The sequence below is a fragment of the Ceratotherium simum genome, chromosome 33 (genome assembly GCF_057802395.1).
Source record: "Ceratotherium simum simum isolate JZ-2026a chromosome 33, ASM5780239v1, whole genome shotgun sequence".
Classification (NCBI taxonomy): domain Eukaryota; kingdom Metazoa; phylum Chordata; class Mammalia; order Perissodactyla; family Rhinocerotidae; genus Ceratotherium; species Ceratotherium simum.
The window spans coordinates 7888575-7960663 of NC_141932.1; the positions used below are offsets into that span (position 1 = coordinate 7888575).

At 42.4% G+C, this 72089-nt stretch overlaps 5 protein-coding genes and 2 pseudogenes across 6 annotated transcripts in view; 6 read left to right on the forward strand and 1 right to left on the reverse strand.

The window, feature by feature from the left end:
- Window positions 1–1054, forward strand: part of LOC147912763 (protein FRG2-like) — a 1612-nt gene extending 558 nt beyond the window's left edge. Inside the window, 3 exon segments of the mRNA XM_087422340.1 lie at window positions 222–299; window positions 599–870; window positions 872–1054. Coding sequence (XP_087278466.1) covers window positions 222–299; window positions 599–870; window positions 872–1054 — 533 coding nt within the window.
- A 7719-nt stretch (window positions 1055–8773) lies between these two features.
- LOC101396752 (protein FRG2-like) lies at window positions 8774–10390 on the forward strand. Its single transcript, XM_087422341.1, has 4 exons — window positions 8774–8954; window positions 9254–9331; window positions 9553–9630; window positions 9930–10390. The coding sequence occupies exons 1-4, from the start codon at window positions 8774–8776 to the stop codon at window positions 10388–10390; spliced, it is 798 nt and encodes a 265-aa protein (XP_087278467.1).
- A 7750-nt stretch (window positions 10391–18140) lies between these two features.
- Window positions 18141–19756, forward strand: LOC147912764 (protein FRG2-like). The gene is made up of 4 exons (XM_087422342.1): window positions 18141–18321; window positions 18621–18698; window positions 18920–19042; window positions 19296–19756. Exons 1-4 carry the CDS (start codon window positions 18141–18143, stop codon window positions 19754–19756), a joined length of 843 nt encoding a protein of 280 aa, XP_087278468.1.
- Window positions 19757–28648: 8892 nt separating this feature from the next.
- On the forward strand, window positions 28649–29106 carry LOC147912765 (protein FRG2-like). The gene has a single exon (XM_087422343.1). It carries the CDS (start codon window positions 28669–28671, stop codon window positions 29104–29106), a length of 438 nt encoding a protein of 145 aa, XP_087278469.1. The 5' UTR covers window positions 28649–28668.
- Window positions 29107–34696: 5590 nt separating this feature from the next.
- LOC101397534 (vomeronasal type-1 receptor 2-like) lies at window positions 34697–41728 on the reverse strand (annotated as a pseudogene).
- Window positions 41723–55849, forward strand: LOC101397281 (uncharacterized; annotated as a pseudogene). The gene is made up of 4 exons (XR_015549565.1): window positions 41723–42549; window positions 44155–44215; window positions 46041–46194; window positions 52056–55849. The product of XR_015549565.1 is annotated as an uncharacterized LOC101397281 (transcript).
- A 10639-nt stretch (window positions 55850–66488) lies between these two features.
- LOC106800138 (uncharacterized) overlaps window positions 66489–72089 on the forward strand; it is a 13499-nt gene continuing 7898 nt past the window's right edge. Inside the window, 3 exon segments of the mRNA XM_087422042.1 lie at window positions 66489–66854; window positions 68908–68968; window positions 70790–70943. Of these exon segments, the coding sequence (XP_087278168.1) occupies window positions 68954–68968; window positions 70790–70943 (169 nt within the window). The 5' untranslated portion in view covers window positions 66489–66854; window positions 68908–68953.

The following is a 72089-nucleotide window of genomic DNA, read 5'->3' on the forward strand; positions in this document are numbered from 1 at the left end:
GTAAGATGTGATGTTTCTGGGGAGAAGAGACAGGACATGGAGTAAGTCAGCCTCCCAAGAAGGAAGTGGCTGTGCTTTGACAGCCAGGCCTTGCAGATCCTGGACTCCAGGCACTGCTGGCAGTTTGGGTTGTAACCTTGGTTCCTTGCACGTCCAGTTCGGACTAGGTTTCCAGGGTCTCCGGTTGCAGGAAGTCACTCAAACTCCGACTTTATCCACAGAACCAGAAGGCTGCTCCCATCAGGAGAGCTCCAGGAAGAGGAAAATGGGTTCCGGGGACAGCGCCCGCGTCACAACAGGTAGGATCTTCCATTGTGGTCCGGAAGGGTACGGACAGAAAAGCAGGTAACCTATCCAGTGCGTGGGCACGAAGGGGGTCGTTCAGTGGCTGAAGCGGGTTTGGAGACTCTGGGATCCAGGGAGCATTGGGGGACGCAGGGTGGGCGTGGCACTGCCTCAGGCTAGAGATGAGGGGGCGGGAAGGAGCAGGAGCTAGGTGGGGTTCACGGGAAGGCGGAACGCGCATGGTGGGATCCCCGCCATGGCGGTTCATGGGAATTGATCTGGCAAGTCTCTCACCCGCTTACTTCCTGTGCAGGGGCTTCTCCAAATGAGCGCAATATGACTTTGGCTACAAAGAAACCAAAGGTCCCCGACGCAGGCCACAGCCGTGAGAGTGAAGAGACCCGGGATGCCTGCTCCAGGAGACCCCGGAGGAGGAGCACTGGGCGCAGCAAGCGGCCCAGATCCAGGTCTCCAGGAGACCAGCCGCCTCCACTTCGGAGAACCCTGGTGACCTCCCTGCGCACCATATCTGAGGCCATTTATCAGGACGTAGTTCAGGCGCAGATCCAGCAGGTGCATTCGCCGCTCGCAGCAGCTCGCCCAGCTCGCCCGGCTCCGGGGGCCTCTGTCCGACCTGGTGCAGACCTTCTACGCCATGGCCACCCAGGCGGCCTATGTCTTCCCTGCTGAGGGCTGGCTGCTCCCAGCCCCACTCCCAGGTCCCCAGGGCCCAGCTGAGAATGGAGGAGAAGCCCGGAGCTCCTCCTAGGGGGGAGAGTGGTGCCCCTCTTCCCCCGAGAGGAGACAGCTGAGGCTGTCAGAGGACCCGAGGAGGCTTCAGTGAAGGGAACCGACTATTCTGCAGAAGAGGCATCTCTGGGAGTGAGAGCGAAGCCCTGCTACTCCTCGGACTCTTCCAGATGACCAGCAGGACCTAGTTCAGACACAGTGTGTTCATAAAAAGTAGAACTTGGGTGGTCATAGGAAAGAAACTTGAGAAATAGACTCAGAATGGTGAACTCTGGGTTTCCTTGAGGACTGGGATTACCAAATTTCAGTTCCATGTTAGACATTTTATGGATTCTGAATGTGTTAGGACAGTCGAGCATTATTTTACAATGAGAACAAATTATCAGGCTGTAATTCCCAAGTGTTTGTATATTTTCAAGTGTAGCAAAGTCAGCATGGATTTATGTCCCCTCCTCCCTTCAATTCGGAAAGGCTGTAGCTCTTCCCTCTCTTCCCTGCCCTCCGTGGAGGACTGATATTGAGAAGCCTTTACCAGCTTTCTCTATGGTGAAATGTGTCTATTTGTCAGTTTCATGAACTCATGGTGAAGTCACCATGTCAATCTGTGTGCTTTTAACTTTATAGAAAACCCAAGTCGAGATATAGTAAATCTTATTGACCGCATGTGTTTTTTCTTCAGGTGGCTCATATTATATGGTGATTTTTAAGATTTCTTCTATGTTATAAATTTCAGTTTCTGCTTTTTTTACTAGACGATCTTAAACCTCATATAGATATTGTCGATTTTTTGCTTATTGTTATATTTTACTGTATGTAGTTTTCTGGTTGCATTTTACACTGAGATCATGCCACCTTGCCTCAGAAGAATGTATCTCATTTGATGTAAGAAAAATTACATTTACCTTTTGCCATGGTGTTTGATCCTTTGTCTCATACTTTCCATATGACACAGTGATGAAATAAATACCAATGTTTTTCAGATAGTGTATATTTTCGATAATGAAATGTATGCACCCATATTGAATTTGTTTCATTAAATTTGTCTGTTAGGAGGCTGTTTTCTTTCCGAGTCCACTTCATCTCCACCTTGACTCTTCTACACCTCACGGCTCTTGTTGGAAGTAGAGGATTGCAGTTTGGCATTCCAGGGAAGGGTGCCAATTCAATGATTTTGTATTCCAAATCAATTTGAACCCACGACATGGCTTCAAAACATACTAAACATTTTCTACATATGTACAAAAATTACAATATGCAAACCACATCTGGAGATTAGGGATGCCGTTACAAAATGACAATATAAAATACCTAACATTAAATCTAAAAAAATGTGTCGATCATATATCAGAAAGACCATACAAAATTTCTGAACTAGATGTAGGAAGACATAAACAAGTGTAAAATCACACCATGTTCGTGGGTAGAAAAACTCAACTTCAATCGTCCCTAAGCTAAGTTAGATTTAATCTGGTCGCAAACCAGCCAGTTCCATCGATTAGTTTTTGGACGTAGGCACATCATTGCAAAAAAAAATCCAATCGGTGAAAACACAAATAAGCATAGGCAAGAAAACTGTCAAAAAGGGGAAAAAAAAGATTATAAGATTTTATTGAAGCAAGCTCCAGAGCTCTCTTGCACAAGGTTGTACCTACAGCCCTTAAAGTACCATACACTAAAAAATCTGTTAAGAGGCTAGATCTCATTTTCAGTGTTCTAAACACTGACGTGTTCTAAGCAGAACAATAACTACAGAAAGGGAGAAGTTTATGAGTCCCTCACAAATAAAACCACCAGCATCAGATGGTTAAATGGACAGATTCTACAATTCCTTTAACTACCAGATAAGCCAATGCTGCTTACTCATTTAAATAGTCGTGGATATTCACCACGTTTTTCTACACCTATTTAGGGCCGAATTTCTGCAACCAGCTCTCATTGCTTTCGTAATTAATGAAGAAGGTTTGAAATTAATCCTTTGCTTTTTTCTAAACACAAACATGCAATGGGATCCATGTCCACTGGCTAGTACTCCCCACATCCAAGTCAGGGATTAGAGCCCTAATGGTGGACAACCCACACTGCACAAACACACACACCAACACACAAACATTTACACATAGATGCAAACACGTGTATGCAGAGCACACACTCAAATACACAGCCATAGGCCCTCACACACTTACCCGCATGCTCGCATACACTTTCCTGAGCAAACTCACACTTGCCCATACACTCATCAAAGACAAGCACATACTCACATTTACACACACTCACCCATACTCACACATTCCCACTTGTATAATCACATTCACACAGTCATCATGGCCAAGTGGATCTCCATGTGCTCGTATATGGAAGAACACAGGCATCTCCTGACCTTGGACGCCTAAACATAAGGGGAGGGGACACTTTCCACCCTTTTGACTACACCCTGCAACAACCCACAGGGATGATATTTACCAAGTTCGATATTTCAAAGTGCTTGACTTTTTGGTGAAGGTACACAGTGGCTGGCAAAGTTGGAATGTTGCAGGTGTGTGAGAGAGCAGGGCACAATGGGGGCAGAGCGAAGAGAGATGATAGGCAGCGTGCAGAGGGCACAGGGTCGTGGAAGAAGAGATGCAAGGCACTTCAAAGACATGGAATGCCCTGATACTTAACGATAGAGACAGGGACAGAAAATCGAGGGGGAAAAGCTAAATTGGACCCCATGGCACTGGAGTAGAGTCAGGAACATCAGTATGAACACAGAGTTAGCTGTAGATAGGTCAGTAGACACACAGATCCAGAGAAAATGTATGTCAACAGATATTCCCAAGGTCTCTCTGCTTAGAGGGGCTAATAGGCATGATACCCAAATATCGATGAGAACCCACAGCACCTACATCCGGGTTTCTAATACCACCCTCTGATAAAAGGCTCCTTGGAGAAATGGCTGATTCTTAGGCAGGAGTAGGGAAGAGATAAGATGAGCCAGGAGGCTCTTGTAGTGGCAAACACAGCAAGGAAGTGCTCCAAACACAGAAGATAGGGGCCATATCAAAGGAACTCAGCAGCCGATCTGAAAAAGCTCCGGTGTTCTCTCACTACTTCTCTGACACCAACAGAGTGTCCCACAATTCAATGCAACTCTGACATGATCTGGCGTTAGTACAGACCCCACAAGTGAAGGGCAAAGTCCTTCCCAGAACTGCCCCACTTCAGAACCAGTCAGGAGTCTCAGGCATTCCCAAACCCCCCACACTTCTGCCAGCCAAATACAAATGTAAGGCTTCTAAATGTCCGCGGTGATTCCATTTTCACTAGGACGACTCGCAGAACTCAGGAAAGTGCTATACCTGTGGCGATCATTGATAAGGTTAACTCCTCTACGCGAATCCACAAATGCAGGCAGCCCCAGTGGCCCAGCCAGCTCACAAATCTAAACCCAGCTCAGCCTGCACTTATGGGAAGCACCTGTCAAGGAAACCTAACATACACCAATCACAATCCTCCAACTCGGCGTTAGCTAGCTTACTTTAGCCTAGAAAACAGGACCCTCCTGCCTTGTATGGAAACCCCAGACCTCCTAGCCACTCTTGCCCTGTTTGCCAGTTGCCCCTTTTAACGCTCTATAAAACTCCCTCTTTCCCCAAATCCCTCAGAAGTGTCTCCACTGCTTGTGAGACACTACACTCCCCCAACTCATGGGTTGTTTTCCCCGGAAGGAAGGACATCAAACTGGTTAATACTTGTTTTGGTTTTGACATTTGACATCATTTTACTATAAAGGTTACCGAGAAACAGCCAGATCAAGGGATACGTGGAGCAAGATCTGGGAGGGTCCCCAGCACAGTAGCTTCTGTTCCCCACTAGGACTCTCCCTGGAGCTTCTCTCTCCAGATGTTTTAATCAGAGTTTTGTGACCTGGGCATGATTGATGAAATCACTGGCCATGTGATTGAGCTTAATCCCCAGCTTCCTTCCCCTCGCCGAACTTTTGGTCGCTGACTGTTCCAAACCAATCATGTGGTTGGTCTTTCTGGTGTCCAGTCTCCTGTAAGCGCGAGCACACACACACACACACACAGATGCAGGCACATTTCAGTTACTTCATTAGCATAACAAAGACACTCCTATCATTCCGGAAATTCCAGGGTTTTTGAAGCTCTGTACCAAGAACCTGGGACAAAGACCAGATATATATTGTTTTTACTGTATTGCAGTTCCCAGCCACCAAATCAGGAACCATTGAAGCAACAAAATACGATGCATAGCATAGAATTATAACAGAAAGTATGAAATAAGTGTAAACGAGTTTGTGCTGATATGAATACACAATGGAATCAACAAATAAACGAGGGAGAAGAGACATCGCTTTCACACAGAAGACTGGCAAATAATGTATATGGCTACTTAGCCCTCCAGTTGGTGGAGCTGAATTCAACACCTGTTCTCCACCCCAGACACACACCACACAGCACAGTATCTTTACAGTGGAGAAACCTGGTGAACACTCTCTTAACTAACTGATCAAGATTAACATCACCCGAGATAACTCAAGCTCATTGCATGAACCCTCTGACAGTCTATGCTATAGTCAGATGTGGCATTCAACTCACAAACGCATCAACCAAATTCAAGTTCAGTTAGGAGCATTTGGGGCTAACTTGTAACACATATACATCCTTAGAGAGGTGGCAGTCACTTAAAATATGATTACATGCAGGAATGCTAGCATATTTAAAGCTTTTTCGTGTAGAAATGGCCCAATGGACCTGGGTTGGGGAAGGAGAGAACTAAATCCTGCTTTCACCGATCAGGAAAAAAAAAAAAAATTGAGGTGAGTGTTGATGGTAACAAAAACACACGCACACACACAAAAACCACGTGCTATCTGGGATTAAATTGCGTGGATTTGTAGAAGGTAGATTTTTTTCTTTCAAGTGTGAAGATGCCAACTGGCCTTGTGGGAAAGAAGGAGACTTGGGGGGAGCACTCTCAAATCTCGAAGGTGAGGAAGTAAGAGGAGCCTTCCATTTTATTGAGGTTCACTTCAACGGATATAGAAAATGTGGTGTGTATATACAGCACGACATTATTCAACACCACCAAAGAAGGAAATCCTGCTATTTGCCACAACATCGATGGACCTTGAGGGCACAATGCTAAGTGAGATAAGTCAGTCACATAAAGACAAATACTGTAGGATATTACTTATATGGAGTCTAAGAAAGGCCAAATTCACAGAAACAGAGAGGAGAATGGTGGTTGGCAGGGATGGGGGCTGGGGATACGGGGAGATGTTGGTCAAGAGTACAAACTTCCAGTAGTAAGACGAATAAGTTTTGGGATTCTAATGTACACTATGGTGGCTATAGCTAAAAGTTCTGTGCTATCTACTTGAAAGTTCCTCAGAAAATAGATTTCAAATGTTTTCACCACACACACAGAAAATAATTATGTGGGGTGTTGGAGGTGTTAACTAATCCTATTTTGCTCTTCATTTCGCAATAGACGTGAGTATCAAATCATCGCTTTGTATACTTTAAACTCACACAATGTTATATGTCCATTTTATCTCAATAACATGGGGGAAAGAGACTCATCACCCTCACACTGCTTCCTTAAGGCGTTAGAATCCCTTTCACATTGTGGCGGCTACCAAGCCTTTCGCCTCTATTTCTCTTCCTTGGGCTATTCCTGCCATGCACTGCAAACCTTGTGCATACTGTGAGTCCCAGCGTGGCAAAGAGAGCGGGATCCTGGACAAACTGCTTCCGTGCAGCTTGGGCGCCGTGAAGAAGTCCACCTCCCATCCTTAGGCTGGTCCTTGAAGTAAGAGGGGACCCAGTTCAAGTCTTTTGATGGAAAGCTGTGCCAGGAGGATGGACGTCATCTCAGGTTTCTTGACAGGTGGGTGACTTGTGAGAACAGATCCAGGACAGATCTCTTCTTGGACAGATGGATGGGCATCAGCAGAGTAGGATGCTGTGTGAGAAACACCATTCAAGTAAAATCTGTTTTACTCTAAATGAACAGTAAAATACAAACGACTCAAATACAAATAAAGGAAGAATCTATGAAAACATTTCAGAGTAAAACAAAAACAAATGATCATTTCACGTGTAAAGAGGCATCCAACCTCAAGGGTGGTCAGAGAAAGTTGAGTTACAAAATATCATGTTTGTTAGGTGTCCCTCAGTTGGTTAAATTAAGAGTTGACTCATATTGTCCCTTTTGAAGATCAGTAGAATCACACCACTGCATACAGGCTTGTAGGGGATGTCAATGGCCAATGACTGTATGCAACGTAACACAATATCATCCCGACTTTACTAACCTGTGAATCCTCTTTCCAAATGTTCTTCAACCTGCTGTGGATCGCCTCCCTTTTGTTGTGAAAGGGTAGAAATTAATTTTTTTGTATTCTACATATTGCTTCTCTCAGAGTGATGGGAGTTGCAAGTATGCACTTCAGTTTTTTAACTGGTTGTAAATTATATTTGCAGACAGAATGTACCAGTTTTAATGTTAGAATTAGTAAGAGTAAGTAGAAAGTTTGTGTAGGTCCTGCTTCAAAAAAACAGCACGAAAAACATATGTTTGACTACTTTGGGAGAATGTGAATATGAACCGGGTATTAGACGAAATTAAGAAATTTGAAACATAGTTTAGTGTTATAATAATAGCCTGGGACTCTTTTTCTTGTCTTCTATATCCCTGAAGAATTATTTATTGGAGATGATTTTTATGGCTCTCAACTTACTTATTAGAGAAAGCTGTAATTCTGGGACTTGCATTAAACCACTCCAGCTCCAATTCCCACTCGACTCCCATCCCCAAGGAGAACTTTGGAGAGGATGCACAAGAAGGGCGAGACTTTGGCACACTTTGCAGGGGTCTTAAGGGTAAACAGAGATTCGCTTTCTTTTCTTTAATTGTGTGAATGTTTAAAATTTCCATCATAAGAGCTTTAAAGAAAAGAAATCATTAGTGGGAAACTATGTTTACAATTAATTATTTTTCGTTCATTGCTGGTTTCATTTTTATATAAAGATATGCTGTTTGTCAGATATAGTCATAGCTAAGACTGACTTGTAAATTTTCTGATAGTGAAATCCAGTGACTTAAGGATCTAGGACAGAGCGTCCTCACTCTTTTGCCAAGAGTGGGAACAAGGGAGAGAAATACCCCATTTACATAATGGTTCTGGTAAATACATTTTTTAAAGTTCACTTTTCCTGTGACTTGTACAGGGTGAAATTATCAGAGAGAAGAATGTTGAAAAGAGATGTATTCCATGGCTGTGGAAGAAACCCTCCGATGAGCCTGTGTAACCCCTGCACCCGGGGGCACTCTTCACTTCTCACTTCACGGTGGAAGCGGAGGCAGAAATCCAGGGAGGCTCTTCAACAATTGGGGGTGGGAATTGGGCCCGAAGTAAGATAGGGAGGAGTCCCCTGCCCTCGGGTCCCTCTGGCCCCTGGCTTCGCTATCCTGCCTTTTGACACTATGCCAGGACCCTGCAAAAGGGGTTCCTCGTCTCTGTGGGTTTCTCCAGTACAGCCACAACCAGCAACATTACTAATCTGAGCTCAGCTGAGGCGCTGATGAGCGGCGGGAAAGTGGAAGGTTTTCGGCCAATAGGAGCGAGCCACGCCCTGCCGAGGAAAGAATCAAAGGCAGGTCCATCAGGCCAACCTTCACTTCTGACTGCGGACGCGTCGGAGAGAAGGTCTTTCGTTTGGGCTTCCACATGGAATCAGCAACCGAACACCAAGACCCCCATAGCCCCTCCATCCCACGCCCCACGGACCAGCCCACTTTCCAACAGAACTTCTTTCAAGAAAGGGACTCAGATGTGGAGGAGAAACCTTTCGAAGAAAAGGGCAAGTCACCCTCTTCTCACTTAAGAGACAGCTGCACCCGAAGGCGAGGTAGGGCCCTGGGCTGTCCGTATGGACGCTGGAAGGAGGGGTGGCATCAGGGATACGGAGTTTTGCGTCTTCGGTTGGGTTTTATTTTGAGGTCGGTGCTAGGAAACGTCACCTAGCCTTCAGGAGGGCTTTGAGAAATGTAACTATGATCCCCTGGAACCGTATTACTCTGGTTCGCACTGGACACTGGCTAAACTGCTGCGGTGGAGAGAACTACCAACAGATATGGGTCAGGGTTGGCCTAGACGATTTTGTTGCCCCAAGGGAGGCCAGTCACTAAATTCCATCTTTTTCTGCAGAGTCAGAGCCCAAGACAGATGAGGAGAACTCCAAGGAAACTGAGCTCAAAGGCAGAAACAACTGCATTGCTCCCTCAGGTAAGATGTGATGTTTCTGGGGAGAAGAGACAGGACATGGAGTAAGTCAGCCTCCCAAGAAGGAAGTGGCTGTGCTTTGACAGCCAGGCCTTGCAGATCCTGGACTCCAGGCACTGCTGGCAGTTTGGGTTGTAACCTTGGTTCCTTGCACGTCCAGTTCGGACTAGGTTTCCAGGGTCTCCGGTTGCAGGAAGTCACTCAAACTCTGACTTTATCCACAGAACCAGAAGGCTGCTCCCAACAGGAGAGCTCCAGGAAGAGGAAAATGGGTTCCGGGGACAGCGGCCGCGTCACAACAGGTAGGATCTTCCATTGTGGTCCGGAAGGGTACTGACAGAAAAGCAGGTAACCTATCCAGTGCGTGGGCACGAAGGGGGTCGTTCAGTGGCTGAAGCGGGTTTGGAGACTCTGGGATCCAGGGAGCATTGGGGGACGCAGGGTGGGCGTGGCACTGCCTCAGGCTAGAGATGAGGGGGCGGGAAGGAGCAGGAGCTAGGTGGGGTTCACGGGAAGGCGGAACGCGCATGGTGGGATCCCCGCCATGGCGGTTCATGGGAATTGATCTGGCAAGTCTCTCACCCGCTTACTTCCTGTGCAGGGGCTTCTCCAAATGACCACAATATGACTTTGGGTACAAAGAAACCAAAGGTCCCCGACGCAGGCCACACCCGTGAGAGTGAAGAGACCCAGGATGCCTGCTCCAGGAGACCCCGGAGGAGGAGCACTGGGCGCAGCAAGCGGCCCAGATCCAGGTCTCCAGGAGACCAGCCGCCTCCACTTCGGAGAACCCTGGTGACCTCCCTGCGCACCATATCTGAGGCCATTTATCAGGACGTAGTTCAGGCGCAGATCCAGCAGGTGCATTCGCCGCTGCCCTGGGAGCAGCTCGCCCAGCTCGCCCGGCTCCGGGGGCCTCTGTCCGACCTGGTGCAGACCTTCTACGCCATGGCCACCCAGGCGGCCTATGTCTTCCCTGCTGAGGGCTGGCTGCTCCCAGCCCCACTCCCAGGTCCCCAGGGCCCAGCTGAGAATGGAGGAGAAGCCCGGAGCTCCTCCTAGGGGGGAGAGTGGTGCCCCTCTTCCCCCGAGAGGAGACAGCTGAGGCTGTCAGAGGACCCGATGAGGCTTCAGTGAAGGGAACCGACTATTCTGCAGAAGAGGCATCTCTGGGAGTGAGAGCAAAGCCCTGCTACTCCTCGGACTCTTCCAGATGACCAGCAGGACCTAGTTCAGACACAGTGTGTTCATAAAAAGTAGAACTTGGGTGGTCATAGGAAAGAAACTTGAGAAATAGACTCAGAATGGTGACCTCTGGGTTTCCTTGAGGACTGGGATTACCAAATTTCAGTTCCATGTTAGACATTTTATGGATTCTGAATGTGTTAGGACAGTCGAGCATTATTTTACAATGAGAACAAATTATCAGGCTGTAATTCCCAAGTGTTTGTATATTTTCAAGTGTAGCAAAGTCAGCATGGATTTATGTCCCCTCCTCCCTTCAATTCTGAAAGGCTGTAGCTCTTCCCTCTCTTCCCTGCCCTCCATGGAGGACTGATATTGAGAAGCCTTTACCAGCTTTCTCTATGGTGAAATGTGTCTATTTGTCAGTTTCATGAACTCATGGTGAAGTCACCATGTCAATCTGTGTGCTTTTCACTTTATAGAAAACCCAAGTCGAGATATAGTAAATCTTATTGACCACATGTGTTTATTCTTCAGGTGGCTCATATTATATGGTGATTTTTAAGATTTCTTCTATGTTATAAATTTCAGTTTCTGCTTTTTTTACTAGACGATCTTAAACCTCATATAGATATTGTCGATTTTTTGCTTATTGTTATATTTTACTGTATGTAGTTTTCTGGTTGCATTTTACACTGAGATCATGCCACCTTGCCTCAGAAGAATGTATCTCATTTGATGTAAGAAAAGTTACATTTACCTTTTGCCATGGTGTTTGATCCTTTGTCTCATACTTTCCATATGACACAGTGATGAAATAAATACCAATGTTTTTCAGATAGTGTATATTTTCGATAATGAAATGTATGCACCCATATTGAATTTGTTTCATTAAATTTGTCTGTTAGGAGGCTGTTTTCTTTCCGAGTCCACTTCATCTCCACCTTGACTCTTCTACACCTCACGGCTCTTGTTGGAAGTAGAGGATTGCAGTTTAGCATTCCAGGGAAGGGTGCCAATTCAATGATTTTGTATTCCAAATCAATTTGAACCCACGACATGGCTTCAAAACATACTAAACATTTTCTACATATGTACAAAAATTACAATATGCAAGCCACATCTGGAGATTAGGGATGCCGTTACAAAATGACAATATAAAATACCTAACATTAAATCTAAAAAAATGTATCGATCATATATGAGAAAGACCATACAAAATTTCTGAACTAGATGTAGGAAGACATAAAGAAGTGTAAAATCACACCATGTTCGTGGGTAGAAAAACTCAACTTCAATCGTCCCTAAGCTAAGTTAGATTTAATCTGGTCACAAACCAGCCAGTTCCATCGATTAGTTTTTGGACGTAGGCACATCATTGCAAAAAAAAAAAAAAAAAAAAAAAAAAAAAAAATCCAATCGGTGAAAATACAAATAAGCATAGGCAAGAAAACTGTCAAAAAGGGAAATAAAAGATTATAAGATTTTATTGAAGCAAGCTCCAGAGCTCTCTTGCACAAGGTTGTACCTACAGTCCTTAAAGTATCATACACTAAAAAATCTGTTAAGAGGCTAGATCTCATTTTCAGTGTTCTAAACACTGACGTGTTCTAAGCAGAACAATAACTACAGAAAGGGAGAAGTTTATGAGTCCCTCACAAATAAAACCACCAGCATCAGATGGTTAAATGGACAGATTCTACAATTCCTTTAACTACCAGATAAGCCAATGCTGCTTACTCATTTAAATAGTCGTGGATATTCACCACGTTTTTCTACACCTATTCAGGGTCGAATTTCCGCAACCAGCTCTCATTGCTTTTGTAATTAATGAAGAAGGTTTGAAATTAATCCTTTGCTTTTTTCTAAACACAAACATGCAATGGGATCCATGTCCACTGGCTAGTACTCCCCACATCCAAGTCAGGGATTAGAGCCCTAATGGTGGACAACCCACACTGCACAAACACACACACCGACACACAAACATTTACACATAGATGCAAACACGTGTATGCAGAGCACACACTCAAATACACAGCCATAGGCCCTCACACACTTACCCGCATGCTCGCATACACTTTCCTGAGCAAACTCACACTTGCCCATACACTCATCAAAGACAAGCACATAATCACATTTACACACACTCACCCACACTCACACATTCCCATTTGTATAATCACATTCACACAGTCATCATGCCCAAGTGGATCTCCATGTGCTCGTATATGGAAGAACACAGGCATCTCCTGAACTTGGACGCCTAAATATAAGGGGAGGGTGACTTTCCACCCTTTTGACTACACCCTGCAACAACCCACAGGGATGATATTTACCAAGTTCGATATTTCAAAGTGCTTGACTTTTTGGTGAAGGTACACAGTGGCTGGCAAAGTTGGAATGTTGCAGGTGTGTGAGAGAGCAGGGCACAATGGGAGCAGAGCGAAGAGAGGTGATAGGCAGCGTGCAGAGGGCACAGGGTCGTGGAAGAAGAGATGCAAGGCACTTCAAAGACATAGAATGGCCTGATACTTAACGATAGAGACAGGGACAGAAAATCGAGAGGGAAAAGCTAAATTGGACCCCATGGCACTGGAGTAGAGTCAGGAACGTCAGGATGAACAGAGTTAGCTGTAGATAGGTCAGTAGACACACAGATCCAGAGAAAATGTATGTCAACAGATATTCCCAAGGTCTCTCTGCTTAGAGGGGTTAATAGGCATGATACCCAAATATCGATGAGAACCCATAGCACCTACATCCGGGTTTCTAATACCACCCTCTGATAAAAGGCTCCTTGGAGAAATGGCTGATTCTTAGGCAGGAGTAGGGAAGAGATAAGATGAGCCAGGAGGCTCTTGTAGTGGCAAACACAGCAAGGAAGTGCTCCAAAAACAGAAGATAGGGGCCATATCAAAGGAACTCAGCAGCCGATCTGAAAAAGCTCCGGTGTTCTCTCACTACTTCTCTGACACCAACAGAGTGTCCCACAATTCAATGCAACTCTGACATGATCTGGCGTTAGTACAGACCCCACAAGTGAAGGTCAAAGTCCTTCCCAGAGCTGCCCCATTTCAGAACCAGTCAGGAGTCTCAGGCATTCCCAAACCCCCACACGTCTGCCAGCCAAATACAAATGTAAGGCTTCTAAATGTCCGCGGTGATTCCATTTTCACTAGGACAACTCGCAGAACTCAGGAAAGTGCTATACCTGTGGCGATCATTGATAAGGTTAACTCCTCTACGCGAATCCACAAATGCAGGCAGCCCCAGTGGCCCAGCCAGCTCACAAATCTAAACCCAGGTCAGCCTGCACTTATGGGAAGCACCTGTCAAGGAAACCTAACATACACCAATCACAATCCTCCAACTCAGCGTTAGTTAGCTTACTTTAGCCTAGAAAACAGGACCCTCCTGCCTTGTATGGAAACCCCAGACCTCCTAGCCACTCTTGCCCTGTTTGCCAGTTGCCCCTTCTAACACTCTATAAAACTCCCTCTTTCCCCAAATCCCTCAGAAGTGTCTCCACTGCTTGTGAGACACTACACTCCCCCAACTCATGGGTTGTTTTCCCCGGAAGGAAGGACATCAAACTGGTTAATACTTGTTTTGGTTTTGACATTTGACATCATTTCACTATAAAGGTTACCGAGAAACAGCCAGATCAAGGGATACGTGGAGCAAGATCTGGGAGGGACTCCAGCACAGTAGGTTCGGTTCCCCACTAGGACTCTCCCTGGAGCTTCTCTCTCCAGATGTTTTAATCAGAGTTTTGTGACCTGGGCATGATTGATGAAATCACTGGCCATGTGATTGAGCTTAATCCCCAGCTTCCTTCCCCTCGCCGAACTTTTGGTCGCTGACTGTTCCAAACCAATCATGTGGTTGGTCTTTCTGGTGTCCAGTCTCCTGTAAGCGCGAGCACACACACACACACACACACACAGACGCAGGCACATTTCAGTTACTTCATTAGCATAACAAAAACACTCCTATCATTCCTGAAATTCCAGGGATTTTGAAGATCTGTACCAAGAACCTGGGACAAAGACCAGATATATATTGTTTTTACTATATTGCAGTTCCCGGCCACCAAATCAGGAACCATTGAAGCAACAAAATACGATGCATAGCATAGAATTATAACAGAAAGTATGAAATAAGTGTAAACGAGTTTGTGCTGATATGAATACACAATGGAATCAACAAATAAACGAGGGAGAAGAGACATCGCTTTCACACAGAAGACTGGCAAATAATGTATATGGCTACTTAGCCCTCCAGTTGGTGGAGCTGAATTCAACACCTGTTCTCCACCCCAGACACGCACCACACAGCACAGTATCTTTACAGTGGAGAAACCTGGTGAACACTCTCTTAACTAACTGATCAAGATTAACATCACCCGAGATAACTCAAGCTCATTGCATGAACCCTCTGACAGTCTATGCTATAGTCAGATGTGGCATTCAACTCACAAACACATCAACCAAATTCAAGTTCAGTTAGGAGCATTTGGGGCTAACTTATAACACATATACATCCTTAGAGAGATGGCAGTCACTTAAAATATGATTACATGCAGGAATGCTAGCATATTTAAAGCTTTTTCATGTAGAAATGGCCCAATGGACCTGGGTTGGGGAAGGAGAGAACAAAATCCTGTTTTCACCGATCAGGAAAAGAAAAAAAATTGAGGTGAGTGTTGATGGTAACAAACACACACACACACACACACACACACAAAAACCACCTGCTATCTGGGATTAAATTGCGTGGATTTGTAGAAGGTAGATTTTTTTTCTTTCAAGTGTGAAGATGCCAACTGGCCTTGTGGGAAAGAAGGAGACTTGGGGGGAGCACTCTCAAATCTCGAAGGTGAGGAAGTAAGAGGAGCCTTCCATTTTATTGAGGTTCACTTCAACGGATATAGAAAACGTGGTGTGCATATACAGCGCGATATTATTCAAAACCACCAAAGAAGGAAATCCTGCTATTTGCCACAACATCGATGGACCTTGAGGGCACAATGCTAAGTGAGATAAGTCACTCACATAAAGACAAATACTGTAGGATATTACTTATATGGAGTCTAAGAAAGGCCAAACTCACAGAAACAGAGAGGAGAACGGTGGTTGGCAGGGATGGGGGCTGGGGATACGGGGAGATGTTGGTCAAGAGTACAAACTTCCACTAGTAAGACGAATAAGTTTTGGGATTCTAATGTACACTATGGTGACTATAGCTAAAAGTTCTGTGCTATATACTTGAAAGTTCCTCAGAAAATAGATTTCAAATGTTTTCACCACACACACAGAAAATAATTATGTGGCGTGTTGGAGGTGTTAACTAATCCTATTTTGCTATTCATTTCGCAATAGACATGAGTATCAAATCATCGCTTTGTATACTTTAAACTCACACAATGTTATATGTCCATTTTATCTCAATAACATGGGGGAAAGAGACTCATCACCCTCACACTGCTTCCTTAAGGCGTTAGAATCCCTTTCACATTGTGGCGGCTGCCAAGCCTTTCGCCTCTATTTCTCTTCCTTGGGATATTCCTGCCATGCACTGCAAACCTTGTGCATACTGTGAGTCCCAGCGTGGCAAAGAGAGTGGGATCCTGGACAAACTGCTTCCGTGCAGCTTGGGCGCCGTGAAGAAGTCCACCTCCCATCCTTAGGCTGGTCCTTGAAGTAAGAGGGGACCCAGTTCAAGTCTTTTGATGGAAAGCTGTGCCAGGTGGATGGACGTCATCTCAGGTTTCTTGACAGGTGGGTGACTTGTGAGAACAGATCCAGGACAGATCTCTTCTTGGACAGATGGATGGGCATCAGCAGAGTAGGATGCTGTGTGAGAAACACCATTCAAGTAAAATCTGTTTTACTCTAAATGAACAGTAAAATACAAACGAATCAAATACAAATAAAGGAAGAATCTATGAAAACATTTCAGAGTAAAACAAAAACAAATGATCATTTCACGTGTAAAGAGGCATCCAACCTCAAGGGTGGTCAGAGAAAGTTGAGTTACAAAATATCATGTTTGTTAGGTGTCCCTCAGTTGGTTAAATTAAGAGTTGACTCATATTGTCTCTTTTGAAGATCAGTAGAATCACACCATTGCATACAGGCTTGTAGGGGATGTCAATGGCCAATGACTGTATGCAACGTAACACAATATCATCCCGACTTTACTAACCTGTGAATCCTCTTTCCAAATGTTCTTCAACCTGCTGTGGATCGCCTCCCTTTTGTTGTGAAAGGGTAGAAATTAATTTTTTTGTATTCTGCATATTGCTTCTCTCAGAGTGATGGGAGTTGCAAGTATGCACTTCAATTTTGTAACTGGTTGTAAATTATATTTGCAGACAGAATGTACCAGTTTTAATGTTAGAATTAGTAAGAGTAAGTAGAAAGTTTGTGTAGGTCCTGCTTCAAAAAAACAGCACGAAAAACATATGTTTGACTACTTTGGGAGAATGTGAATATGAACCGGGTATTAGACGAAATTAAGAAATTTGAAACATAGTTTAGTGTTATAATAATAGCCTGGGACTCTTTTTCTTGTCTTCTATATCCCTGAAGAATTATTTATTGGAGATGATTTTTATGGCTCTCAACTTACTTATTAGAGAAAGCTGTAATTCTGGGACTTGCATTAAACCACTCCAGCTCCATTTCCCACTCAACTCCCATCCCCAAGGAGAACTTTGGAGAGGATGCACAAGAAGGGCGAGACTTTGGCACACTTTGCAGGGGTCTTAAGGGTAAACAGAGATTCGCTTTCTTTTCTTTAATTGTGTGAATGTTTAAAATTTCCATCATAAGAGCTTTAAAGAAAAGAAATCATTAGTGGGAAACTATGTTTACAATTAATTATTTTTCGTTCATTGCTGGTTTCATTTTTATATAAAGATATGCTGTTTGTCAGATATAGTTATAGCTAAGACTGACTTGTAAATTTTCTGATAGTGAAATCCAGTAACTTAAGGATCTAGGACAGAGCGTCCTCACTCTTTTGCCAAGAGTGGGAACAAGGGAGAGAAATACCCCATTTACATAATGGTTCTGGTAAATACATTTTTTAAAGTTCACTTTTCCTGTGACTTGTACAGGGTGAAATTATCAGAGAGAAGAATGTTGAAAAGAGATGTATTCCATGGCTGTGGAAGAAACCCTCCGATGAGCCTGCGTAACCCCTGCACCCGGGGGCACTCTTCACTTCTCACTTCACGGTGGAAGCAGAGGCAGAAATCCAGGGAGGCTCTTCAACAACTGGGGGTGGGAATTGGGCCCGGAGTAAGATAGGGAGGAGTTCCCTGCCCTCGGGTCCCTCTGGCCCCTGGCTTCGCTATCCTGCCTTTTGACACTATGCCAGGACCCTGCAAAAGGGGTTCCTCGTCTCTGTGGGTTTCTCCAGTACAGCCACAACCAGCAACATTACTAATCTGAGCTCAGCTGAGGCGCTGATGAGCGGCGGAAAGTGGAAGGTTTTCGGCCAATAGGAGCGAGCCACGCCCTGCCGAGGAAAGAATCAAAGGCAGGTCCATCAGGCCAACCTTCACTCCTGACTGCGGACGCTGGCCGGAGAGAAGGTCTTTCGCTTGGGCTTCCACATGGAATCAGCAACCGAAGACCAAGACCCCCATAGCCCCTCCATCCCACGCCCCACGGACCAGCCCACTTTCCAACAGAACTTCTTTCAAGAAAGGGACTCAGATGTGGAGGAGAAACCTTTCGAAGAAAAGGGCAAGTCACCCTCTTCTCAGTTAAGAGACAGCTGCACCCGAAGGCGAGGTAGGGCCCTGGGCTGTCCGTATGGACGCTGGAAGGAGGGGTGGCATCAGGGATACGGAGTTTTGCGTCTTCGGTTGGGTTTTATTTTGAGGTCGGTGCTAGGAAACGTCACCTAGCCTTCAGGAGGGCTTTGAGAAATGTAACTATGATCCCCTGGAACCGTATTACTCTGGTTCGCACTGGACACTGGCTAAACTGCTGCGGTGGAGAGAACTACCAACAAATATGGGTCAGGGTTGGCCTAGACGATTTTGTTGCCCCAAGGGAGGCCAGTCACTAAATTCCATCTTTTTCTGCAGAGTCAGAGCCCAAGACAGGTGAGGAGAACTCCAAAGAAACTGAGCTCAAAGGCAGAAACAACTGCATTGCTCCCTCAGGTAAGATGTGATGTTTCTGGGGAGAAGAGACAGGACATGGAGTAAGTCAGCCTCCCAAGAAGGAAGTGGCTGTGCTTTGACAGCCAGGCCTTGCAGATCCTGGACTCCAGGCACTGCTGGCAGTTTGGGTTGTAACCTTGGTTCCTTGCACGTCCAGTTCGGACTAGGTTTCCAGGGTCTCCGGTTGCAGGAAGTCACTCAAACTCCGACTTTATCCACAGAACCAGAAGGCTGCTCCCATCAGGAGAGCTCCAGGAAGAGGAAAATGGGTTCCGGGGACAGCGGCCGCGTCACAACAGGTAGGATCTTCCTTGTGGTCCGGAAGGGTACGGACAGAAAAGCAGGTAACCTATCCAGTGCGTGGGCACGAAAGGGGTCGTTCAGTGGCTGAAGCGGGTTTGGAGACTCTGGGATCCAGGGAGCATTGGGGGACGCAGGGCGGGCGTGGCACTGCCTCAGGCTAGAGATGAGGGGGCGGGAAGGAGCAGGAGCTAGGTGGGGTTCACGGGAAGGCGGAACGCGCATGGTGGGATCCCCGCCATGGCGGTTCATGGGAATTGATCTGGCAAGTCTCTCACCCGCTTACTTCCTGTGCAGGGGCTTCTGCAAATGAGCGCAATATGACTTTGGCTACAAAGAAACCAAAGGTCCCCGACGCAGGCCACAGCCGTGAGAGTGAAGAGACCCGGGATGCCTGCTCCAGGAGACCCCGGAGGAGGAGCACTGGGCGCAGCAAGCGGCCCAGATCCAGGTCTCCAGGAGACCAGCCGCCTCCACTTCGGAGAACCCTGGTGACCTCCCTGCGCACCATATCTGAGGCCATTTATCAGGACGTAGTTCAGGCGCAGATCCAGCAGGTGCATTCGCCGCTGCCCTGGGAGCAGCTCGCCCAGCTCGCCCGGCTCCGGGGGCCTCTGTCCGACCTGGTGCAGACCTTCTACGCCATGGCCACCCAGGCGGCCTATGTCTTCCCTGCTGAGGGCTGGCTGCTCCCAGCCCCACTCCCAGGTCCCCAGGGCCCAGCTGAGAATGGAGGAGAAGCCCGGAGCTCCTCCTAGAGGGGAGAGTGGTGCCCCTCTTCCCCCGAGAGGAGACAGCTGAGGCTGTCAGAGGACCCGAGGAGGCTTCAGTGAAGGGAACCGACTATTCTGCAGAAGAGGCATCTCTGGGAGTGAGAGCGAAGCCCTGCTACTCCTCGGACTCTTCCAGATGACCAGCAGGACCTAGTTCAGACACAGTGTGTTCATAAAAAGTAGAACTTGGGTGGTCATAGGAAAGAAACTTGAGAAATAGACTCAGAATGGTGAACTCTGGGTTTCCTTGAGGACTGGGATTACCAAATTTCAGTTCCATGTTAGACATTTTATGGATTCTGAATGTGTTAGGACAGTCGAGCATTATTTTACAATGAGAACAAATTATCAGGCTGTAATTCCCAAGTGTTTGTATATTTTCAAGTGTAGCAAAGTCAGCATGGATTTATGTCCCCTCCTCCCTTCAATTCGGAAAGGCTGTAGCTCTTCCCTCTCTTCCCTGCCCTCCGTGGAGGACTGATATTGAGAAGCCTTTACCAGCTTTCTCTATGGTGAAATGTGTCTATTTGTCAGTTTCATGAACTCATGGTGAAGTCACCATGTCAATCTGTGTGCTTTTTACTTTGTAGAAAACCCAAGTCGAGATATAGTAAATCTTATTGACCGCATGTGTTTATTCTTCAGGTGGCTCATATTATATGGTGATTTTTAAGATTTCTTCTATGTTATAAATTTCAGTTTCTGCTTTTTTTACTAGACGATCTTAAACCTCATATAGATATTGTCGATTTTTTGCTTATTGTTATATTTTACTGTATGTAGTTTTCTGGTTGCATTTTACACTGAGATCATGCCACCTGGCCTCAGAAGAATGTATCTCATTTGATGTAAGAAAAATTACGTTTACCTTTTGCCATGGTGTTTGATCCTTTGTCTCATACTTTCCATATGACACAGTGATGAAATAAATACCAATGTTTTTCAGATAGTGTATATTTTCGATAATGAAATGTATGCACCCATATTGAATTTGTTTCATTAAATTTGTCTGTTAGGAGGCTGTTTTCTTTCCGAGTCCACTTCATCTCCACCTTGACTCTTCTACACCTCACGGCTCTTGTTGGAAGTAGAGGATTGCAGTTTAGCATTCCAGGGAAGGGTGCCAATTCAATGATTTTGTATTCCAAATCAATTTGAACCCACGACATGGCTTCAAAACATACTAAACATTTTCTACATATGTACAAAAATTACAATATGCAAGCCACATCTGGAGATTAGGGATGCCGTTACAAAATGACAATATAAAATACCTAACATTAAATCTAAAAAAATGTGTCGATCATATATCAGAAAGACCATACAAAATTTCTGAACTAGATGTAGGAAGACATAAACAAGTGTAAAATCACACCACGTTCGTGGGTAGAAAAACTCAACATCAATCGTCCCTAAGCTAAGTTAGATTTAATCTGGTCGCAAACCAGCCAGTTCCATCGATTAGTTTTTGGATGTAGGCACATCACTGCAAAAAAAAAAAAAAAAAAAATCCAATCGGTGAAAACACAAATAAGCATAGGCAAGAAAACTGTCAAAAAGGGAAATAAAAGATTATAAGATTTTATTGAAGCAAGCTCCAGAGCTCTCTTGCACAAGGTTGTACCTACAGTCCTTAAAGTATCATACACTAAAAAATCTGTTAAGAGGCTAGATCTCATTTTCAGTGTTCTAAACACTGACGTGTTCTAAGCAGAACAATAACTACAGAAAGGGAGAAGTTTATGAGTCCCTCACAAATAAAACCACCAGCATCAGATGGTTAAATGGACAGATTCTACAATTCCTTTAACTACCAGATAAGCCAATGCTGCTTACTCATTTAAATAGTCGTGGATATTCACCACGTTTTTCTACACCTATTTAGGGCCGAATTTCCGCAACCAGCTCTCATTGCTTTTGTAATTAATGAAGAAGGTTTGAAATTAATCCTTTGCTTTTTTCTAAACACAAACATGCAATGGGATCCATGTCCACTGGCTAGTACTCCCCACATCCAAGTCAGGGATTAGAGCCCTAATGGTGGACAACCCACACTGCACAAACACACACACCGACACACAAACATTTACACATAGATGCAAACACGTGTATGCAGAGCACACACTCAAATACACAGCCATAGGCCCTCACACACTTACCCGCATGCTCGCATACACTTTCCTTAGCAAACTCACACTTGCCCATACACTCATCAAAGACAAGCACATACTCACATTTACACACACTCACCCATACTCACACATTCCCATTTGTATAATCACATTCACACAGTCATCATGCCCAAGTGGATCTCCATGTGCTCGTATATGGAAGAACACAGGCATCTCCTGACCTTGGATGCCTAAACATAAGGGGAGGGGACACTTTCCACCCTTTTGACTACACCCTGCAACAACCCACAGGGATGATATTTACCAAGATCGATATTTCAAAGTGCTTGACTTTCTGGTGAAGGTACACAGTGGCTGGCAAAGTTGGAATGTTGCAGGTGTGTGAGAGAGCAGGGCACAATGGGGGCAGAGCGAAGAGAGGTGATAGGCAGCGTGCAGAGGGCACAGGGTCGTGGAAGAAGAGATGCAAGGCACTTCAAAGACATAGAATGCCCTGATACTTAACGATAGAGACAGGGACAGAAAATCGAGGGGGAAAAGCTAAATTGGACCCCATGGCACTGGAGTAGAGTCAGGAACATCAGTATGAACACAGAGTTAGCTGTAGATAGGTCAGTAGACACACAGATCCAGAGAAAATGTATGTCAACAGATATTCCCAAGGTCTGTCTGCTTAGAGGGGCTAATAGGCATGATACCCAAATATCGATGAGAACCCACAGCACCTACATCCGGGTTTCTAATACCATCCTCTGATAAAAGGCTCCTTGGAGAAATGGCTGATTCTTAGGCAGGAGTAGGGAAGAGATAAGATGAGCCAGGAGGCTCTTGTAGTGGCAAACACAGCAAGGAAGTGCTCCAAACACAGAAGATAGGGGCCATATCAAAGGAACTCAGCAGCCGATCTGAAAAAGCTCCGGTGTTCTCTCACTACTTCTCTGACACCAACAGAGTGTCCCACAATTCAATGCAACTCTGACATGATCTGGCGTTAGTACAGACCCCACAAGTGAAGGGCGAAGTCCTTCCCAGAACTGCCCCACTTCAGAACCAGTCAGGAGTCTCAGGCATTCCCAAACCCCCCACACTTCTGCCAGCCAAATACAAATGTAAGGCTTCTAAATGTCCGCGGTGATTCCATTTTCACTAGGACGACTCGCAGAACTCAGGAAAGTGCTATACCTGTGGCGATCATTGATAAGGTTAACTCCTCTACGCGAATCCACAAATGCAGGCAGCCCCAGTGGCCCAGCCAGCTCACAAATCTAAACCCAGGTCAGCCTGCACTTATGGGAAGCACCTGTCAAGGAAACCTAACATACACCAATCACAATCCTCCAACTCGGCCATAGCTAGCTTACTTTAGCCTAGAAAACAGGACCCTCCTGCCTTGTATGGAAACCCCAGACCTCCTAGCCACTCTTGCCCTGTTTGCCAGTTGCCCCTTCTAACGCTCTATAAAACTCCCTCTTTCCCCAAATCCCTCAGAAGTGTCTCCACTGCTTGTGAGACACTACACTCCCCCAACTCATGGGTTGTTTTCCCCGGAAGGAAGGACATCAAACTGGTTAATACTTGTTTTGGTTTTGACATTTGACATCATTTCACTATAAAGGTTACCGAGAAACAGCCAGATCAAGGGATACGTGGAGCAAGATCTGGGAGGGTCCCCAGCACAGTAGGTTCGGTTCCCCACTAGGACTCTCCCTGGAGCTTCTCTCTCCAGATGTTTTAATCAGAGTTTTGTGACCTGGGCATGATTGATGAAATCACTGGCCATGTGATTGAGCTTAATCCCCAGCTTCCTTCCCCTCGCCGAACTTTTGGTCGCTGACTGTTCCAAACCAATCATGTGGTTGGTCTTTCTGGTGTCCAGTCTCCTGTAAGCGCGAGCACACACACACACACACACAGATGCAGGCACATTTCAGTTACTTCATTAGCATAACAAAGACACTCCTATCATTCCGGAAATTCCAGGGTTTTTGAAGCTCTGTACCAAGAACCTGGGACAAAGACCAGATATATATTGTTTTTACTGTATTGCAGTTCCCAGCCACCAAATCAGGAACCATTGAAGCAACAAAATAGGATGCATAGCATAGAATTATAACAGAAAGTATGAAATAAGTGTAAACGAGTTTGTGCTGATATGAATACACAATGGAATCAACAAATAAACGAGGGAGAAGAGACATCGCTTTCACACAGAAGACTGGCAAATAATGTATATGGCTACTTAGCCCTCCAGTTGGTGGAGCTGAATTCAACACCTGTTCTCCACCCCAGACACGCACCACACAGCACAGTATCTTTACAGTGGAGAAACCTGGTGAACACTCTCTTAACTAACTGATCAAGATTAACATCACCCGAGATAACTCAAGCTCATTGCATGAACCCTCTGACAGTCTATGCTATAGTCAGATGTGGCATTCAACTCACAAACACATCAACCAAATTCAAGTTCAGTTAGGAGCATTTGGGGCTAACTTATAACACATATACATCCTTAGAGAAATGGCAGTCACTTAAAATATGATTACATGCAGGAATGCTAGCATATTTAAAGCTTTTTCATGTAGAAATGGCCCAATGGACCTGGGTTGGGGAAGGAGAGAACAAAATCCTGTTTTCACCGATCAGGAAAAGAAAAAAAATTGAGGTGAGTGTTGATGGTAACAAACACACACACACACACACACACACACAAAAACCACCTGCTATCTGGGATTAAATTGCGTGGATTTGTAGAAGGTAGATTTTTTTTCTTTCAAGTGTGAAGATGCCAACTGGCCTTGTGGGAAAGAAGGAGACTTGGGGGGAGCACTCTCAAATCTCGAAGGTGAGGAAGTAAGAGGAGCCTTCCATTTTATTGAGGTTCACTTCAACGGATATAGAAAACGTGGTGTGCATATACAGCGCGATATTATTCAAAACCACCAAAGAAGGAAATCCTGCTATTTGCCACAACATCGATGGACCTTGAGGGCACAATGCTAAGTGAGATAAGTCACTCACATAAAGACAAATACTGTAGGATATTACTTATATGGAGTCTAAGAAAGGCCAAACTCACAGAAACAGAGAGGAGAACGGTGGTTGGCAGGGATGGGGGCTGGGGATACGGGGAGATGTTGGTCAAGAGTACAAACTTCCACTAGTAAGACGAATAAGTTTTGGGATTCTAATGTACACTATGGTGACTATAGCTAAAAGTTCTGTGCTATATACTTGAAAGTTCCTCAGAAAATAGATTTCAAATGTTTTCACCACACACACAGAAAATAATTATGTGGCGTGTTGGAGGTGTTAACTAATCCTATTTTGCTATTCATTTCGCAATAGACATGAGTATCAAATCATCGCTTTGTATACTTTAAACTCACACAATGTTATATGTCCATTTTATCTCAATAACATGGGGGAAAGAGACTCATCACCCTCACACTGCTTCCTTAAGGCGTTAGAATCCCTTTCACATTGTGGCGGCTGCCAAGCCTTTCGCCTCTATTTCTCTTCCTTGGGATATTCCTGCCATGCACTGCAAACCTTGTGCATACTGTGAGTCCCAGCGTGGCAAAGAGAGTGGGATCCTGGACAAACTGCTTCCGTGCAGCTTGGGCGCCGTGAAGAAGTCCACCTCCCATCCTTAGGCTGGTCCTTGAAGTAAGAGGGACCCAGTTCAAGTCTTTTGATGGAAAGCTGTGCCAGGTGGATGGACGTCATCTCAGGTTTCTTGACAGGTGGGTGACTTGTGAGAACAGATCCAGGACAGATCTCTTCTTGGACAGATGGATGGGCATCAGCAGAGTAGGATGCTGTGTGAGAAACACCATTCAAGTAAAATCTGTTTTACTCTAAATGAACAGTAAAATACAAACGAATCAAATACAAATAAAGGAAGAATCTATGAAAACATTTCAGAGTAAAACAAAAACAAATGATCATTTCACGTGTAAAGAGGCATCCAACCTCAAGGGTGGTCAGAGAAAGTTGAGTTACAAAATATCATGTTTGTTAGGTGTCCCTCAGTTGGTTAAATTAAGAGTTGACTCATATTGTCTCTTTTGAAGATCAGTAGAATCACACCATTGCATACAGGCTTGTAGGGGATGTCAATGGCCAATGACTGTATGCAACGTAACACAATATCATCCCGACTTTACTAACCTGTGAATCCTCTTTCCAAATGTTCTTCAACCTGCTGTGGATCGCCTCCCTTTTGTTGTGAAAGGGTAGAAATTAATTTTTTTGTATTCTGCATATTGCTTCTCTCAGAGTGATGGGAGTTGCAAGTATGCACTTCAATTTTTTAACTGGTTGTAAATTATATTTGCAGACAGAATGTACCAGTTTTAATGTTAGAATTAGTAAGAGTAAGTAGAAAGTTTGTGTAGGTCCTGCTTCAAAAAAACAGCACGAAAAACATATGTTTGACTACTTTGGGAGAATGTGAATATGAACCGGGTATTAGACGAAATTAAGAAATTTGAAACATAGTTTAGTGTTATAATAATAGCCTGGGACTCTTTTTCTTGTCTTCTATATCCCTGAAGAATTATTTATTGGAGATGATTTTTATGGCTCTCAACTTACTTATTAGAGAAAGCTGTAATTCTGGGACTTGCATTAAACCACTCCAGCTCCATTTCCCACTCAACTCCCATCCCCAAGGAGAACTTTGGAGAGGATGCACAAGAAGGGCGAGACTTTGGCACACTTTGCAGGGGTCTTAAGGGTAAACAGAGATTCGCTTTCTTTTCTTTAATTGTGTGAATGTTTAAAATTTCCATCATAAGAGCTTTAAAGAAAAGAAATCATTAGTGGGAAACTATGTTTACAATTAATTATTTTTCGTTCATTGCTGGTTTCATTTTTATATAAAGATATGCTGTTTGTCAGATATAGTTATAGCTAAGACTGACTTGTAAATTTTCTGATAGTGAAATCCAGTAACTTAAGGATCTAGGACAGAGCGTCCTCACTCTTTTGCCAAGAGTGGGAACAAGGGAGAGAAATACCCCATTTACATAATGGTTCTGGTAAATACATTTTTTAAAGTTCACTTTTCCTGTGACTTGTACAGGGTGAAATTATCAGAGAGAAGAATGTTGAAAAGAGATGTATTCCATGGCTGTGGAAGAAACCCTCCGATGAGCCTGCGTAACCCCTGCACCCGGGGGCACTCTTCACTTCTCACTTCACGGTGGAAGCAGAGGCAGAAATCCAGGGAGGCTCTTCAACAACTGGGGGTGGGAATTGGGCCCGGAGTAAGATAGGGAGGAGTTCCCTGCCCTCGGGTCCCTCTGGCCCCTGGCTTCGCTATCCTGCCTTTTGACACTATGCCAGGACCCTGCAAAAGGGGTTCCTCGTCTCTGTGGGTTTCTCCAGTACAGCCACAACCAGCAACATTACTAATCTGAGCTCAGCTGAGGCGCTGATGAGCGGCGGGAAAGTGGAAGGTTTTCGGCCAATAGGAGCGAGCCACGCCCTGCCGAGGAAAGAATCAAAGGCAGGTCCATCAGGCCAACCTTCACTCCTGACTGCGGACGCGTCGGAGAGAAGGTCTTTCGTTTGGGCTTCCACATGGAATCAGCAACCGAAGACCAAGACCCCCATAGCCCCTCCATCCCACGCCCCACGGACCAGCCCACTTTCCAACAGAACTTCTTTCAAGAAAGGGACTCAGATGTGGAGGAGAAACCTTTCGAAGAAAAGGGCAAGTCACCCTCTTCTCACTTAAGAGACAGCTGCACCCGAAGGCGAGGTAGGGCCCTGGGCTGTCCGTATGGACGCTGGAAGGAGGGGTGGCATCAGGGATACGGAGTTTTGCGTCTTCGGTTGGGTTTTATTTTGAGGTCGGTGCTAGGAAACGTCACCTAGCCTTCAGGAGGGCTTTGAGAAATGTAACTATGATCCCCTGGAACCGTATTACTCTGGTTCGCACTGGACACTGGCTAAACTGCTGCGGTGGAGAGAACTACCAACAAATATGGGTCAGGGTTGGCCTAGACGATTTTGTTGCCCCAAGGGAGGCCAGTCACTAAATTCCATCTTTTTCTGCAGAGTCAGAGCCCAAGACAGGTGAGGAGAACTCCAAAGAAACTGAGCTCAAAGGCAGAAACAACTGCATTGCTCCCTCAGGTAAGATGTGATGTTTCTGGGGAGAAGAGACAGGACATGGAGTAAGTCAGCCTCCCAAGAAGGAAGTGGCTGTGCTTTGACAGCCAGGCCTTGCAGATCCTGGACTCCAGGCACTGCTGGCAGTTTGGGTTGTAACCTTGGTTCCTTGCACGTCCAGTTCGGACTAGGTTTCCAGGGTCTCCGGTTGCAGGAAGTCACTCAAACTCCGACTTTATCCACAGAACCAGAAGGCTGCTCCCATCAGGAGAGCTCCAGGAAGAGGAAAATGGGTTCCGGGACAGCGGCGCGTCACAACAGGTAGGATCTTCCTTGTGGTCCGGAAGGGTACGGACAGAAAAGCAGGTAACCTATCCAGTGCGTGGGCACGAAAGGGGTCGTTCAGTGGCTGAAGCGGGTTTGGAGACTCTGGGATCCAGGGAGCATTGGGGGACGCAGGGCGGGCGTGGCACTGCCTCAGGCTAGAGATGAGGGGGCGGGAAGGAGCAGGAGCTAGGTGGGGTTCACGGGAAGGCGGAACGCGCATGGTGGGATCCCCGCCATGGCGGTTCATGGGAATTGATCTGGCAAGTCTCTCACCCGCTTACTTCCTGTGCAGGGGCTTCTGCAAATGAGCGCAATATGACTTTGGCTACAAAGAAACCAAAGGTCCCCGACGCAGGCCACAGCCGTGAGAGTGAAGAGACCCGGGATGCCTGCTCCAGGAGACCCCGGAGGAGGAGCACTGGGCGCAGCAAGCGGCCCAGATCCAGGTCTCCAGGAGACCAGCCGCCTCCACTTCGGAGAACCCTGGTGACCTCCCTGCGCACCATATCTGAGGCCATTTATCAGGACGTAGTTCAGGCGCAGATCCAGCAGGTGCATTCGCCGCTGCCCTGGGAGCAGCTCGCCCAGCTCGCCCGGCTCCGGGGGCCTCTGTCCGACCTGGTGCAGACCTTCTACGCCATGGCCACCCAGGCGGCCTATGTCTTCCCTGCTGAGGGCTGGCTGCTCCCAGCCCCACTCCCAGGTCCCCAGGGCCCAGCTGAGAATGGAGGAGAAGCCCGGAGCTCCTCCTAGAGGGGAGAGTGGTGCCCCTCTTCCCCCGAGAGGAGACAGCTGAGGCTGTCAGAGGACCCGAGGAGGCTTCAGTGAAGGGAACCGACTATTCTGCAGAAGAGGCATCTCTGGGAGTGAGAGCGAAGCCCTGCTACTCCTCGGACTCTTCCAGATGACCAGCAGGACCTAGTTCAGACACAGTGTGTTCATAAAAAGTAGAACTTGGGTGGTCATAGGAAAGAAACTTGAGAAATAGACTCAGAATGGTGAACTCTGGGTTTCCTTGAGGACTGGGATTACCAAATTTCAGTTCCATGTTAGACATTTTATGGATTCTGAATGTGTTAGGACAGTCGAGCATTATTTTACAATGAGAACAAATTATCAGGCTGTAATTCCCAAGTGTTTGTATATTTTCAAGTGTAGCAAAGTCAGCATGGATTTATGTCCCCTCCTCCCTTCAATTCGGAAAGGCTGTAGCTCTTCCCTCTCTTCCCTGCCCTCCGTGGAGGACTGATATTGAGAAGCCTTTACCAGCTTTCTCTATGGTGAAATGTGTCTATTTGTCAGTTTCATGAACTCATGGTGAAGTCACCATGTCAATCTGTGTGCTTTTTACTTTGTAGAAAACCCAAGTCGAGATATAGTAAATCTTATTGACCGCATGTGTTTATTCTTCAGGTGGCTCATATTATATGGTGATTTTTAAGATTTCTTCTATGTTATAAATTTCAGTTTCTGCTTTTTTTACTAGACGATCTTAAACCTCATATAGATATTGTCGATTTTTGCTTATTGTTATATTTTACTGTATGTAGTTTTCTGGTTGCATTTTACACTGAGATCATGCCACCTGGCCTCAGAAGAATGTATCTCATTTGATGTAAGAAAAATTACGTTTACCTTTTGCCATGGTGTTTGATCCTTTGTCTCATACTTTCCATATGACACAGTGATGAAATAAATACCAATGTTTTTCAGATAGTGTATATTTTCGATAATGAAATGTATGCACCCATATTGAATTTGTTTCATTAAATTTGTCTGTTAGGAGGCTGTTTTCTTTCCGAGTCCACTTCATCTCCACCTTGACTCTTCTACACCTCACGGCTCTTGTTGGAAGTAGAGGATTGCAGTTTAGCATTCCAGGGAAGGGTGCCAATTCAATGATTTTGTATTCCAAATCAATTTGAACCCACGACATGGCTTCAAAACATACTAAACATTTTCTACATATGTACAAAAATTACAATATGCAAGCCACATCTGGAGATTAGGGATGCCGTTACAAAATGACAATATAAAATACCTAACATTAAATCTAAAAAAATGTGTCGATCATATATCAGAAAGACCATACAAAATTTCTGAACTAGATGTAGGAAGACATAAACAAGTGTAAAATCACACCACGTTTGTGGGTAGAAAAACTCAACATCAATCGTCCCTAAGCTAAGTTAGATTTAATCTGGTCGCAAACCAGCCAGTTCCATCGATTAGTTTTTGGATGTAGGCACATCACTGCAAAAAAAAAAAAAAAAAAAATCCAATCGGTGAAAACACAAATAAGCATAGGCAAGAAAACTGTCAAAAAGGGAAATAAAAGATTATAAGATTTTATTGAAGCAAGCTCCAGAGCTCTCTTGCACAAGGTTGTACCTACAGTCCTTAAAGTATCATACACTAAAAAATCTGTTAAGAGGCTAGATCTCATTTTCAGTGTTCTAAACACTGACGTGTTCTAAGCAGAACAATAACTACAGAAAGGGAGAAGTTTATGAGTCCCTCACAAATAAAACCACCAGCATCAGATGGTTAAATGGACAGATTCTACAATTCCTTTAACTACCAGATAAGCCAATGCTGCTTACTCATTTAAATAGTCGTGGATATTCACCACGTTTTTCTACACCTATTTAGGGCCGAATTTCCGCAACCAGCTCTCATTGCTTTTGTAATTAATGAAGAAGGTTTGAAATTAATCCTTTGCTTTTTTCTAAACACAAACATGCAATGGGATCCATGTCCACTGGCTAGTACTCCCCACATCCAAGTCAGGGATTAGAGCCCTAATGGTGGACAACCCACACTGCACAAACACACACACCGACACACAAACATTTACACATAGATGCAAACACGTGTATGCAGAGCACACACTCAAATACACAGCCATAGGCCCTCACACACTTACCCGCATGCTCGCATACACTTTCCTTAGCAAACTCACACTTGCCCATACACTCATCAAAGACAAGCACATACTCACATTTACACACACTCACCCATACTCACACATTCCCATTTGTATAATCACATTCACACAGTCATCATGCCCAAGTGGATCTCCATGTGCTCGTATATGGAAGAACACAGGCATCTCCTGACCTTGGATGCCTAAACATAAGGGGAGGGGACACTTTCCACCCTTTTGACTACACCCTGCAACAACCCACAGGGATGATATTTACCAAGATCGATATTTCAAAGTGCTTGACTTTCTGGTGAAGGTACACAGTGGCTGGCAAAGTTGGAATGTTGCAGGTGTGTGAGAGAGCAGGGCACAATGGGGGCAGAGCGAAGAGAGGTGATAGGCAGCGTGCAGAGGGCACAGGGTCGTGGAAGAAGAGATGCAAGGCACTTCAAAGACATAGAATGCCCTGATACTTAACGATAGAGACAGGGACAGAAAATCGAGGGGGAAAAGCTAAATTGGACCCCATGGCACTGGAGTAGAGTCAGGAACATCAGTATGAACACAGAGTTAGCTGTAGATAGGTCAGTAGACACACAGATCCAGAGAAAATGTATGTCAACAGATATTCCCAAGGTCTGTCTGCTTAGAGGGCTAATAGGCATGATACCCAAATATCGATGAGAACCCACAGCACCTACATCCGGGTTTCTAATACCATCCTCTGATAAAAGGCTCCTTGGAGAAATGGCTGATTCTTAGGCAGGAGTAGGGAAGAGATAAGATGAGCCAGGAGGCTCTTGTAGTGGCAAACACAGCAAGGAAGTGCTCCAAACACAGAAGATAGGGGCCATATCAAAGGAACTCAGCAGCCGATCTGAAAAAGCTCCGGTGTTCTCTCACTACTTCTCTGACACCAACAGAGTGTCCCACAATTCAATGCAACTCTGACATGATCTGGCGTTAGTACAGACCCCACAAGTGAAGGGCGAAGTCCTTCCCAGAACTGCCCCACTTCAGAACCAGTCAGGAGTCTCAGGCATTCCCAAACCCCCCACACTTCTGCCAGCCAAATACAAATGTAAGGCTTCTAAATGTCCGCGGTGATTCCATTTTCACTAGGACGACTCGCAGAACTCAGGAAAGTGCTATACCTGTGGCGATCATTGATAAGGTTAACTCCTCTACGCGAATCCACAAATGCAGGCAGCCCCAGTGGCCCAGCCAGCTCACAAATCTAAACCCAGCTCAGCCTGCACTTATGGGAAGCACCTGTCAAGGAAACCTAACATACACCAATCACAATCCTCCAACTCGGCCATAGCTAGCTTACTTTAGCCTAGAAAACAGGACCCTCCTGCCTTGTATGGAAACCCCAGACCTCCTAGCCACTCTTGCCCTGTTTGCCAGTTGCCCCTTCTAACGCTCTATAAAACTCCCTCTTTCCCCAAATCCCTCAGAAGTGTCTCCACTGCTTGTGAGACACTACACTCCCCCAACTCATGGGTTGTTTTCCCCGGAAGGAAGGACATCAAACTGGTTAATACTTGTTTTGGTTTTGACATTTGACATCATTTCACTATAAAGGTTACCGAGAAACAGCCAGATCAAGGGATACGTGGAGCAAGATCTGGGAGGGTCCCCAGCACAGTAGCTTCTGTTCCCCACTAGGACTCTCCCTGGAGCTTCTCTCTCCAGATGTTTTAATCAGAGTTTTGTGACCTGGGCATGATTGATGAAATCACTGGCCATGTGATTGAGCTTAATCCCCAGCTTCCTTCCCCTCGCCGAACTTTTGGTCGCTGACTGTTCCAAACCAATCATGTGGTTGGTCTTTCTGGTGTCCAGTCTCCTGTAAGCGAGCACACACACACACACACACAGATGCAGGCACATTTCAGTTACTTCATTAGCATAACAAAGACACTCCTATCATTCCGGAAATTCCAGGGTTTTTGAAGCTCTGTACCAAGAACCTGGGACAAAGACCAGATATATATTGTTTTTACTGTATTGCAGTTCCCAGCCACCAAATCAGGAACCATTGAAGCAACAAAATACGATGCATAGCATAGAATTATAACAGAAAGTATGAAATAAGTGTAAACGAGTTTGTGCTGATATGAATACACAATTGAATCAACAAATAAACGAGGGAGAAGAGACATCGCTTTCACACAGAAGACTGGCAAATAATGTATATGGCTACTTAGCCCTCCAGTTGGTGGAGCTGAATTCAACACCTGTTCTCCACCCCAGACACGCACCACACAGCACAGTATCTTTACAGTGGAGAAACCTGGTGAACACTCTCTTAACTAACTGATCAAGATTAACATCACCCGAGATAACTCAAGCTCATTGCATGAACCCTCTGACAGTCTATGCTATAGTTAGATGCAATATTCCTCTCAAAAATCTATCAACCCAGTGTATCCATGAGAAAACCATCAGAGAAATTTAACTTTAGGGACATTCTAAAATGTGTCAAACCAGCATTCCTCAAACCTGTCATGCAAAACATGGAAATGCTGAAAAAATGTCACAGAGCAGAAGAGACTGAGAGACAAGATCACTAAATGTAATGTGATTTCTTGGATTGGGTCCTGAAAGAGAAAAACGACTGTGTTAAAAAGAGTGAAATGTAACTAAATTCTGGAGTTTAGTTAATAGTAATGTACTGTCAACCCACAAAAACAGAAACCAGTCTAAGAGGCAAAGTGTTTATCTGGGATCAAAGAATTGCTATTCAGGGAGCACAGATTCATGTAGAAACCCAAACTGTGTTCCAAATATAGAAAAGTGGCTCGGGGTTTTAATGGGCAAAAGGGAGGGAGCTGAGGTAAGTTGTATTAAGGAAGAGTTCACTGGTGCCAGATGAGGTAAGGCTAGGTTTGTACTTCACAGACTAGCTCGAGATTTGGTCCTCAGGCAAAAGGGTAGACTTGTACTTCATTGATCGGTTAGTGATTCGGTCATCAGCAAAGTCCAGTTTCATCAGTCCTTACAAACAGGATATTCTTGTCCTTACTGACTTCTTGGAATGTTCGTGGTTTGGTCCAGTTTGGAAGATAAAGAAGACAAGATGTGCAAGGCAATTCCTCTGAAATGGCTTCTCTGGCTCTACTTTAACATGGCTCCACTCCTGTCATCTTTCACAGCACCAACACTGGTTTCTCAGTTTTGACAATTGTACCATGGTAAAGTTAAAATGTTAACATTTGGGGTACTGGGTGAGGGATATTTGTGAACTCTCTGTGTTATCTTTGCAAATTTTCTGCAGATCTAAATTTATCCTGAAATAAAATGTTTACTTTTTAAAATGGCAAATGTTTATTTTTTCATTACAGAGAATTATATTAAAATATTTCTATGGTTTAGTAAATATCTTCTTTATTTTCTTTCAAAGATGTCCATTTTCCTCTCTTGGTGATTTCAAAAGCAATAAAACTCCTATTAAGTGAAATATATTCATACCTTTCAGCTCCAAATTGCTACTCAACCTCTGCTCCAAACTTGATGCAAGGCTCCTCCATAAACTTGCATCCTCAAGTTGGAAATGCAGAAGTCCATCCTGAGACCTCTTTCCTGCCATTGTAGCCAAGTGTCATCAAGATTTAACACAGAACAATCTACCTTCTAACCACCCCCAAAATCCATTCGATCTTTACCCACATATCAAATCTCTATTCACTTGCTGCCTCCCACCTGCACCCTTTTGAAAATTCAGCTGACACGTCTTCCTGTATTCTCTGTCATGCAGTTTACTCTTCAAATGTTTACCTGAAAATATTTTAATACACTAATCTTCAGCATAAACATTATCACATTTCAAACGTCCACAATTCCTCTCAGGATGTAAGGCACAATATTGATAACCCAGCCTCCAATGCCTGCAATAACTAAAACCTAATTTTCCCTCCAGTTTTGGCCCAGGCCATTTGCAACACAAATTGGGGCCACTGTTCCTACCTCCAATTTCCTGAAAAACTGTTCACATGATGTTCCTTTTTATGTAAATGTCCTCACTATTCCAAGCTCAGGTACCTCTTGGGAAAATTTAATATCTCAGATTGAAAATTACCCATTCAAAGACATTTCCAGTATCTTTACATTATTTCAGGACTGTTTTATGAAATCTGAACTTTTCCACTGCAAACATTAATAAAAATATGACTATTGGGGCCAGCCCCTTGGTGTAGTGGTTAAGTTTATATGTTCCGCTTCAGTGGCTTGGGTTCGTGGTTTCAGATCCCAGGTGCAGACCTACACCACTCATCAGCCATGCTGTGGCAGTGACCCACATACAAAGTAGAGGAAGATTGGCATGGATGTTAGCTCAGGGCTAGTCTTCAAGCAAAAAAAGAGGAAGATTGACAACAGATATTAGTTTAGGGTGAATCTTCATCAGCAAAAAAAAAAAATACAACTATATAAGTATATACATATTAATTACATGAGATTTCATTTACCATGACTATTGTTATTCACTATTTCATATTAGGCCAGTGTCAATTGGTCTTGTCCACACCACTCTCTGTAGTGAAACTGGTTCATGATAGTTCTTAAGATTCTTGGAAGTCTATGGGCATCAATGACCGAACGTGGTGCAAGACAGACAATTCATATTTTCTGATGAGATGAGGGAATTATGCATTTCTTTCACAGCAGACACAGTACAGCCTGGATATGCTGGAGTCACAGCTCATGAGAACAAAAGGGCTCATAGCTGGAAAACATGCAGCAATTAGTACAGCAATGTTCACCAGCCACCAACTGGAATTATCCAAGAGAGCCAAATAAACATAAATGATGGAGAACAGGGCATAAAATGATATGAAGGTGGTCCCCAAAACAAGAATGCTTTGGGTGGCTCTAGTCTCAGGAAGGGATCTGGGGGATAGATTGTTCTATGAATGTTTTGGACCTGCTACTTCTGCCTGTACAGAATGAAAACCATGGAGTTGCTGGCCAAGGTCATGAGTCCCAAACACCAATCATCACAGAAAGATGTGAATGCTGCATATACTGAGTCTACGGCCTTGTCATGCAGTGGAGCAAGACAATATCCAAATCACTTTTCTTTGTAATGTTTTTGTTGCTCCATATACCAGTCATATAAATATGGGAAAAAAACCATATTTACCAGCATGTGGAGCACCCAGCACAGGATAGTGGAGGGGTCAATACACTTCAAGGCTTTTACTTTAAGCTCTGCCCACCTGGTGTCCCTAGGGCTGACTGTAACGGCCTGGAAGACACTCAAGGGACAGGTGGTGCCAATGGACACACCACTGGCTACTTATGAACATATAAAGGAACTCTGCATCCAAAATAATTGGCAAAATGTTTCAACCCTAAAGCTGCCATTGTCTCTGGGATTCCTCTAGAGAGAATGACCAAGGAGTTGACCATAGTCAGGTGCCTGAGAATCAAATCTGAGGATCTTGACTTGCATCTCCTGAAGCAAAGGAACATATAATGATATAAGAGTGAGGAATTTCCCAGGATTCCAACAACTATCTGGGATAGGAAGATGGTTCCTATTTTCAAATCCACAGAGGTCTTTCTGTCATTTTCTAAGGCTCAATATTCAAATTCACAAGCAGAGGGTTCTGAATGGAAACAAGAGTTTTGGGCTACATTTTCACGGAAAATAAAATCTCCTGCCCCCTGAGAATTAACGTGTAAAATATATTTTGTTTTGTTAAGAGATTTCCCAAGTTTCATGTGTTTTCTTTTATAGCACTTAGGATGTATGGTCACTGTTATTAATGCTTTACTTATTCCAACTTATTTAATACTCACAACTCTGTGTATTAGGAAGTAATATTACATTCCTTCTACAGACTAGGAGAATTTAACTAAAGAAAGGCTAACTGACTTATCTAAATAGCAGCAGAGTCAGGATTTGACCTGGGTAGCCTGGTTGCAATGATATGGGTGTTGACTACTGTTCTATACTATTATGGTTATCTAGTTGTGCTCTTTAAATATATCTATATACATATTTATACACACACACATATATATATACCTTGTCATATTTTAAATTTATATTACTTTATAAACTTGGTTTGATAATTTCCCATTTTTGTCTGAGTATTTGTTCTATAGACTAAAATAATTTAGGGGTGAAGATTCAGAGGTCTTAACTTATAGATGCACTGAATAATTTTACATGACCCAATTTTATTTATTTAATATGGATGCATGTTAGCATGGCAACAGAAAAACTCATTTCATTTTCTGCCTGGACCAAAAATACAATAGGGCTCATCACAAAAATTATTATACAAAATTAGACCATGCACTAAAATATGGGACAAAAAGTGTACATAAGTGATAAAGCATTTTAGGGTAGAAAATAAATTAATCCTATTTAAAGATCATACATATTTATTATTTTAGAAAAAAACTAACTTGACCTTGAATTAATATCTGATTTTTGAAAGCTATTAAAATACAATACAAATATGCAAAATGGAATTTGAAGGCATGGAATTTTTTTCTGATGAGATTATATTTTAGATTAATTTATTCTTTTAAAATTAAATTAAATTTAAAAAATAAAGTCCTTAATTTTTTGAATTCTGAAATCCTCTATTATGACGTTAACTTTTTTTAAAGGGCCTTTTCTAATTTCACGAAGGAAAATAATCTCTCCATGATCAACAGACCACAGATATTCCCAGTGGAGAGACATTTACTGTCTCTACTAAGTACATCACACCCAAATTACAGAAAAATAATTATATTTCAGCACTTGCCATTCAGTCACATTGTTTCTACTAGAATTAGACCATTCAGTTAGTTCCATGGTCCTCATTATCACATGCACAGAGCTGTTACAGAAATCATGATATTGCTCCTGAAAATGTCTCTGTGGCTTTTGAACACTATATTGAATAGTAGATTAATTATGAAATTATAATCTTGAAGCATTTTAAAATTCAGACTTTGATAGGACTTGGATCAAACACCAAGAACCCCTTCATGAGGATTTTACTAAATTACATTAGTAGCAGCAGTCATGGGTTGGTTTAGAGTCTCAGCCCTCTAGCCTCCCTCCACGTGCTCACACTGGCCTCAGGAATTATTCCTCCTTCCTGTGCAGTTTTCCACCGAGTTGCATTTCTAGACATGCACACCTCCCTAGATTCCTGATACAACTCCTAACCTTCCAGACTCTCTCAGACTGAAATAGAAAATACTCAATGACTCCTTCCTGCTGCCAGGACTGTGAGCTCAGTGGAAGGGTCATAACAGCCCAAGCATGTGCGACAGGGAGGAAGCCAGATCGTGAGACATGGGGTAGTGATTCTGTGACCTCCTCTCCCCAAAGAACTGCAGAAAATATATTTTACCAAAATTGACTTCAGCAGAGATAGTGAGTCTAAACAGACCAATATCCACGAGGAAAGGGAGATGTTTATGAGTCCCTCACAAATAAAAGCACCAGGAACAGATTATCAGGCAGACTCTTCCATTCTTTTAAATAGCACATAAGCCAATGCTACTTACTCAATTCAAGAGCATTAAAAGTACATTTTCCAAATGATTTACATGAATCAAATAAAATAGTGATATTAAACCGTCCCACAGCTTGTACCAAATAGAATACTACAGAAAGATCTCACATCTGCCTACAGATGGCAACATCTAAAATAAAATATAGCAAAAAACTGAAAAGTAATATAATATAAAAATAATATACAATGACCAAGTGAACTTTATGTCTGGAAATCAAGAATAAGTCAATACTTGGAAATTCATTAATATAGTTCATCACATTTATGAAGAGAAATGAGGGGATCCTACTCATAGTTTAAAAAAATCTATTTGGAAGAATTCAATATGTATGGATGTTAAACTAAAACACTCAAAATTAGGAACTGATGCATCTTGCCCAACTTGAAAAAACAAAGTCTTCGTCTCTCTCATGGGGAAGCACTAGAGACATTCCACTAACGTCAGAAAATGACACTAAGAAAGCACATGATCACCTGGTCTATTCAGTTACCATTGTGGTGGAGGTTTAGCCAGGGCAATTTAAAATGGTGTGAGAATTGGAAACAAAGATTTAAAAGTACATTTGCAGATGATACACTTATACATCTGGAAACATGAATGAATTGATAGAAAATCTACTACAAAAAAATAATTCAGTAAGCTCATAGAACACAATATTGATTTACAAAACAACACCTTTCATATATATAAATCACAATAATTTACATATATAAAAACAATTTACATATATAAAACAATTTATGTATATAAAAAACAATCATTTACAAGTTACAGTGGGAGGGGCTGAAATTACAAAAGCATAACATAAAGTGACAAACTAACCAGGAATAAGTCTAACAAAAATAAGTAAATCCATGTTAGGAAAACTATAAAACATTCCTGAAATATATGAAAGTAGATATAAACAAATGGAAATTCCCATCATGTTTTGGGTAGAAAAACTCAATATTATTTTTAAAAAGTCAATTCTTCTTAAGCTAATTTATAAATTTAATTTGATCCCAATATAGACACCATCAGTTAGTTTTAGGAACTAGCAATATTATTGCAAAAATTTTATACAATAATGAACAAATAAGAATAGCCACAAAAACTCCAAAAAAGACACAAAATGAGTGTGGCTATCCCTACAAGATATATTTATTCACAAATAGACTAACAGATGAGTGAAGGTAAAAATTCAGAAATATGCCAAAGTGCCTAAGTTAATAATCAGCAAAAACTACAGTGGAGATAATAGCATTAACACTGGGTATTTGGGAAATGGAAATTCCTATCAAAAAGATAATAAATGGTCTTATTCTTCTCTTCCTATAGCATGATAAAGGTAAAAAAAAAAAAAGAGAGAAATCTCTATGGTAAAAAATAATTAAAATAGGGTTGAACTCCTTCCTAAGGTTCGATTCTCAAGCACCTAGCAGTAGCCCACTACCTGTTCATCATCTTTACAGGAGTCCCTTGGATAATGACGAGTTTGGGGTTGAAAATTTTCCTCATTGATTTCTGAGGCAAACTTGTTTTGTATGGAATACACACCTCCCTAAAATGATAATGTAAATTTTTGTTTCTTTAAACAATGTGCAGTCACTTCACTCATTTCTGAGAGAGATTTAAGCACTAGGATGAGCAGTCACATAACAGAGAGGCTGTGACAAACAGACCGAGTCTCTGCCTTCATAGAATCCATAATGTAGTAGGCACAGCAGAGACTAAAATAATATTATGTGCAATGGAATAAAATTTCCATTACATTAAATATTGCAATGGAGAAGTCTAAGAATCCATTAAAAATTGGTATCTCTAGGGGCTGGCCCCGTGGCATAGTGAACTTCACACACTCCCACTTTTGCAGCTGGAGGTTCACAGGTTTGGATCCTGGGCACCAACCTACACATCTCTCATCAAGCCATGCTGTGGCTGTGACCCACATACAAAATAAAGGAGGACTGGCGCAGATGTTTGCTCAGGGACAACCTCTTCACCAAAAATAAATAAATAAAAATAAAATTGGGGTCTCTAATACCTTGGAGATAGTAGAAACTTATATGACCATGTGACTTTGAACTTGATAAATTAAAATTTCTCTAGAATTAACTGGGCAGAGAAGTGTGAGAATAATTTAGTAAATGGAAAAGCCTGTGTGATGATCAGTGAACAACATGAGAAGGAAAAATAATGCCTCAGTAGCAACCGGTCCTGGATGGAGCTGGGGATAAAACAATATATGACACACCACAGGACACTGGAGACCACTGGAGACCAGGTTTATGTCTTTACCTCACATCCTGAGAGGAAAGGTAGTCAGCTGAAATATATGATAGCTTGGGGTGGAGGGAAGCATATTTAAAACACTTCTTGGTAAAATGGACAAAATGATCTGGTTGGGGAGACGTGTGCACTCCTTCTCGGGCTCAATTAAATAAATTGTTGTAACTGTGCTGCGTCTCAGACGTTCCAGGATCCAACCACCGCCTACAACCCCCGTACCCCACCCCCAGGTCCCAGCGCTCCCCCTGCCTCACTCCTAGGACACGCGTCTCTATCAAGCTTTCAGAGAAACCGTTTTCGATTTGCTAAGAGAAAATATCTCGGCTTGCAGCATCAGCGGCCCACACACGTCTAATCCTGTAGGTAGCCTGGCTCCAAAGGACACCAGACAGATTCAAAGGAAGCCAAAAGCAGAGAACCAGAGGTTGTCCGGCAGGAGGACAATCAGATCTGGAAACTTGCAGGGACTGAGCAGAGGATGACTCCACGTGCCTGTGGGCCCCGCCCCTATCTCGGTCCCGCCCCCACCCGGCAGGTCAGCCCCGTCCCGATACGCACGCGCATGCGCGGTTTCCTGGCGACGGAAGTGGATCCCGCGGAGCAAGCGGCGCGCTGCGACGAGTGAGTCTTTGTTTCTTGGTGATACATGCGCTTCCGGGTCCTCAGGCCCCCGCCCGTCACACCCGGGTTTTGGGGTCGCTTCCTAAGTTAAAATTTCTGAACCCGCTCGTCCGTCTCGCTGTGAGTTCGTCCCTTTCACCTCTGGCGCCGTAGCTATAGACGTCCCGAGTCCTGCGGCTCCGTGCGGTCCGGGAGTCTACGTCCGTTTCGCGTTAAAATCGCTCTGACGCAGATGCTGGCCCAACCTTTCTGCCTTCGGTCCGCGTAGACACCGACCACCGCCGCGTCGTTTTCCTGCTCAAAACCTTTCTGTGACGTCTGACTCCCCCCGCCCAACCGCGTGATCAAGTCCTCACTCAGGAGGCGGATACACGCCCTTTGCCCCCCTCCAGGGAGAGCAGAGGGGAACAGAGAGGGGGAGAAAGAGGCAGAAATCAATGGAGTTAGAGCGTCACCTGAAAGTTTAGGGAGAAAGAACTCGGGGATTGAAACAGAGGTTGCAACAGAGTGGGGCCAACACCGTAGGAGGAGGAATAGAGAGGGAGGGGAACAGGAGGATGAGGAGAAACACAGAAATGGAAAAAATGGAAAAAAGGAGAGGAGAGAACCAGAAGGACAGAGACAAATACAGAGAACACAATACACAGCGGTGGAGAAACCCAGGGACCCAAACCCGGGCCAGTATTGAGTTGATTGGATATGAGGTATTAAGTTGTGAAGTACTGACTTGTGCCTCCGTAACCTAATTAATTTCAGATTTGTTGAACTTTTTAAGTTTTGCAGAAGAGAATGCGAGTTAGAAAACCACGTGTTTGAGGCATCTGTATTTCCTGAAATTGCACCAGAAGGTAATTCCATTTGCAGCCGGTATTCACCCTGAGGGCAGAGACAGCTCAGTCAATTCCAGGTCACCCTCTTCCCTTTCAAGCAATGGGGAAGGACTTTCTGTCCCCTTGGCTCATGTCATTCTTTTCTAAATTTGATGTATCCTCACACTTGTTTTAAGTTTAGTATTTTTTTAATTTCCAAATTATTTTCCCTGTTAATTTTATTGTTCCTAGTATGAGGTTTATATGCTTTCTACTCTGTTATATATTGGAACTTTGATCTCTGTAAATAACTGCAGTATTTCACTGTGAATCTGGTAAGGATGTTGGTAGTCTTTTAACGCTGGAAACCTAGTGTAACCCGTTAGTTTACTAGTCAGCAGCTTCTTTCTTCCCTAAAGTGATCTGTTAAATTGGTGACCTCTAAGCTAAAGTCTCCAACTATATAGATGTTCCCCTCCAGTCCCCTGTGTACTTTCTGTGCAGATGTTGAAGGATGAGCTGGTTGAATCTGGAGCTTTGTTCCCGCAGAGCCCATGTGTCCATGATGAATAGATTGCTCAGAGCCCATCTCCAAGTGACCCTCTTTCATGTTTCCAAGACTCATAACTATTTGTAACTTCATTTTTTAAACATTTTTTAATATTTTTTCTGGAAAAGAGGAATTAAATGCTTGAATTTGATTAAACCCATGAAAGAGAATCTTCTCTTGATCAGGAATGTGAAATGTAATCTGGAACTAGAACAGACCTTTTCTACTGCCCTGTCCAGGCCACCGCATACACCCCGTTCTGCTCACTGAACTCAGACCTCTTCAGGGTAACTTGGTAAAGTTTCTCCCCTCTGAGCCTCAGTGCCCCCACCTGTAACATGGAGATGATCGAGTAGACCAGGAATTCTGAGTCTGAGCTAGTGGGATCCTTGAAATGATTTTCAAAACTGGGCATGTGTCTGCATTTGGCAGTTTTCCAGGAGAGGGTGCCCAGTTAGAATTAGAATTTGCAGTGTGTCCCAGTCCTCCAAAAATAATGAAAACCAGTAAGAAAGAGGCAGGGGCAGAGGCTCAGAGAGAGAGGCATGCGTCTCTTTCAGCTTCACTCTCCTCCCTCTGTGTTTCATGGGTAAATCTTAAGTTTGATTGTGTCATCTCCTGGCATTAAGCCCTCTTATGGTTCCCCCTGACTCTCAGGACAAAAATCTAAACTCCTCAGTGTATCTACAGCAGCGAGCTGTGGAGCTGGGTGGCCCTTCAGAGGTGGTGCAGATTGAGGGAGGGGACATGCTTCCCTGTCCTGCATCAGCCGCTCATTAGATTCTGGCTGCCTAGGGAGGAGCCAGGGACTTGCATGAGGCAGTTTCCTGACGCCCATGCCAGCTGACAAAGGACAGTGCAGTTGCAGCAGAGTGTGTGGGTTTCCGAAGGAGGGGAGGGCTTTCTAAGAAATGGGTGAAAAACTCACTTATTGATCTCTGTGTAGAGTTTACTGTCCCTGTATCCTTCCTCTTACAGTGGGCACCAAAGGGCCATCTGTCCCCTGTATTGAGGTTCTCCCTATGTGTATACCTGTGGCAGAGGAAGGCAATGTGTTGATTCTAAGCACTGAACAACATGTTTTTGTCATACAGAATAATCTAACCTGAGAATCCCAGAGGAAGAGGAAAGAAAGAAGGAATGGCTCTTTCCGAGGTAAAAGTCATAGTCTTAATGGATTGGTCTGTTTTCTCCTTCCTAAAATGCCACATTTTGGAGTTGTTAATTTTCTCTGTCTGTGAAGTGTCCTCCCTAAAATGTTGACTTAGTGTTGTTTAGGTCACAGTCCTCCCCAAAGTACTATCAAGATTCAGTGGAATTCCCATCAAAATCCCAACAGCCTTTTTTGCACAAATAGGTAACCTAATTTTAAAATTTATATTGAATTGGTAAGGATTCCAAATAATCAAAATAAGCATGAAAAGAATGACAAAGTTGGAGCACATACAATGTCCAGTGTCGAACCTTACTACAAAACTAGAGTAATCAAAACTGTGTTTCCAGCGTGAGGATAGAAATATAAAGCAAGGTGATAGAACTGCGAGTCCACAGATAAACCCATACATCTAGTCAATTCCTTTTTCACAAGGGTGCTGGTCAATGGGGAAAGAATAGTTTCTTAAGTGGTGCTGGGACAACTGCATATCTACATGAAAGAGAATGAAATTGAACCTCTGCCTTTCCCCATATGAAAAAATCATTTAAAATGAACCAAAGACTAAATGTAAGACCTAAAACTAAAAAACTATTAGATGAATAGGTAGGGATACATTTCCCTGACCTTGGATTTGGCAGTGGATTTTTAGATATGACCCCAAAAGCAAAGAGGTAAAACAAAACAGAGAAATTGGTCTCCATCAAAATAAAAAATGTTTGTGCACTGAAGGACACTGTTACCTCAGTGAGAACACAGTCTGCCAAATGGGAGAAAATGCAGATCACAAATCTGGTCTAGATCTGGTATCCAGAATATATGAAGAAGTCCTACAACTCAACAACCAAAATACAAAGAACCTAATTAAAAAATGGTCAAATGACTTTAATAGACATTTCTCCATAAAAGATGTACAGTGGCCAACAAGCACGTGAAAATATGTTCAATGAAATTAGTCATCAGGAAAATACAAAATCAAAAGCACAATGAGATATAATTTCTCACCCACTGGGATGAGTATAACAAAACAGAAAATAACAAGTGTTGCTTGGATGTGGAGAAATTGGAATCCTGATACATTGGTGGAAGGTGGTGTCACTACTATGGAGTATAGTGTGGAGATCTTTGTAAAATTAAGCCATATAGCCCAGTAATTCCACTCCTAGGTATATACTCAAAAAAATTGAAAACCAATATTCAAACACATGTTCAAAGCAGCACTGTTAACATTAGCCAAGAGGTGGTGACAACTCAGATGTCCATGAAAGGATGACTGTGGTATAGTCAGACAATGAAATTATTCAGCCATAAAAAAGGAGTGTGGTCCTGATACATATACCACACCATAGATAAACCAAAAACATTATTCTAAGTGAAAGAAGCCAGACACAAAAGATCGCACACTTCATACCATTCCAGTGATATGAAAGTACCTGAAATAGGTAAATCCATAGAGACAGAAAGCATGTTAGTGATTACCAGGGACTGGGGAGAGAGGGGAGTGGGAAGCAACTGCTTAATGGGGAATGGATTTCCTTTGGGATGAGAAAGATGTTTTTGAACTAGATGGAGGTGATGTTTGTACAACATTTTGAATGTACTAAATGCCACTGAATTGTAATTTAAAATGGCTAACTTTATGTTATGTGAATTTCACCTCAGTTAAGAAAATTTAGAGAAATATAACTTGACCAAAATTATCTTAAATGGATCAGTGAGAACATTCCCTCCTGCCGAGTCAATGCTTACACATGTCTTCGTCTCTCATTTAGTATCAAAATAAGAACTCTGTCCTTGTTGACATGGTGAAATGTGCTTTCCTTTCAGGGGCAATTGACCTTCAGGGATGTGGCCATAGAATTCTCTCGGGAGGAGTGGGAATGCCTGGACCCTGCTCAGAGGGCCTTGTACAGGGACGTAACGTTGGAGAACTATAGGAACCTGCTCTCCCTGGGTGAGGATAACTTCCCTTCTGAAGTTGGTAACTACTTCTGTATATCTTTGCGTTTTCCCTTATGAGTCTCTTGGGAGCCCCTACCTTGCCTGTCTGATTTTCAAATCCCTGTTCTTAAGAGAGTGATTGAAGGTTTTTTGATTCAGAAAGGCTTCCTAGTGTGGCACATGGACTCTAACGTCCCCTTTCTTCAGAAGTTCTGCCCATTGCATGCGTCATTGGTCGTGGTTTCAGAACATAATAGTCAGAAAACATTATAGCCAATTTTAGAAATATCTGATTCTGTGGTTTTACCCTTGTGCTTTTGATTCACTAGTTCTTGGGAGAGAGCTAGATACCTACATACTTAAAACCAACCCCTTAGCATTCAGAAGGAGGCAGTGAGTTGACTGATTTTTGAAATACATTTCTAGACCCGTCTATAATGTTCCCTCTTCTTACTGAACAAAGAGTTGGGAATGTGTTCTGCAAAAGCACAGCGTGTCACATTCAATTTTTCTTTATAATTTGAACTCTCTCTTGAGCACAACATTAGCTCCATTGCAGAGCAGGGGAAACAGCCCTGGACTCTGAAGAGTGAAAAGGAAGTAGGACAAAATGCAGGCACCTGGGAATGTATGGAGGTGTGAACACAAGTAAGAGCTCACATGGGCACAGAGTGAGCTGCTCCATTAAGTATTGTTTGGGAAATTCTCCTCAATTGGGAAAGATCTGTGGGAAAATGAATGTATATTTCTTATAAGCTCTCAAAGAGATTCCCCCCGCAAACCACACATACAAACTTACCAGTCTGTTATTCAAATGTGTAAAAGGTTAAAATCACACTCGACCATGATCCTGCAGCTCACGCAGAGGCAGGCAAAAGCTTTATCATGACGTACAATACTCTATTATCTGGCCCCACTGGCTACTTGGGTCCCTTGGGCCCCACTGGCTACTTGGGTCCCTTGGTTTGAGGGAGACCAAGATGGCTGTCTCTAAGAAGTCCTCTTTCCCCTTGATCTCTCTTGGTTCTCAGTCCATAGAGATGAGAGCTGAGGGCTTTCTAGTCCTGACCCCAGGACCTCTTCAGTTTGCATTCGCATTTCATGTTCTTGGGAGAACTTCTCGGGAGATAGACAAACAAAATAGCTGCTCTTCCATTGTCTCTGGGGTTCCATGAAACTCGCTGGGCTGTGTCAGGCCCTGACTGCCTGTTCAGGCCCCTCAGCCATCTCTTCAGTTCTCTTTTTGCCACATATATGTAAAGAGGAATAGAATTTGAGATTGTTTGACATTGTCACTGAGCAGTAATATAAAGACTACACACTGAGATCCTCTCTTTGATCCCCATTGTTTTGCGGCAGTCTTTCAGGCACTCACCCCACAGCCTATAGTCCCAGGTCACAGCCCCTTCTCAAGAACCCCACAAAATCTGACTTTCTTATTTTACTCCTATATCTTGTATTTTTCTCCCTCTTCCTGCTCTCCCTGTCACAGAACATAGAAAGACCTTGGTCTTCCTGATTTTTTATTCTCCTCTAAGATTTTGCCTCTGAAACTTGCTTTTGAAATACACATTCCAAGAGTCTGAAGTTTCATCCTCTTTTTCTTTTGAGATAACTCATCTTTAGGTGATGGACAGCTTCTGGTGGACTTTCCCATGGAGGGTGTTTACTGGGTAAGAGAAAATTCTTGATGGAGAAGACTGCTTAATATGTTAGAAATACATCCTCTGACATACAGAAGTGCCTCTTGAAGCCAGTGGGTAGTGGCCAGCATGTCCCAGGATACTGAGGCGGAAAGTATTAGGAGAGCCTGACTGATAAGTGTTTCTAGTTGTCCTGTTTGTTGAGGAGTGAACAGTGTCTCCCAAGGGCAGTATGACAGTACGGGTCAGACATACTATGATCATCTCCTTTGAGCCGGCAGTAAATAAAAGGTGTAGGAACTTAACCTAAGGAGAACACTGTCCAAGTTCACAACCTAATTTCTGTGAGACTCTTGAGTAAACTACTGTTCATGCCACATTGTGTATCCTATACGTCTGCTCTTGTTCATTCACCTTCAACAAATACTATTTTGACACATCTTATTAAGGAAGTTTATAAAGTTGAATGATGCCTATGTTTTTTAAGTCTACTGTAATTTGTTTTGTTTAAGCTACTGATACTTTCATCTGGCACATTTCATTGTCATAACTGACCTTGTTTTCTATTTATTTCGTCAGTTCCATATTTTTGATGATACCCTCCCTGTTCTTTGGTTTATATCTCCAATTTGGGGCTGTGGAGTCATGGAATGAATATTGTTTTATATTTTTTATGAGGTTTCTTTCTCAACTGGTTATGACTCAATATTACTTCCCCCAAAACCTGTATAACCTCTAGAATTTTTTGAAAAGGTAGTCTTAGTTATTCCTTTTACTATTGTGTCCTATTACTTTATGCTTAGCAGTATTAACATACACTTTTTTTGGTAGACAGTTTTTGTGAGCAGTTTTAGTTTCACAGGAAAATTGTGCAAAAAGTAAAGATTTCCTGTATGTTTCCTACCTTCACACATCCAGACCCTCCCCATTATCAGCATCCCACACCAGAGTGCTACATTTGTTATCATTCATAAACCTACAGTGACACATCATTATCACCCAAAGTCCATCTTTACCTTCGAGTTCACTCTTGGCATTCACATTCTATTGGTTGGACCAATGTGTAATGACACATATCTACCATAATAGTATCATACAGACTAATTTCATTGCCCTAAAAATCCTCTGTGCTCTGCCTGTTAATCTTTCCCTCCCTCCTAACTCCTGCAACCAGGGATCTCTCTGCTATATTGATATGCCTTTTCCAGGATTTCATTTACTTGGAATCAAACAGTATATAACCCTTTCATATTTTCTTATTTCACTTAGTTATATTCATTTTTTTCTCCAAGTCTCTTCATGGCTTGATAGTTCATTTCTTTTTAGTGGGGGATAATACTTCCATTATCTGGATGTACTTCAGTTTATTTCTCCATTCACCTACTGAAGGACATCTTGGTTGCTTCCAAGTTTTGGCAGTTATGGATACAACTGCTATAAATATTCATGTGCAAGTTTTTATGTGGGAATAAGTTTTTAGCTCATTTGGGTAAATACCAAGGAGGGTGACTGCTACATCGTGTTGTAAGAATACGTTCAGTTTTGTAAGAAACTGCAAACTCTCTTCCAGTGTGACTCCCATTTTGCATTCCCACCAGCAATGAGTGAGAGTTCTTCTTTCTCAACATCCTTGCCAGTGTTTGGTGTTGTCACTATTCTTGATTTTGTCTAGCCTCATACGTGTGTCTAGTGGTATCTCATTGTTTTTACACATTGTCCTCAATTAAATCTATGACATTTTTGTAAACTGAGAATTTTTGAAATCTTAAAAACACTTTTTAAAATTAAGTTACATAGCTACAGAAATACAATTCAATTGATTTTCCATAGTTTTTTAATATATAAAATACATTGTGTTTTATGCAGTATATGTAGTTTTCAAAAAATAACTTTTGGATTTGATTTTAATTTCACTGACTTTATATTTTTTTGCTAAAAATAACTTATTCTAATAATTATTCTCCTTGTCTAGAGTCATCCTCCACATCTTGGTATACTAACCTAATATTTAAATATCTCAGTTTATTTGATAGAAAAGTTAGGCAGTTTTTTATTGTCCGTGGTTCCCTCATTACTACTGCTTCTGAGAGTTGCATTTCTCAGACAATTTAAGTCCTTGGAATTACATATTTCAAGTAACCCGTGAAGCCTGTTTTGTTCCCTGTCCTCCTTTTCAGCCAAATTCTGTAAAAAGTTACCTGTTCCTTGCTGACACACATCCAGTTGCTGTCCTGTTCTGGGTATTATTGGAGACTTACGTTGCTGACCACATGCTTGCATGTAGAATTCTGCATGAATCACCATGCACTGCCAAAAATTGTTTCTACACTTAAATGCTGCTACCAACACCATTTTTCCATACCAACCATTCTGTGCTCATTTAGTAATGCCCCTTAAGGGTACTGCTTTCTGATCATGTTTGTGAATTCAGAATTCATTACTTTTGGATAAGTGTATATTAATTTCTATTCATTCATAATGATAATAAGTATATATCTACTAATACATATAGTAAGAGCACTTCTCACGTGCTGTCTCCTATATGTCTTGGATTGTCATATGAAAAGTCCCAAAGACATGATTTCAAATAATTAAAATATTGCAGCAAAATGGGGACTCTCATGTTTTCATATAACAAGCAAGGACACTCAGACTAATAAATTTACTGTGGCAAAATTGATAAATTTCTATTTTTAAAAATATGTTATACAGTTCACAAGATATGTTTTACCAAATATAATCACATCCCCAAAGAGTTGAAACCTTGGCAAAAGCCTCCTGCTGACTTTTTTGCCGTCATACAGCCTCTGTACCCCCCAGTCAGAGATCATCCAGCACCCATGGTCACCCTTCATTGCTGGACTCTTGAGAGAGTTTTATGGCATCCATCTGAGTTCATAGAGAGTAAATTTGTCCATTCTTCTCTTGGTCGTCATTTCCAGGTTTTTGCTTTTGGGTCTTACCAAGAACGTTCTTGTACATGTCTTCTGGAACATACATATGACTCTCTTGAGTATACGCCTAGAAATGGAATGTGTGCGATATTCAGTTTGGTCATTTTTAGAACAAATACTGGAGTAGAATTCAACATACATTTTTTCCATAACACCACACTGTCTCCCCTTTTAATCTCTTCCATGTTTGCCTCATCCCCATAGTATAGTTCCTACAGAATGAGTCAGTATTACACCTCTTGCTAAATGACTTTGTCTCCTTTTCCAAGCTCAAGATTTTAGCTGTCATAGCACAGTTATAGTCCCATAGATTTGCAAGCACAAGCCCTGTTCCCACATGGCTCATTACTCCAACCTGCACTCTTCCTGTTCTAAATCCCAGTCCTGGCCTTTTCTCAGTGCTTTCATTGATCTAAGTGAACTATACTGGCACCTTTGTGTCTGTTAAGTACCCAAACACCCCAGTATCCACAGGACCTGCCCCTCCTCACACTACATACACTGCATTCTATCTTGTACGTTGTCTTTTTGTAATTTTTTTCTATATTAATGTTTTCTTTCACTTTTAGAGTTTTTGAAGCACATCCTACCTATTATACACATTTTTTGACCTCATAACTGGATAATTAAATGATACTCCATAGTTAGAGAATTGATCTGTGTACTGAGTATTATATAACTGCAGGCATGAAATCATAATTGAGATTTCAGACAGTCTTCCCTAATTCTTAATCTTTATAATAATGTGTATTTACCTAAAACTGATATTTTAAAATTCACTGATTCTTAATATATATTTCCATTTTGCTACTGTTTGCTCCTTCTGGAATGTAAATTCTTTCTTTATTTCCTTAGAAAGAATTCTTTAGCATTCCAGAGACTGTTAATTTGTATGAATGTGGTTATCTTTTATCTTACCTGCTATATTTGTCATGGGTTATGAAAATGTTTTATTTATTATTATTATTGTGATATACATTTTTTCTTATTATCTTTTCCTTGCTTCCTATCAACACACCTTATTATAAAGATTAAAAGTTAGGGAAGATTCTCTAACTGTGGAGTATCATTTATTTCTCTGGTTGTATAGCCAGACAATATGTATAGTGTATAATGTGTGTTTTGAAAACCTATTGTGAGGGATCAGAGAAAATATAGAAAAAATAATGAAAAGAAAATTTAAATCTGTATATCACAGTGGTGTTTGAAGAGAATGCTTCAGAGATTTCACAACTATGTTTAAGTATTAATTTTTGCACAGTGTTCTAATTCAATATAAAACATTTCTCTTCCAACTCTAATAGGAAACCTTTCTGCTGGATTTGCAATAAAGGAATTATCACCAAGAGAGGACATTGATTAAGGAGAATTCTACCATTTATTGATATTGGAAAGCAATGGAAGGCATAGCATCAACAATTTTGACCTCAAGGAAGTCTGGGAAAACGTGCATGAGCATCAGAATGAACGGGGATATGATGCAAGAAATTACAAAGGAGTGCCTTTGACTCATAACAAAAATCCAACTTGTAGAATAGATTGGCAACACCATAAATCCTCAATTAATTTTCTACAAAAACAGAGTGTTTCTGTAAAAGATAATACATACCAATATTTCATGCATGATGAACAATTTATAAGGAATTTGTTAAAACTGAAAAATCACATAAGCAATGCTGGAAACAAGTATATAAAGTGTTTGGAAACTATAACTGAATTAAGTTGGCAGGCACACCTGGCTGAACTGCAGAGATTTCAAACTGAGGAGAAAATTGGTGAATGCAGAGAAGTTGAAAAGTCTGTCAACAATGGTTCCTCACTTTCACCACTTCAAAGAATTCTTCCTAGTGTCGAAAACATTTGTAATAAATATAATAAGGTTTTTAAATATCCTTTTTTAACTGCACAGTATGGGAGAACACACATTAGAGAAAAATCTTACAAATATAATGAGGGTGGGAAGCCTTTTAGCAAACAGTTGAACCTCGTGAGTCATGAGAGAATTCCTTCTGGACCGAGACCTTACAAAGGTAATGAGTGTGACAAAGCTTTTAATCAGTGCTTGAAACTTAGTACACCTCAGCAAGTCCATACAGGAGAGAAACCATATAAATCTGATGTAGGTTGCAAAGCCTTTCATCAAAAATCAAAACTTGCATGTCATCAGAGAGTGGATACTGGAAATCTTACAGATGTGATGAATGTGGCATAACCTTTGCTGAGCATTCAGGCCTTACTGAGCATAAGAAAATCCATACTGGAGTTAAATCTTATGAATGTATTCAGTGTGACAAATCTTTAACCAGATTTGTAAGCCTTAGAAGACATCAGAAAATCCATACTGGAGAGAAAAGTTACAAATGCAGTGAGTTTTGCAAAGCTTTTATGGAGGGTTCACATCTTAATCGACATAAGAAAATCCATACCTTACCAACGTAATGAATGCGGTAAGGTCTTTAGTCAAAAGTCATGCCTTGTAGTTCACCAGAGAATTCATACTGGTGAGAAACTTTACAAATGTAATGAATGTGGCAAAGCCTTTTCTTGGCATTCAAGCCTTATTTGGCATAAAAGAATACATACTGGAGGGAAACCATACAAATGTAATGAGTGTATCAAAGCCATTACAGAGGGTTCATATCTTACTCAACATCAGAAAATCCATACTGGAGAGAAACCTTACAAATGTAATGTGTGTAGCAAAGCCTTTAGAATGTGTTTGTATCTTACTCGACAAAAGAAAATTCATACTGGAGAGAAACCTTAGAAATGTAATGAATGTGCCAAGGTCTTCAGTCAAAAGTCATGCCTTCTAATTCACCAGAGAATTCATACTGGTGAGAAACCTTACAAATGTAATGAATGTGCCAAAGCCTTTGCTGGACATTCAAGCCTTAACTCAGCATGAAAGAATGCATACTAGAGGGAAACCATACAAATGTAATGAGTGTGGCAAAGCCTTTACAGAGAGTTCATATCTTACTCGACATCAGCAAGTCCATACTGGAGAGAAACCTTATGAATGTAACATGTGTGGCAAAGCCTTTAGAGAAGGTTTATAGTTACTCAACATAAGAAAATTCATACTGAAGAAAAACCTTACAAATGTAATGAATGTGCCAAGGTCTTTAGTGGAATGTCATGCCTTGCAATTCACCAGAGAATTCATACGGGTGAGAAACCTTACAAATGTAATGAATGCGGCACAGTCTTTGCTGAGTGTTCAGGCCTTACTCAGCATAAGAGAATCCATACTGGAGAGAAACCACATGAATGTAATCAGTGTGACAAATCTTTTACCTGATTTGCAACCCTTAGAAGACATCAGAAAATCCATAGTGGAGAGAAACCTTACAAATGCAGTGAGTGGCAGAGCTTTTGCCCAGTTTTCAAGCTTTACTAGGCATCAGAAAATACATACTGAAAAGAAACATTATAAACTTAATGTAAGTGGCAGTGTGTTTATTCAAAGGTCAAGCTCTGAGGATCATCAGAAAATTCATGGCAGAATAAAACCTTAAAAATATGATTGAGATAAGACTTATGCAAGTGTTCAAGCCTCACTCAATATCAGAGACTCCACTGTGGAGAGAAACCATATAATGTATGTGTCAAACCTGGTGATCAGGGCTCACACCTCACTAGGTATCAGAATATACATCTTTGAAATCACACAGATGTAACATATGGTAAGATGTATCCAAAGTTTAAGCCTTGTGGACCATAAGAGAATTCTTACAAGAGAAATCTTTTTTTTTTTTTTTTAAAGATTTTATTTATTTATTTTTCCCCCCAAAGCCCCAGCAGATAGTTGTATGTCATAGCTGCACAACCTTCTAGTTGCTATATGTGGGACGCGGCCTCAGCATGGCCGGAGAAGCGGTGCGTCGGTGCGCGCCCGGGATCCGAACCCGGGCCGCCAGCAGCGGAGCGCGCGCACTTAACCGCTAAGCCACGGGGCCGGCCCTACAAGAGAAATCTTATAAATGTAATGAGTGTGATCAGCTTTATCAAAAAAGTACAACTTCATCGTCATGCAAGAATTTATATAAGATGGAAACCATACAAATGTGTAGAGGCGTTTAAGCAATGACCACGTGATACACCAAAGCATTCATACTGGACAGAACTATTACAAATATAAGGAAGCTGATAAATTGTTTAACCAGTTCTTTCAGTGGACTGCACATAAGAATATTCATATTAGAGTGAACTATGTCTATTACTTTTGAAGATTAACCAGTCTCACATGTTAAGTTGCACAGAGAATTAAAAGTTAAAATTATTTATGACTCATGAGATGATGTGTTTCTGTGAAACGAGGGTATCTGTGGAAAGATCTATCTTCAGTTAAAAAATGTTTTAATTCAATTATTTGAGGTTTCCTAAAAAGACTACATTATTATTGATGAGTTACAACCTCATTTGAAATCTGTTGATGTTATACTTTCATTATATGCTTTTCATTTGTCACCATGATGGTCTCAGGGAAAGGATTGGTAGTAAGAGTGGACACACTTCATTAGGTTGGATTTATTCATATTCATGGAACCAGGAATAACTATGACACTAATTTTGAAGATGTAGTATGGTATGAATTTACGAGCATGGGGAGTGGCAGAGAATAGATGTAAAACTGTTACTAAATTATCATGCTTTCTGTGGCCTCAGCCCCTTCTGTAGCTTTGTTGGTATGACTGTAGGCTTTGATTGATGATTATAGGAATACATTGCTCTACCAGATGACCATGAAACAGAGTAAGCCAGGAAATTGAGAAAATGACATTTTCACTTGAATAGAATGAGGGGTTACTAGGGATGGCATATGTGGTAGAAAAACTGGAGGGGGAATGGTGGTCTTTTTTTTGAAAGGTAATGGATGTTGTATATCATAGATTAATGAAAATTAGGCTTATTTTTGGTAACTGAAGAGACAAACATAATAGCACATTTTAATCACAAGAACCAGAGAAGAGTGTGCTTGTAAAAGATTCAAATTTAGCCACTGGAATTGCATTTTCATATCCCTTTATTATGTGTTATACTTTCACATCTAAATAAAGTGTAATTTTTTTTTGTAATCCTGAATGAATCATGTGTCTTCTATTAATCCATGTATCTCCCACTTAATTGGGGTGCTTCATAATGAACACTAATGCTACATCATTAGGCTCTCTAGTTGAATGGCATCTGTCACAATTTCTTTCCATGTGAGATTCATACAACTTATGGTTTTGGAAATATATATTCATAATTTGCATATGAGTTGACTCCATAGTGTATTTCAGATTATTTCTGTGGCTATAATGAAAATAGCATTGCAGTGCAATTTTAGACTTACCCCTGCTAAAACCTGCCTCCCTATACATAAATATACACCATATGATTATATTTCTACATGGGGTTTTTTTTGTGTACTGAAATAAAATCCAAAGGTTGCACATTTACGTAATTTGAAAATAGAAATATAGTTAGCATTTGAAGAATACTAGGAAAATTAATTTCAGAACTAAAGATGAGAAGAACATAATCTAGTTTTTCTCCTTGGAATGCTTGGGAAATAATTTGAAAAGATCAATGTTCTTGAGTTTCTTCTTAAGAATGAATGTACGCATGAACAACAGAATTTTTTTTGATAAACTAGAAATTTCGTATATAGGCATACTTCAGAGATACTGTGGCTTCAGTTCCAGACCATGACAATAAAATGATTATTGCTATGAAGTGAGTCACGCAAATTTTTTGGTTTCTCAGTGCATATAAAATTTATGATTACACTATATCCTATTAAGTGTGCAATAGCATTATATCTAACAAAACAATGTGCATACCTTAGTTAAAAAATACTTTATTTGGGGCTGGCCTCTGGCCTCTTGGTTAAATTTGGTGCACTCTGCTTCGGCAGCCTGGGTTCGGTTCCCAGGTGTGGACCTATACCACTCGTTGGCAGCCATGCCATGGCAGTGACACACGTACAAAATAGAGGAAGATTGGCACAGATGTTAGCTCAGGGCAAATCTTCCTCAAGCAGAAAGTGGAAGATTGGCAACAGATGTTAGCTCGAGGCCACGCTTCCTTAGCAAAAAAAAGAAAAAATGCTTTATCGCCAAAAATTGTAGAATATCATCTGAGCCTTCAACAAGTCATAGTATTTTTGGTGGTGGAGAGTCTTTTAAAAAAAGAAAAAAACCTGCAAAGCACAGTACAACAAAGTATGCCTGTATACATAAACAAAAAAAAAGTAAAGCAGGATCTTGAAGAGAGATTTGCATACCTGTGTTCACAGAAGCTTTATTCACAATGGCCAAGAGGTAGAAACAACCCAGATGTCCACTGACTGATGAATGCACAAATGAAATGTGGTATATACATACAACGGAATATTATTCCGCCTTAAGATGACAAATCCTGTCATTTGCTGCAACATGGAAGGACTTTGAGGACATTATAGTAGGTGGGATAAGCCAGTCAGAAAAAGACAAATACTATATGATTCCCTTTATGTGAGGTACCTAAAATAGTCAAATTCATAGAAAAAGTAGAATGGTGTTTGCCTGGGGCTGGGGAGACGTGAAAATAGGGGGAAAACAAGTGAGTTTAAATATTCATGGTAATCAATTGCATCTATATACAAACAAGAAAATGTGCTATATTTTAACTCTGCTAAGCTCAAATAATGTAAAATATTATGAAAGTTGTTTGATACAAAAAAGACGAGGTCAAGGGTGCTCCTACTGTATGTATTAATGGTTACACAGTTATTATGAATCAACAAAAATGTGCACTTGTCCAAGTTTAATAAATGAGACTTACTAAATATCGCCAGAAGAACATAAGTATCTTTTTTGGAGAAAGTAAGTAAATGACCCACAATGGGGAAGGATTGTATTACAGGGCACTGTAAGTAGCAGCAGTTACAGGCTGAAATATTTCCTGGCAGTGACGTGAGACCCATGGAGGAGGTCGATGTGCAGAGGTGGTGAGCAACATACACAGCAAATAAGAGCCAGAGAAAAGCACAGCACCAGCAAGTGGGAGAAACGGGACCAGGTGCTCTCCATATGATGTTCAGATAGAGAAGAAACCAGGGAACAAGACAGTTGTCATGTGTACACTCAAGAACGCAATTTCCAGATCTTTAGAAATTCTGCAGAAAATACAAGAGTTAGACACAACAGTGGAGAAGTCCATAAAGTGCAATAAATGGGCTAAGTTTCCTGTAAAATATGATATAGGTAAGTGTTCGTTCAGTTTACCCTCATGGACATGATGAATCTAGACAGGGAAAGTAATTTTAGATTATGGCAGTTATACCAAGAAATAATAACTCAGTGAAATTTACACAAAACTCAACAAATTATGTATAGAAAACTGAGAAAAGGGGCCGGCCCCGTGGTGTAGTGGTTAAGTTCGCACGCTCCTCTGCTGGCGGCCCAAGTTCAGATCTGGGTGTGCACCAATGCACCGCTTATCAGGCCATGCTGTGGTGGCGTCCCACATAAAGTGGAGGAAGATAGGCACAGATGTTAGCTCAGGGCCAGTCTTCCTCAGCAAAAAGAGGAGGATTGGCATGGACTTTAGCTCAGGGCTGATCTTCCTCACAAAAAAAAAAAAAGAAAACTGAGAACAACCACATAAAGAGCAATGAATCTTATATAACAAATTATGTCAAGTCAATTTAATGGTATTTCTGGGATTAAGAGAGTAACAAAAATACATATATTCTCCAGATATGAAATTATCCAATTTAAATACTGTAATAAATTTAATCGACAAAAATGTAGCTTAATATTTGGTACTAAGGTGAAAATATGTAGACGGAATGATTAAAACTATCTTCAAAATATTCTGGATTTCATGTAGCATTTAGGGAAACCGCTGCTGAGCCATGTCCTCGACACTAGAGAAGGAAATGATGTAGAATGTATGAAACAATATCCATTCCCCAATTCAACCCTCCCACACTTTGGAAATGTAAAACAATACTAACAGCATCATCAAAAATAATGGAATTGATGACTAAATGAAAATCAATTCATTTATAATGCATAGAAATATACAAGATGAAAGTAGCAGTGGCTTAAACAAAACAAATTACCATAGACTTCATTGAAGGCATCGTTCAACTTCATAAGCTCCCTCACTACAATGCTTCCAAGTTGTACTTGTTGAGGTGGAATGAACAACGGCACTCACAGGATGGAAAATGTGGCATGAATAATAGTTTAGTGGACAGCCTTAGAGAGATTAGGATGTAAACTTAGACAACGTTTTCCCAGGAGAAATTTGTATGCTATTTATTGTGGCTGAAAGGGAATGATCATTAGTATATGTGATCAACGCTGTCACGGTGCCCTTGAGAGATGCTTTTGTGACACTCCTCAAAACCGGAAAGACAACTGGAAACACATCACTTAGGGTCTCACGATACTTCTGTTTTACTGTGCTGGGACCTACCACTCTACTGCACATTTTCAAGCGGTGCTTCTGTGTGTAGTAGGATAATGTTGCAACATATTAGTGACAGAACTGTCTATCCAGAATTTTCTCACCAAGAAACCCACTCGTTGGGAGAGTCTACCAGAAGTTGTCCATCACCTAAAGCTGGATTCTTACAGTAAGAAAAAAAAAAAAAAGGATAAAATTTCGAACACTAGGAATGTGTATTTCAAAAGCAAGTTTCAGAGGCAAAATCACGCAAATGCGAATATGAAATCAGGAAAACCCTACATTCCTAGACAAAGTAGAGTGGTGCGAGAGAGACATTCAGGTTGATTTCACGTTTTAAAACTGATGCTAGAATAAAAACCCTCTGTCACTTACGTCTGTTTCTCAACTTTCCATTCCATTCCCAATCATTAAGATTTTGAAGTCAGTGACTCACTCATTTAGCTTCAAATTTATTATGAAAACAGAACTGACTTCCCCTTATAGGTATCTTTTCTAGAATTTATCAGGTATTTGTGCATATTAATATGTGACTTCCATGTGCAGCTTCTTTCACCCTGGTCTATGGAGAGCTCACAGTGCCTCCAGGTGGGGCCGCTAAGCAATCCCTGGTGCCCAGCCACAATTGTTACCACACCTCCAATCCATGGGGGTGAAGCCCTGCCCAGTACCATGCCCTATGGAGCCGCCTCACAAGTCCCACATCACTGGATCATGGTGAGATGGAATCTAGGTGGAGATGAGAAGGACTGAGGGAAGGCCCCAGGTGACTGAATGAATGAACAGGTGTCAGGCATAGTACTTCAGAGGCAGAGATTACCAAGTCTAAAGAAGGGCATTTCAGGAAAAAGAGTCAGAACAATCAACTAAGAATATTACTTTATCTGAGAAAGAGCCATTGTCGACTCCCTTTCTTTCTTTTTTTGACATTCGTCCTCAGGCAACATGAACCTTTAGAAGCAATCTGGAAAGTTACTCCTACACAGAGACCAACAAGTGACTTTTTCCACCACTTTCTTCAGAACTTGCCCCCCTCTTGGTGAAGCTCACACATAAGGTGCAGCAGCGGGGACCCTAGGCTGAACCTGTCACTCCCCTTCTGGTCACAGACCTGGCCCTGATCAAACCCCATGCAGAGCACAGCCCCCTTACCCTCAGCCCAGATCTCAGCCTTCTGGAATGGGAGGACTCTGAGACCTGGTCTCAGTGCTGGACACAGATTAGAATCACCTGGGGCACTTCAACTATTACTGAGCCTGGGCCTCACCTCAACTATTGGCCGGAGAATCTCTGGTCAGGGGACACAAGAGATGTATTGCAAAATGCCTCAGCAATCTAATGTGAAGCCTGGCTTGAGCACGACTTAGAGGAGGCAAGCCCAGCACACCTCCCACTTTCTTTTTCTTTTCCAGCGTTATTGAGATATAATTAACAAATGAAAATTGTGTATAATTAAGGTGTACAACGTGATCATCTGAAATACATATACACTGTGAAATAATTATCACAGTCAAGTTAATTAACCTATCCATGACCTCACAATTATCATTTTTTGTGTCTGTGTGGTGAGAAGATTTACTATCTCAGCAAATTTCTAGCATATAATACACTATTATTAAGTATAGTCACCATGCTATACATTAGATCCCCAGAACTTATTCATTTTGCAACTGAAAATTTGTACCCTTTGCCTAACATCTCCCCATTTTCCCTACCTCCCAGCCCCTGGTAACCTCCATTCTACTCTGTGTTTCTATGAGTTTGACTTTTTAAAATTCCATATATAAATGAGATCATGCAATATTTGCCTTTCTCTGTCTAGCTTATTTCAGTAAGCATAATGTTTTCCAAGTTCATCTATTTTGTCATAAATGGCAGGATTTCCTTCATTTTTGTGGTTGAATAATATTTTATTGTATATACATACCATGTTTTCCTTATCCATTCATCTGTCAACAGACATTTACGTTCTTTCCACGTCTTGGCAATTGTGAATAATGCAGTCATGCACATGGAGTGTAGATATCTCTTGAAGATGCTGATTTCATTTCATTTTGACAAATAGCCAGAAGTGGGATTGCTAGATCATATGCATGTTCTATTTTTTAATTTTTTGAGGAAACTCCATACTGTTTTCCACATGGCTGTACCAATTTACATTCTCAACAACAGTGCACAAGGGTTTCCTTTTCTCCACACCCTTGCCAACACTTATCTCTTCTCTTTTGCTAATAGCCATCCTTGTGGCTTTGTTCTCCCTTGGGGCCTTGTTGTCACCAGGATCCAGACAGTGGAAGGGGAAGGAGCAGAAAGAAACATGCAGAGCAGGCAAATGGAGCAGTGGTGGGGTTGAGGGTGTGGCTGGCATGTTAACCGGGAGGGTAGTCAGAGAAGGTGGTATCAGAACAAGAACCTGGGGGAGGAAGGGTGTTTGCAACCTGCATCTGAGGGGCCAGATGGTTCTAGGCAGAGGGACAGCCTCTGTGAGGGCGCTGAGGCAGTAGCAGCCTTGGCCCCAGGAAAAGAAAGGACACTTTTGTGGCCGGAGCAGGACGAGAAGGAGGAGACAAGCGGGGAGGAGGGCAAAGAAGCACTGGGGGAAGTTGATCAGGAAGGGCCTTGGTCTTCAAACATTTTCCTTCCATATCTCAAAAGAATTTTAGAAGCCATATATTCCCTCACTCATTTTAAGTAAACATGTAATTTATTCTTTATCTTATATATTAAAACACTAACAAATAACTTAATATCTTACATGTTCTATATTCATGTCAAAATGTTCATCTAAGCCCCAGGAATTATAGGGTCGCCCTTAAACAAGATGTGGAGATGCAGAGGGAACGCAATTGGAGGAGATCAAGAAGTCAGTTCTGCACATATTAAGGTGGAGAGGCCTGTTAGATGTCCCAGCAGAAATGTCTAGAAACAGGATACTAGACTTCAAGGGAGAGATCTGGTCTTGAGGGGACATTGGGAGACATGTAGGTGGTGCTGAAAGTCATGCGATGAGCTGATGAAGAAAGGCAGTGGGTATAGACAAAGAAGAGAAGAGGCTAAAGGTCTAAGCCTTCGAATGCTCCCACATTCAGAGACCAGACAGGTGAGGAAAACCCATCAAAGGAAACAGAGAAGTGAACAGGGAGGTGAGAAGAAAATTGAAGATAACCTTGGGATGTTCTCAAAGCCAGGAAAATCAGTCTTTTGAGGAAGATGGAGCAATCAACTGTGCAACAAGCTGCTAACAGGACAAGTCAGATGAGAAGAGGAAATGGATTACTGGACTGAGAAATGAGGTCATTGATGACTCTGGCAAAGAAGATATCAAAGGAATGGTGGATGTGACACCTTTATTGGATGGGGTTCAAGTGAGAATTGTAGGCAAGAATCAAAGACAAAGACTATAAACAAGTGTTTAGTATATTGTGCTTTGAAATGAAGCATAGAAAAAGGGTAGTTAACACAGGTGGAAATGTAGTTAATTGACAAGTTTTCCTTTTAAAGATGGCAGAGTAGAGTGCAAAAGAAGGTTTTTCAGGGGGGGTGTGTCTGTGTGTAAGATAGACAATACCACCATTTGTGTGTAAGATAGACAACACTACCATTTGTGTATGCTGATCAAAACAAATGTCAAAAAGTAAAAATATATGAAGCAGTGGAGGAAGGATGCCATACCATCCTGACACTGAATGGGGCTGGCAACTGGGGTCCAGCACAGAGTCAGCAACAGCCAGGAGCAGGGACAGACCCTTCTCAGTCAATACTGAGTAGAGAGCACCGGCCTGGAGGCAGGGGGTGAGCCAGATCTCTTCCCTTTGCTCAAGGGGCTCAGTGGAAGAACAGGGTCTTTGAGAAAAAAGATGGAAGAGGATGAGTTGGACTTCTGAGGGGCTCTAGAAGACAGGCATGGATAGACAAATAGGGAAATGCAAGAGGAACAGGGCCAGGAATTAAGTGAGACCAGTCAGTTTGGTGTATATTTTTCTCCAACTGTGATCAGCCACTTGGGGACAGACACAGAGGAGGCAGATTTCGATGTGATGATGATGTCAGGGAGAAGCAAGGAAGTAGGGGGGGCTATGGGAGAATGAACATTAGTCCTTCACTTTGGGGCAGTTGACACTGGTCTATAGCACTTTTTAGGGCTCAGTCCATCCTTTTGCTCTTATTTTGAATAAATAACTAGTCACATGAGATTTGGATCAATTAGAGTTGTAATTTTCAGAACAGTTATGGGTATCACCCTCATGACCTGCCCTAGCCTCTTGGTCTTCCCTGAGAAGCGCTCAGCCCAAACCACAGCCAGCCAGCCAGGATCCTTGGAAGGTTTCCTCAGAACATTTAGATGACTGGGACCCCATTTCCAAAATCTCCTCTGAAAACTCAAGAAAGGCACTACAATACTAGCCCAGATCCCTGAAGGAATCTAAAAATAAAAGTTGCTGGATTCCCAGCCCGGATTCCGAAAGGAATCTGAAAATCAAAGAAAACTCCTAGATTTTCAGCAGGCCCAATCCCCAAAAGGAACTGTGCTACCTTCAGGAAACAACTGAGTATTCTCCAAAGACAACGTCTTGGACTCAAGGACAGAGCTTTGAACTGGGAGGACAAAGTCCTTTTCCAGAGAGGACAGCGCCTCTCCTGATCTAAAATAAAGTCAGAGAGTTCAGAACACAATGGAGCAAGCTTGAAATCCAAAAGGCGACTCATCAAACTGAAAGTAGGTGGTGACTCATGTAAGGACTGAGCACAACGGGTACCTAGCTAGATTCCAGGGGTTGCCATCTCTTGTGGGTTGCCTCCTTCAGATCCCACTTCAGACATATATATATCAACCACGAAAATAAAAGAGACAGTTATGTTACCAGGAAAACAAATTTATTCAGGAAAAGCCAAAACATTACAAATCAGAATGTGCAGGATATGGCAATCTACAGGCTAATTTAGCAAACAAGAGAGAGGAACATTCTTTTATAGAGAAAAAGGAGGAAATTGGCAGTAGCAGTTTTGAACGAAAGTCCACTGGAAAAAAGCAAGAGTTCAGTGTGGTGATGGTTTCTCATGGGCCCAGTTGCTGGGGTAGTTGATTTCTGTTTAGTAGGATGCAATGTACATTTCTCCCTCTAATTAATGATTCTTTCCTGTTGATGTCTTTTTTGGGGTCTGTAATTGACTATATTCCTGTTGATGATTTCTCTTTGGTGGAGTTTGTAATTGACTATCTTTCCTGTAATTGACCTCCAATGGTACTGCGCGGGAGCTTCCCCTTCTGGCCTCCTGACTCCATTTTAAAGGAGGTTTCCCTTTAGTAATTATCACAATATTAATAAAAATATAAATACAGGAAATTATACTAAAATCTGATCTCAGTCTTTTCACTCCTCACCTCTTATGCTATCTAATTCCACAAGGTGGTGGCTACACCTTGGTTTACTCAGACACCATCTTGTGGGCTCAGATTCTTTTGGGGAGCATGGGAGCCTCCAACCAATAAAGTTCCTGTCTGGGTCCAAGAGAAATCATTTCAGCCGGTCAGGAAAATTACCAAGCACATGTTATATATAAATACGAGATGAGAATATTTGATTAAAAATGTAGGTTAGGGGCCCCCATGTGAGGCAAAGTGGCTGAAAAACATTTAGATGGGGAGTTCAGATGTCAGCACTTCTTGACCCGAAATGGTGCACAGTCCTGACTCCTTCATGGAGAGCCACTTCAAAGTCAGTCTGCATGGAGTGACCAGAGCTCAGGGTAAGTGAGCTCAGCACAGGGAGCCTGCGGAGAGAGAGGGACAGGAGAAGGGTTGCTTCTGTTCTCTTCCCCAAGAGAAATTTATCTTTCAAAGTTTCAATCTGAGTCCAAGCATTTAACTACTTAAAGAAATAAAACCTCACCAAAATAATGGTGGTGGTGGGGAAACCCTTAGAAGTTTAAGATACTGGTATTAGTTCTGGGGAAAACAGAAGAGTGCTGTTTATTGAAAATCACCTTTCAGAAATTTCTGGAGCATATATAGTTGTGATTTGGTTGACCCAAAATCCAGCCAGCACCACCTTCAAAATTTCCACAGGGAACAGGAAAGGAGCTATTAACTCACATATTTCAAATTAAAAATTAAGGGTGTAAATACTGCTGTTGCAAATGTGAAAAACTAGTAATACTATTTGGATTTATTGTTCGCTAAGGAGACAGACATCCTTATCCCATGTCTCTGGAAATATTTCAAGACTGATATTTCATTAGTTAAAATCAAAGCCAAATATCTCCAAAAGAGACCAACTTTTATGTCATTATCTGCACATTACATAAAACATTGAGAAACAGACAAAAAAGACAAAATATCTAATTTAATTTTCAAGTTAAAAATACTGTTCCAAATAACTCAGAATAAATTTTTTAATTGAAACCGCAATTATATTTAGTAACTAATGACTTCAGCGAAACACGTATGCCATGCAGTAAGGCTCAAAGGTATTGGATTGTTAATTCATCTTAAGAATTTTGGATTAGTATAATTACTTAAATTTAAAGAGAAAAATTTCTATCCATACAAGACGAAAATTTTGTTCTTTTAAAGCAACGTGTCAGCCCTCCATGCCCACAGCCCAGGGCCTGGCCCCATTAAGTCCCTGGAACCGAGCCCAGGGTCATGTCTCTGCCTCCCGAGTGAATGCGGAACAGAAAAAAATTAAGCTCTGCTGGGATTGGTATAAAATCGCACACTCCAAGCAGGTACAGTTTGCATTTCATGTCACATTCTAGTTTCCCTCACCTAGACGGACAATTCTGCCTTTTGCTTAAGGAAGTTGTAACTGTCCGGGTCTCAGACGTTCCTGGATCCCACGACCCCCACAGCCTCCCGCCCCGCCCCCACAGGGCGCAGCGCCCCAGCCGCCTCCTCACAGGACAGGCGGCTCCATCCGCGCGTCAAAAAGCTTCCAGGTGATTCGCTGTCAGTTTCTTAAGAGGAACTATCTCGGCTTCCAGGATAAGTGTCCCACACACGTGTAATTCTGTAGGAAGCCCGGCTGCAAAGGACACCAGCAGATTCAAAGGAACCCAAAAGCAGAAAGCTGGAGGCTGTTGGGCGCGATGATAAACACTCAAGGAAACCTGAGGGGCGGAGGAGAGCGCCAGACGCCGCGCCCAGCCCCGCCCCTACGTTGCTCGAGCCCCACCCGCCTCTGTACCCGCCCCGCCCTGTCGGCCCCGCCCCGATACGCAAGCGCATGCGCGGTTTCCTGGGGACGGAAGCGGGTCACGTGGAGCAAGCGGTGCGCTCGGGTGAGCGAGTGTGTGTTTCTGGTTGGTACCTGCGCTTCCCGGTCCTCAGGCCCCCGCGCCTCACACCCGGGTTTCACGGTCGCCCTCTAAGTTGAAATCTCTGAATCTGCTCGTCTGTCTCGCTGTGAGTTCGTCCCTTTCGCCTCTCGGCGGCGTCGCCATAGACGTCCCGAGTCCTGCGGCTCCTTGCGGTCCGGGAGTCCGCGTCCGTTTCCGGTTAAAATCGCTCTGAGGCAGCTGCCCGACCAGCCTTTCTGCCTTCGGTCCGCGTAGACACCGACCGCCACCCGTGTCGTTTTCCTGCTCAGAACCTTTCTCTGACGCCCCACTCCCCTCCCCCCGCCCAACCGCGTGGTCCAGTCCTCACTCAGGAGGTGGGTACATGCCCTTCACCACCCCCAGGGAGAGCAGAGGGGAACAGAGATGGGGAGAAAGAGGCAGAAAGATCTGGAGTTAGAGGCCACCAGAAAGCTTAGGGAGAAAGAACACGGGGATTGAAACAGGTTGCAACAGAGTGGAGCCAACACACTGTAGGAGGAGGAATAGAGAGGGAGGGAAACAAAAGGATGAGGAGAAACAGAGAGAAACACAAAGGAGAGGAGAGAACCAGAAGGACACAGACAAATACAGAGAACACAACACACAGCGGTGGAGAAACGCAGGGACCCAAACCCAGGCGAGCATTGAGTTGATTGGATATGGGATATTAAGTTGTGAAGTAGTCCTGACTTGGGGCTCTATAATCTAATTGAAGATTTGTTGAACTGCTAAAATTGTGCAGAAGAGAATGAGAGTTACAAAGCCAGGTTTATGAGGCATCTGCATTTTCTAATTATTGCGTCAAAAGATAGTTCCATATGCAGCCCCTATACACCTTGAGGGCAGAGGCTTAGCTCAGTCAGTTCCACATCACCCTCTTCCCTTTCAAGAAATGGGGGAGGACTTTCTGTCACCTGTGGTTCATGACCTTCTTTTCTAAATTTCATGTATCCTCACACTTGTTTTAACTTAAGTACTTTTTTAATTTCCAAATTATTTTCCCTCTTAATTTTATTGTTCAGAGAATGTGGTTTATATGCCTTCTACTCTGTCATATATTGGAACTGTTCTTTGATGTCTGTAAATAACTATAGTATTTCACTATGCATTTGGTAAGGATGTTGGTAATCTTTTATCACTGAAAACCTAGTTTAAACAGTTTAAAAGTCAACAGTTTATGTCTTCCCTAAAGTGATGTTAAAGTAGTGACTTCTGAGCTGAAGTGTCCAACTACGTAGATGTTCCCCTCAAGTCCCCTGTGTCCTTTCTGTGCAGATGTTGAAGGATGGGCTGGATGGATGTGGAACTTTGTTCCAGTAGAGCCCATGTGTCCATGATGAACAGATTGCTCAGAGCCCATCTCCAAGTGACCCTCTTTCATGTTTTCCAAGATTAACTATTTGTAACTTCATTTTTTAAATATTTTTCTGGAAAAGAGGAATTAAATGCTTGAGTTTGATTAAACCCATGAAAGAGAATCTTCTCTTGTTTAGGAATGTGAAATGTAATTTGCAGTTAAAGCAGACCTTTCCTACTGCCCTGTCCAGGCCACCACGTACATCCTGTTCTGCTCAGTGAACTCAGACCTCTTCAGGGTAACTTGGTAGCTTTCTCCCCTCTGAGCCCCAGTGCTCCCACCTGTAACGTGGAGATAATGGAGTAGACCAGGAATTCTGAGTCTGAGCTAATGGGATCCCTGAAATGATTTTCAAAATTTGTCGTAGGTCTGCATTTGACAGTTTTCTAGTACAGGGTGCCCAGTTATCATTTGCAATGTGTCCCGTCCTCCAAAAATAATGAAAACCACTAAGAAAGAGGCAAGGGCAGATGCTCAGACAGAGGCGTGCTTCTCAGCTTCACTCTCTCCCTCTGTGTTTCATGGGTAAATCTTAAGTTTGATTGTGTCATCTCCTGGCGAGAGACCCTATAATGTTTTGCCATCACCCTGAGGACAAAAATCTAAAACTCCTTGGTATTGCTTGAGTAGGAAGCTCTGGAGTTGAGTAGCCCTTCAGACTTTGTCCAAATTGAGGGAAGGCACAGACTTCCATATCCTGCATCAACCAATCAGTGGATTCGGGCTACCTAGGGAGGAGTCAAGATTTTGGATAAGGCACTTTCCTTACACTTCATGCCAGGTGGACAAAGGACAGTGCAGTTGCAGCAGAGTGTGTGGGTTTGGTAGGAGGGGAGGGCTTTCTGGAGAACTGTGTGAAAAACTCACTTATTGGTCTCTGTATGGAGTTTAGTGTCCCAGCATTCCTCCTGTTACAGTGGGCAGCAAAGGGCTGTCTGTCGCATTTTGAGGTTCTCCTTATATGTATACTTGTGGCAGAGGAAAGGGGTGTTTTGATTCTAATCATTGAACAACATATTTTTGTCATGCAGAATAATCTAACCTGAGAATCTCAGAGAAAGAGGAAAGAAACGTGGAATGGCTCTTTCCAAGGTAAAATTAACATTCTTAGTTGACTGTTCTCCTCTTTCCTTCCTAAATCGCTATATGTTGGATATGCCAATCTTCTCTGTCTCTGAAGGGTCCTACCTAAAATGTTGACTTAGTGTTATTTAGCTGACAGTGTTCTTTAAAGTACTATCCAGATTCAGTGGAATCCCCACCAAAATCCCAACAGCCCTTTTGGCACAAATAGGAAACCCCATTTTAAAATTCACATTGAATTCATAAGGACCCAAAATAACCAAAATAATGGTGAAAAAGAAGAACAAATTTGAAGGACTAAAATTCCCAATGTCAAACATGACTACAAAGCTAGAGTAATCAAAACTGTGGTTCCAGCGTGAGGATAGAAATATAAGTCAGAGCAATAGAACTGAGAGTCCAAAAATAAACCCACATATCTATAATCAGTTCCTTTTTTTACAAGGGTGACAAAAACTTTTACTGAGAAAAAAATAGTCTCTTAGGTGCTGAGACAACTGCATATCCCCATGAAAGAGAGTAAAATTGAACCTCTACCTTTCCCCTTGTAAAAAAATAAATTCACAATAAACCAAAGAGTAATGTAAGACCTAAAACTGTAATACTCCGATGAAAACATCAGGATAATTCTTCATGACCTTGCATTTGGCACTGGACTTTTAGATATGACACCAAAAGCAAAGAGAGAAAGACAGGATACATAAGTTGGTGTCCATCAAAATTAAAAATTATGAGTGTTGAAGGACACTATCACATAAGTGAAACACAGTCTACCAATGGGAGAAAATGTTCGCAAATCACATATCTGGTCAGGGTCTAGTATCCAGAATATATGAAGAACTCCTACAACTCAACCAAAATTCAAAGAACTCAATTGAAAAATGGTCAGAGGACTTTAGTAGACATTTCTCCATAAAAGATACACAATGGCCAACAAGCACATGAAGAGATGGTCAATAACATTAATCCTCAGGAAAATGCAAAATCGAAACCACAATGAGATATCATTTCACACACACTAGGTTGAATACACTAAAACAGAAAATGGCAAGTGTTGGTAAAGATGGAGAAAGTGGAGAAATTAGAACTGTACACATTGCTGGAAAACGGTGTCACTACTGTGGAATACAGTGTGGCAGGTCCTTAAAAAATTAAACTGTATACCCCAGTAACCCCAGTTCTAGGTACATGAGCAAAAGAATTGAGACCAGATATTCAAACACATCTTCAGAGCAGCATTATTAACATTGGCCAAAATGTGATGACAACTGAGATGTCCATGAAAGGATGAGTGAATAAATACAAATGTGGTATAGTCAAACAATGAAATTATTCAGCCATAAAAAAAGAATGTAGTCCTGATACATACTACACCATGGATGAACCAAAACTATTATTCTAAGTGAAAGAAGCTGGACACAAAAGGTCACACATTTCATACCATTCCAGTGATACGAAAATATCTAAAATAGGTAAATCCATACAGACAGAAAGCACACCAGGGACTGGGGAGAGAGGGGAGTGGGAAGCAAGTGCTTAATGGGTAATGGATTTCCTTTGGGATGAGAAAGATGTGTTTGAACTAGATAGAGGTGATGTTTGTACAACATGTGAATGCCACAGTTTGAAATGGCTAACTTTATGTTATGTGAATGTCACTTCAGTTAAAAGAAAGTTAGAGGGCTATAACTTGCTCTAAATTTTCTTACATGGATCACTGAGAACACTTGCTCCAGCAGAGTCAATCCTTACACATCTCTGCTTGTCTCATTTTGTGTCAAAATAAGAACTGTGTCCCTGTTGACATGGTGAAATGTGCTGTCCTTTCAGGGGCAGTTGACCTTCAGGGATGTGGCCATAGAATTCTCTCAGGAGAAGTGGGAATGCCTGGACCCTGCTCAGAGGGCGTTGTACAGGGACGTGAGGTTGGAGAACTACAGGAACCTGCTCTCCCTGGGTGAGGATAACTTCCCTTCTGAAGTTGGTAACTACTGTTGTATATCTTTGCATTTTCCCTTGTGAGTCTCTTGGGAGCCTTTGACTTTCTTGTCTGAGTTCCAAGCCCTGTTCTTGAGAGAGTGATTGAAGCTGTTTTGATTCAGAAAGGAAAGGCTTCCTAGCATGGCACATGGACTCTAACTTCCCCTTTCTTCAGAAGTTCTGCACATATGGTGCTTGATTAGTGGTGGTTGTGGAACAGTAGTAGTCAGAGAACCTTATGGCAAATTTTTAAAACTATCTGCTTCTGTGGTTTTACTGTTGTGCTTTTGATTCAGTAGTTCTTGGGAGAGAGCTAGATGCCTGCATACCTTTTTTTTTTTTTTTTTACTTTGGAAGAATAACCCTGAGCTAACATCTGTTGTCACGCTTCCTTTTCTTTTTCTTTTTCTTTTTTTTTGCTTGAGGAAGATTAGCCCTGGGTTAATATCTGTGCCAGTCTTCCCCTTTTTGGCATGTAGGTCACTGGCAAAGCATGGCTGACCAGTGGTGTAGGTCCGTGCCTGAGATCTGAATCCGTGACCCTGGGCCGCCAAAGCAGAGTGCGCCAATATTAACCACTATGTCACCGGGCCAGCCCCAGATGCCTGCATACTTAAAATAACCCCTTAGCATTCAGGAGGCAGTCAGTTGACTGATTTTTGAAACACTTTTCTAGATCCAGCTATGATGTTCTCTCTTCTTAGCTGAACAAAGAGCTGAGAATGTGTTCTGGAAAAACATAGCATATTATGTTCCGTTTTTCTTTGTAAGTGGAAATCTCTCTTGAGTAGAATATTATCTCCATTTTTGAGCAAGGGAAACAGCCCTGGACTGTGGAGAGTGACAGGAAAGTAGGAAAAAATGCAGACGGATTAGAATGTATGGAGATGTGAATACAAGTATGAGCTCAGATACATGGGCTCAGAGTAAGCTGCCCCATTAAATGTGGTTTGAGAAATTCTCAGTGGGGAAAGATCTGTGGGAAAATAAAATTTTATTTCTTATGAGCTCTCAAAAGACATTGCCCCCCACCAACCACATACACACTTACCACTGCTCTTGAAATGTGTAAATGTGTAAATGTTTAAACTTGCACTCTACCATGATGCTCCAGCTCATGCAGAGGCAGGCAAAAGCTTTATGATGACGT

Coding starts and splice junctions, on each gene's coding strand:
- LOC101396752 (XM_087422341.1), top strand. CDS start 8,774: ATGGAATCAGCAACCGAACACCAAGACCCCCATAGCCCCTCCATCCCA. Junction 8,955..9,253: donor CAGCTGCACCCGAAGGCGAG/GTAGGGCCCTGG, acceptor CTTTTTCTGCAG/AGTCAGAGCCCAAGACAGAT. Junction 9,332..9,552: donor CAACTGCATTGCTCCCTCAG/GTAAGATGTGAT, acceptor CTTTATCCACAG/AACCAGAAGGCTGCTCCCAA.
- LOC147912764 (XM_087422342.1), top strand. CDS start 18,141: ATGGAATCAGCAACCGAAGACCAAGACCCCCATAGCCCCTCCATCCCA. Junction 18,322..18,620: donor CAGCTGCACCCGAAGGCGAG/GTAGGGCCCTGG, acceptor CTTTTTCTGCAG/AGTCAGAGCCCAAGACAGGT. Junction 18,699..18,919: donor CAACTGCATTGCTCCCTCAG/GTAAGATGTGAT, acceptor CTTTATCCACAG/AACCAGAAGGCTGCTCCCAT.
- LOC147912765 (XM_087422343.1), top strand. CDS start 28,669: ATGACTTTGGCTACAAAGAAACCAAAGGTCCCCGACGCAGGCCACAGC.